This window comes from Apus apus, chromosome 4 (assembly GCF_020740795.1).
Source record: "Apus apus isolate bApuApu2 chromosome 4, bApuApu2.pri.cur, whole genome shotgun sequence".
Taxonomy (NCBI): Eukaryota; Metazoa; Chordata; class Aves; order Apodiformes; family Apodidae; genus Apus; species Apus apus.
The window spans coordinates 71527669-71585406 of NC_067285.1; the positions used below are offsets into that span (position 1 = coordinate 71527669).

General features: G+C 38.2%; 1 protein-coding gene across 3 annotated transcripts; it reads left to right on the forward strand.

Moving 5' to 3' along the window:
- Nucleotides 1-17132: 17132 nt before the first annotated feature.
- GUCY1A1 (guanylate cyclase 1 soluble subunit alpha 1) lies at nt 17133-50588 on the forward strand. 3 transcript variants are annotated; one of them, XM_051619848.1, is made up of 9 exons: nt 17133-17199; nt 37683-38093; nt 39039-39100; nt 40726-40784; nt 41859-42568; nt 44019-44504; nt 44980-45123; nt 47218-47372; nt 49521-50588. In XM_051619848.1, exons 2-9 carry the CDS (start codon nt 37845-37847, stop codon nt 49720-49722), a joined length of 2067 nt encoding a protein of 688 aa, XP_051475808.1. In that variant the 5' UTR covers nt 17133-17199; nt 37683-37844; the 3' UTR covers nt 49723-50588. The 3 variants fall into 3 exon arrangements, with proteins under 3 accessions (XP_051475808.1, XP_051475807.1, XP_051475806.1); XM_051619847.1 differs by lacking the exon at nt 17133-17199 and adding an exon at nt 26519-26560; XM_051619846.1 differs by lacking the exon at nt 17133-17199 and adding an exon at nt 37396-37512.
- The last annotated feature ends 7150 nt before the right edge of the window (nt 50589-57738 follow it).

Consider the following 57738-nt stretch of genomic DNA (forward strand, 5'->3'; position numbering starts at 1 on the left):
TTCAATCCTGTGAAATATCCCTTTATGTAGAAAAAAACCTCATTCCTTATGAAGATTAAAATGTGCATATTCATGCTCATCCATAAAATAAATGTAACTATTGCTCCAAGTCTATGCATATGAGAGCAGGACACAGTGGATCACCTTTTGGAATACAGAAATCTTATGTAGATAGTTTTTTCACTTGGAAACCAAGGAACATATTCTGTATGGTGGAGCAACACAATATAATGCTGTCATATTGCATCCTACTTCTTTAGAGGAATCAATGGATAAGACCAATCACATTTCACCCAAATAAAACAATGAAGTTATCATAGCAAGAAATTATTTGGCAGGACTTCTCAGTGTCTCCTATGCTTGCAATTTATTTTTTGCACAATTTTTGCAGCAAAGATGACTCTCATCATGACAGTAAGGAATACCTTCTTCCAGACCAAAAGTAGACTTCCCACTGAATGGAAACATGTGGTCAGAACTGCCCCCAGGCTCCATGTAGGAAGACTGCATGCTTTTTCACAGACCAGAACTGCACTAACTAAAGCCTCAGGAAGTTAGGGATGGAGCTTTTATAATGAACAAGAAGTTCAGTGGCAATAAAACTGTGTTAAGCTGCCACTTTTCAAAACCATTTCAAAAGATAGCTACCCTTGTGTTTCACAACACCAGGAAGTAAAAACAACAACAAACCAAACAAATAAATAATTTTAAAAATCCTCTCTACACATTGTGTCTATATTTAAACTATGCTTCATTTTTTCTTTCTGTGAAATTTTAGACAGAATGTTTTTTGCTGGTGTAATTTTACAGAGTCAATAGAGATCAAAGAGCAAAACTATAAATATTCAGAATTATTTCTTCTCCTCCTTCCCTTTCACACTTCCCATTTTCTGTCAGTTCTGTTTTAATTTCTGCTATTTCTGCATCAAGTAAACCTGTGTCCTTTTAAATTCAAACCAAGCTCTGATATTCATACTGTATTTTTTCTGGTATACCCCTGACAATAAAGATTCTATGAGTTGAAAATTTCTGTTACTTACAGAAACATAAGCTATGACTCACACATTAGGTAATCAGTAATTCCTATAGTGTTCTTTTATAGTTAAGACATACAAAGTTTCTTAGATTTCAGAAATTAACAGGCACATGCCCTCTAAACAGCATCTACTGATAAACTTTCACAGTCTTTTGTTATTTGATATTGTTTTTTCTTTTAGCCTGCATTTCTGGAGTCAAAGGTTACATCTAAATCTCACTTTTTAATTGAAAACCAGAAGTCAATCTGAGTAACTTAATGTTGTCGTTTGGGCCTCACAGGACAACAAAGAACCAGCCATGTGGCCGCTCACATACACACACAGACACACACACACACTGTGGGATGGGAAGGACAAAGACCAACTAGAAGCTCATGGGTCTAGACAAAGGACAAGGAGGGTTCGCTCACCAGTTAGTCTGAGCCAAAACAGACTCAACTTGGGGAAAAAAAAAATAACTTAATTTATCACTCATCAAACACACACAGGACACAGATAAAACACAGAGCAGGGCTTACATACGTCACCCCAGCCCTCCCTTCTTCCCGGGCCAAAATCACTTTGTTCCCGGTTTCTCTCCCTCCTTCCCCCCAGCGGCACAGGGGGACAGGGGATGGGGTTTAGAGTCAGTTCACAGGCTGGTGGTTCCTCCTGCTCCTTCCTCTTCAGGAAGGAGGATTCCTTACAGTCCTTCCCTGCTTCCCCAGGGGGTCCCTCCCATGGGAGAGAGTCCTCCACAAACCTCTCCTTCATGAGTCCTTCTCACAAGGTCTGGAGCAAGCTGCTCCAGCCTGGGCTTTCCAGAGTCACAGGCTGCTTTGGGAACAAAGCCCCATCCAACCTGCCCTTGAGCACTTCCAAGGAGGAGGCATCCCCAGCTTCTCTGGGAAATCTGTTCCAGTGTCTCACCACCCTCATACTAAAGAACTACTTCCAAATATCTAATCTAAATCTACTGTCTTCCAGTGTGAAACCATTACCATTTGTCCTGTTTCTACATGCCCTTGTAAAAAGTCCCTCCCCAGCTTTCCTGTAGGCTCTCTTCAGGTGCTGAAAGGCTGCTCTAAGGTTTTCCTGGAGCCTCCTCTTCTCTAGGCTGAAGAATCCCAACTCTCTCAGGCTGTCTTCATAGGAGAGGCCCTCCAGGCCCTCTTCATCTTCATGGCCCTCCTCTGGACTCACTCCAACAGCTTCATGTCCTTCCTGTGTTGGGGACCCCAGAATTGGACACTGCACTCCAGATGGGTTCTCAAGGAAGCAGAGAAGAGAGTGAGAATCATCTCCCTTGTCCTGCTGGCCATGCTTCTTTTGATGCAGCCCAGGACACAGTTGGTTTTCTGGGCTGCACATTGCTGGCTCATGTCGAGCTTTTCATCAACCAGTACCCACAAGTCCTCTTCTTCAGTGCTGTTCTCCATCCATTCTCTGCCCAACCTGTAGTTGTGCTTGGGACTGCCCTGACCCATGTGCAGGACCTTGCTCTTGGTTTCATTGAACTCCATGAGGTTGGCATGGGCCCAACTCTCAAGCCTGTTAAAGTCCCTCTGGGTGGTATCCCTTCTATCCAGTACTGCCAGCATGTCGACCACACCACACAGATTGGTGTCTCAGGCAAACTTGCTGAGGGTGCACCCAGTCCCACTGTCTATGTTGCCAACAGAGATGCTAAACAGCACCCATCCCAGTACTGACCCTTGGTACCCTACCAAGCAGATCCCTGAAGAGGTTTTAGAGTAGTCCTGTTAGGTGAAAGAGACTTGTGTTGATCTCCTTATTGGTGACCTCTTCAAATACTATATTAAGCTCCACGTTTGTGAATAGTCTTAGTAATGTCAGTGGCTAGATGCTTTGGGCCAAAACTCATAAAATAGCCTGACACTCAAGAGGTATCACTTTAGAAAGTTACAGAGGGTTCCTCTCAGGTATGTGCTGTATTCATTTTGATGTGTCTTTCTTTAATATTCATAAAAGAGCTTACCTCACTCTGCTAAGCTGAATATTTTGTGCAATGCTCTCCTAAACACAGATGTGAACATGACAGGTACAAAATAGTACTGCTACCTTAGATGCTAAAGAAAAAAACAATTTTTTTGCTCATGACTAAAAGTCTTTATCTCTCTTTCAATAGAGTCCTTTTGAAATTGCATAATGAGCTTTCAAATAGGCTCCATCAATGCTTCAATTCAATTAGTATATTAAATTGTCTATCTCACAAAGTAATATATTTCCCATAGAAGAGGATAATTACTTTTTTAAACGTACTTTTCTACTGGAATTATTTTTTTAACTAGGAAAAATAATCCAGTCTCAAGCATATAATCTATTCCAAACAAGCATGGGAAAATATATTCACTGAACCAAAACCAAAACCAAAGTGAATAAACTAATTCATCACTGCAGGGCTCAGATGAGAGAGTTTTGGACCGGAGGCATGGAAGCTGCCTATGAACAGAGTGAGCCTGCAAAGTGTGTGGATGTTGACCTCGTCTTTCCAGATATCTGTAGAAATTCACACATTCCTAGTAAAATATACTACATCCCCTTGAAAATCTCTTTTCATGTTGTCCTTTTTCTGCTTGGAAACCCATTTCAAAGTATACTATTCATATAATGAAAGATGTCACTACAAAACAGTGACAGCAATCTTATTTAATATTTTTAAATAGCACAAAACTTTAGCTGTGGAGTTTTTTACTTTTTACTTTTGATAACTGATTTGTTTTCTCATTTTTCATTTGCTTTCCAAAATTAGGGACAAGAAAACCCAGGAAGAAAATGTTAAGTGCTCTTTCAACTAGGATTTGTAGTGGTTTTGTTGCTGTACCTTAAAAATAATTATTTAGTACTGTCTGAATTTACCATAATAAGCAATCAAGCAAGTAGCAAGGAATTCTATAACATAAACCTGTTACTGTTCTTCTCCAATGGCTATTCCAGAGGTGTAGCAAGAGGTACAATACAAAACACAGTACCTTGTTGGACCTTGCTACGTTTCTGTACATCACTTAGGAAGCTATTATTGGCAGTAATCTGTCCACAGACTGTCCATCGTGATGAGCAAGCACCCCCCAGTAAGCTTCTGCTGTGTCTTCATTCTGATTATGTGATCCTACACTGAGATTCCTGAACTTTTAAACCAACCATTTAATGGAAACAGAGGATACTGGACATTTTTTTTTTTTACCAATCAGTCTCTTCCAGAATAATGCTGGTTTCTAAAAAAATAGATCTTTTATATTTTGATTGGAAGGCAACATATTGTTCCATCAAGTTTAGGTCATTATCAAGGGATACTGACTTTTTCACTGAAATGTCTCAAGTGTTCACTCCTTCCAAGAGTCATAATTAAGTCCTGAAGTCATAGGATAATAAAGAACATAGTTGTGGGTTTTTTTCTCCCAACAGACTTTAAGATCTAAAATTAGAATGTAGCTAGTTGCATATATTTTTCCAGTCATCAAACATCTTTTGTGCCTTTATCTCACACTCACCACCTGTGAATGTTTAATTTCAAAAACATTCATGTGTGAATACCACCTGCTATTACTCTGTGTGAGAATAAGTAAGTGTCATGCTTGGACCCAAGGCAGGAAGTCCATTCGGATGCTTTGAGATTCCTGCTGAAACCAATTAGTCATTTCAGCTGTTGCTTTACAGACCCAGATCCTCACAGAGACGTAAGTACAAAACTACACAACACAGTCTAGAGGAATCATCTATTTCAGCAGTTTCCCATGCATGGATTGCTACAGCAGGACATCACCACTTGTTATATATACATTGAGTTGATACATATAACTGAAATAAAATTATAGCAGATGGAGAAAATTTGACTTCTACTTAGAACACCTTATGCATATGAACAGTGTCATCTTGAGATCTCTTTATTGTTGTGAGCTCTGTGACAACATTAAGACTAAAAGAAAGGAAGAAAAGCAATAACATCTCAGTTTTGACAAAAAACTGCGGCTACTAAGAAAAAATATTATTATAGGAAATTTTCTATTTTTCAGCTCACTCCTGTAAACAGCAACCAGATAAATATTCTACCCAGGAACTTTTCTAAACAGTTATAAATAACTCATTCACTATGGACTTGGTAAGAAACTGGGTTAACTATCTGTGCGGGTGAGTAAATGAACAAAATGAACTGGCTCCTGGGAGTGTACTCTATGCTAGCAGGAAAAGCAGACTTTGTTGGGCTTTTTCCTGGGAGTAGGAAGCATTAGGAATATACAGTTAAAATTATAATCTGGTTGTAGATGTGTTTCCATCACACAAAATTGTTGTCAAGTAGACTCTCTTGTAAGGTTAACTAATTTGATCTTATACTAACTAGGAAAACTCACCTAATAGTTAAAAATAATTTTAAAATGCAAGTAAATAGTACTAACTAAGCACAAAGTATCTGTGTAGGGAAAAAATTCTCAACCCATTCTAGAATGTTTTAATTTTTAGTTACTTTATTATACAATCAAAATTCATCACCAGAAAAATCTCTTTTCCAACATCACCAGTTCCAAACAGTTAGATAAAAGCATTAGGTGTGGCCATTCTGTATATCAACACAGGCAAATTTTGTTCTCAAAGTCATCATAGACCACTGTAAATTTAATTCCAATATGACAGTTTTGACACTTCCACTGATCCTTGACTCCTATAATTTTGTAACAAGGTGGTTAATAATGAGTATGGTTTCAAGCTCTGTATGTTGACTTTCAGGAATTTACAGTGCTTTGTACTTTGTGAATTACTAGTGCTCTGTGATACAAAAATTTACACTCATCAAGGAATTACACACCTGCGGCTGAGAAGATATCAAGAAGAGGGAAAAATGATAGGTTTGTAAGGCCTGCGGCTTCCCGTTTGGAAAGCTTAGCATCCAGTTATTTGTGTGCTGCCTGCCTATATAGCCTCTCATAGGCTTTCAGCAGATCACTCTGTAGCAGAATTGTAACTTTTTTAGAAAACACAGACATATTTTTAGGAAAATGGCATTCAAGATATCTTCATTTGTAGATATGAAGTTAAATTACGTATTAAAAACTGAAAAATTAAAAATTAAATCACTGACAAGGCCAAGTTGCTCTTCCTATCTGCAGCTATTCAAATGGATGAACCACCATGTCCAGAACCTCTGAAGTGATTCTTCATTCTAAAGCTCACTAAACTAGGCATTTTTCTTAGAAAGGTTGGCAGGTAAACAGTCTTTCTGAATCTTTTCTCTCTCATTCTGAAACATTTTCCCTTATTAGGATGAGTGTTATTAATAAGCCTTTCAACTGAAAAATCAAACTTAAAGGAAACCAGAACAAACCAGAATCATAAAACTACATTTAACCTCATCAACATTTCCTTTTGCCCTGCTTGACTTCTGACCGTTTGTTTTGTTGCATGTGTTTATGTTTTTTCCTAATCAGGAAAGATACCTAAATACAATTCTGAGCTTAGGAAAGCATGTATTAAGAGACTACCTTTCACATACCACCTACAAATGATACTAGTTAAGCTACAGTGATACTTTTAGTGGCTTGCTAACTGAAAAATCCATACCTTTGTAAATAATTTTGTCCATGGTGATGCTGCCTATGATAGCTATCCAGTGGGCTCATTTCCTTAGGGAAAACATCAGCCAACTTTTCAGCCTCATTTATCTACCTAGATCCATAAACCCACCATAAACAGAAAAAACCCTTACAGATTAACCGACAGAAGGTCTTTCGATCCTCCACATTTGCACTTTAAATCAGTTTTTAAAGTGAATATTTTTAAAAATTCAGATTTGAAGTAAATGGTTCTGTTAAAAAAAATGCCCCAGGGTTATCCTGGTGGAAGCATCTGCGTGTAGAGGAAGAAAGTGAACATTGGTGCCTGTGTCTGTAGGATCATGTATGTGCTTTGTATTTTCCTGATTGCTAGTGTAGAATATAAAATTTGAAAATATTAAAAACATAAAATATACTTTTCACATCACTTTCTGAATATTTTTCACCTAAGAAGCTACCTCAAGAAAATAATATTTATAATATTATAATATTAAACATAGTGATACTCAATAAGTGCTAGGGGAAGTGACAAGGCTAACAAGCCCATATGACCTTTACTATTTGAGGAAAAATGCCTTTTATTCTGTTGACTGAAAGAATTTTTTAACTTCAGTTTCAAGGATGCATGATCTAGCTGTGCAAAACTTCTCTAAAATAGAGCTCTAACTTTCACGACCTTTTGCATATCAAACTAGTTATAAGACTGACAATAACAAAAATACACTTTTGAAGATTTTAATTTCTCCCCATTACCTTTTGTAAGCAGCAGCTTGGACAACACAGTTACACTTAGTGTAACCTAGCAGTGGAAGTTTTGTAGAACAGCTAATGTGTATGGAATTTGAAATTCAGAGGCAAAAGAATAACATCAGTCAAGTGGTACTGCTCTCTTATTATTATTATTCACATTATTTTATTCTTTTATCTATATTTTTATCTTTTGCCAGGTAGCTCTTCTTCTGCTTTCTCAGGATTTTTCTTCTTTTCTGTATTCTGGTTCTAATAATTACCTAAATTCAATTTCAGATTTCCTTCTATTGTTGTCTAATTATCATATTTAATTATTCAAAACTCAACATAAGTGCTACTTTGTTCTGACTTTATACAAAGAATCTACTGATAGACTTATTCCATGGAAAGGTCTACAGAACAAAAGGAGTGTCAGGCTCATTGTAGGACAATGCACACTGCAAAGAACTAAGTCATTGTGATAAATGCAAATATGAGTTGAAAGGAAAATGACAAATGTTCGTGTCTAATAAAAACCAGAAAGCTTCTGCAGAGATACGAGACATATTAAAAATTACTTCAGGAAGTTTTTTAAATGAGGGTAAGATACACTGGGGGGGAGAGAAATCAACATTTTATTTGGTAGAACATCAAGATTAATGTGCTTAATATGTCAAATTCAGATGATAATGCACTTTCATCTGTAGTCAGTCTTGAACTCATTAATATTTGGCTGTTCTTACACCATCAGTTCTCAGCTGATACAACACACTGGGCTTCACAAAGATCATTGGAATAACTTTTTTCCTGGTGTTATTCCACAGGCAGTGCTTTGCTGCTGCTGCTGCAGAGACAGGCAGAAAGCAGTTCCTTTGTCAGCTCTCTGCAAGCCACCACGTTTCTATCTTCTTGCAGTACATGGTATTCCTTACCAGAAAAGGAACATGAAAATGAAGAAGTAATGAATGAAGAGTTACCTGAAAATACTGTGCACTACTACTGAGAAGTAAAAGGGGTAAAAAAATAGGATGGGTGAAATGGGGAGAGGGGCATGGGGGGTTAGGGTGGGCAGGGAGCAGAGATATGAAAGAAAAAAAAGGAAAGATCTGTCAGACAAGAGGAGGTAAACTGCAGGAAACTCCTTAAGAGTGCAGTTCTCACTTGCCTGAGTGCTCACAGACAAGAAAATATTACTGCCTATATGTGCGTAGTCCACATGACAAGTCCTGTGAGAAAGAGGTTTTCTATTTTTCTCTAAAAGAAAAACCTGAAAATGGAGTGATTTTTTTTTTCCTCCATGTGAATTTTGAACTAGGTTTTCATTTCCACATTTTCCATTTCTCTGACTAGATTTTTTGAGGTTAAGTAGGTCACTGTAGCTCAGTGTGTATTTGCATTTACTAAAACAACAGTTTAACAGTGGGGGGGAGAGGGGAGGTTGCAGGCATTTTCTGAGGAATTAGAAAGCCTAATCAAATCAGTTCTTTGCAGTATGATGAGCCTATTCTAATTTTCAGAATTCAGTAACAACTGCTGAGAGCAAGAGTCTGTTGATGATAATACCTTTGTTTTCTAAATAGCCCATTCATTTTAACTCCACATGTACCAAGATAAAAGGTTTCCAACTGAAATGATGCAGGAACAAACATTGAAAACAAGAAAACCTACCTAGTGTTCTGTACGGTCAGTATGTTTTTCCATGGTAGGTAATCCAAATAAAAGCAAAATCCTTATCTATGCAAAACAGCATTTGCAAAACTGAGGTCAGACTGATTTTATTTGCAAACAATCCTCTTGCTTTCTGAGTGCCAACTCAGTATTGTGTTCCATTTTCTTTTGGCACAAAAGAATTTCTGGAATAAAGTCCCTCTAACTACTTATGGTAATTTCTCATAAAATAAAGACTGGATCCAGATATTTTGCAAAACCACACCCAAAAGAGAAGCTTCATGAATTTGGTCAGGAATGTTTTCATGAGACATTATATCTACAGAAAAATGAGAGATGATGTGTATAGGAAGTTGGATCTTTGCATATATTTGTACTCTCATAGTATCCAAATATACAAAAAATGACTCGTACCTATTGTGCTTGACACAATACAAACAGAATCTTCTTTGCAAAAAACCAAATGAGTAATTTTTATAATTACATAATTATGTAACTAATTTAGAAGATCAGAGATTGAAAAATGAATGAGAACTCCTGTTATGCACAAGAATAATACTGCTGGTAGAATCATAGAATCATTAAGGTTGGGAAAGACCTTCAAGATGATCAAGTCCAACGGTTAGTCCTACACCCCTGTGATGACTAAACCATCTCCTGAAGCACCACATCTACCTGTTTTTTTAACAACTACAGCGACAGTGTCTCCACCACCTCCCTGGGCAGCTTGTTCCAACACCTCACCATTCTTTCTGTGAAGAAATTTTTCCTAATATCCAATCTGAACCTCCACTGACACATCTTGACCCGATTTCCTCTTGTCCTCTCAGTAGTCACCAGGGAGAAGAGGCCAACATCCACCTCACTACAACCTCCTTTCAGGTACTTGTAGAGAGCAATGAGGTTTCCCCTCAGCCTCCTCTTCTTCAGGCTGAAACATCCCAAGTCCCTCAGCCTCTCCTCATAAGACCTGTTCTCCAGACCCCTGATCAGCCTAGTTGCCCTTCTTTGCACCCTCCCCAGCACCTCAATGTCCTTTCTATACTGTGGTGCCCAAAACTGCACACAGTGCTCAAGGTGCAGCCTCACCACAGCCAAGTAGAGGGGCAGGATCACCTCCCTGGTCCTGCTGGTCACACTATTCCACCCCATCGTCAAAGAACCCAAACTTGATCTTATTTTCAATGCTAAGACAGCAGATAAAATGAATGCCTCAGATGTGATTGCAAACTTGTGCACAGGTTTTTTCTTCTCACATCCTTTCAACAGCTGAGTTAAGTTGATATTCAGAGACTCAACAAAGGGTGGCATTATGGCAGTAGACTACAGTACATTAAATAAATTCTCAAAACCGATCAGTTTAGACTTTTTTATTTTTATTTTTCTGTATAACAACTGACTTACAATATCAGTGAAAGCCTGTTGAATAGCAAACAAATTAGTTTGGAATGGCTACATTGTCTCAGCACAAGTTTTCCACCACTGTCTAACATAGTTATATCTTTCCCAACTGTAAGAAATGCATTAGTTAGGTTAGTAATCTAATATTTGTAAATCAAGTTTCTTATGTATCAAGAAATACCAAAACTTCTGCTAGACTTGAATTCTTGTACCTATGGGATTCAATTCAGTAGTCTGAAAAGAAAATGTTAAAAAGGCAAAACTTGTTGCAGCATAAATGCACTTTATGGTGTTTGTTCCCTGCATTCCTAATTCCCTGATCTCTGTTATCCCTTTGAGAATACTCTGCAGCTGCCTCCCTGCCCTCTGCCTGCCTGCCTAGGCTTCCTTTGCATGGAAATCAAGGCACAAGTGAAAAGAATGCATTTCCAGGGCTCCTTGGAGACAAAGCTGGGGTGTCATCAAGGCATGCACCTGGGGCTGAGAGCTGAAAAATTACTCTGGATCACACAGAATAGGCACAGCCAATGTTTAGAAGAACATATGACAGATATTTCATAACATCTCACTCAGGACAGGAAGGATGCCATAACAATATAAATTAGAGGAGGATGTAAAGAGTTTGAAATTACTCAAGTTGTAACTAGTATTTGTAGTTGAGAGATCCCTAAATAAGTCTTCAGAAATTAAATAAATGTATCCTCTGGCCAAGTATCACTGCTTCCTTGTCTAAAAAGAGGTATTAATACTTGATCAGTACAAAGAAGCATTACACCCATCTTCCAACTGGAAACATGAATGTTGGGCAAGAAAGCAAATCCAACTGGTAGGAAGATGTTTCCACAGGAAGTCTGACTACCTGTAACTTCCAGTGAAGAGGAAGGCTGAGAATCTTATTAATCTGTCATGGCTGCTAGAGCCATTGTGACATTTCCTTGTGACTCTCCATGGTAAATCCTCATAAGAACTTCACAGAATTGTCTTTCTATACACGATACAGTGATATCATCAGAGGACAGACAGCAAATCTAGCCTGCCTTTCAGTAAACAGTTATTTACCAAGAAAACTTGCAAAAGCAACAAAAATCCTTCGATCCTCAGAAATCTTGTGTACTAGGAGAGCTTGCTTGCAGATGTATGAAGTCTACAGAAGAATGTGGAACCTGTGCTTTTATTCATTCATTGAAACAAAACTCTTCTTCAAGGAAGACTTGAGACTCTGCACAAAACTTTATTTGGTGAAAATGTTGACATTACTCCTTATAAGTGTGCAGATCTGACTGCCCAAAGCTGAACAACAGTAAAAATATGACATGTACTATTTGAAAAGGAGCCTTTCAGAGGAAAAGGGGTAGGAAAAAACATTCTAATATTGGTACCCTTTTGAAATGCTGTGTATTTTCAAACAGCAAGACACATAGAATCATAGAATCATACAATGTTAGGGGTTTGAAGGGATCTCTAGAGATCATCTAGTCCAACCCCCTTGCCAGAGTAGGACCACCTAGGGCAGGTCACACAGAAAGGCATCCAGGTGGATTTTGAAAGTCTCCAGAGAAGGAGACTCCACAAGCCTTCTGGGCAGCCTGTTCCAGTGCTCTGTCACCCTCACAGTAAAGAAATTTCTCCTCATGTTGAGGTGGAACTTCCTATTCTCCAGCTTATACCATTGTTCCTTGTCCTGCTGCTGGGCACCACTGAAAAGAGACTGGCCTCTCCTTCTTGACACCTTCCCCTCAGATATTTATATACATGAATAAGACTCCCTTTCAGTCTTCTCTTCTCTAGACTTCTCTTCTCTGTTTAATAGCCCCAGGTCTCTCAGTCTTTCCTGATAAGTTAGATTTTCCAGTGCCTTATCATCCTCATAGCCCACTTTTGGACCCTCTCAGGTAAATCCCTGTCACTCTTGAACTGGGGAGCCCAGAACTGGACACAATCCTCCAGATGTGGTCTCACTAGGGCAGAGTAGAGGGGGAGAACCTCCCTCCATCTCTCTTCTTAATGCACCCCAGGATACCACTGGTCTTCTTGGCCACAAGGTCACATTGCTGTCCCATGGATAACTTGCTGTGCACCAGAACTCCAAGGTCCTTCTCCACAAAGCTGCTTTCTAGCAGATCAGCTCCTAGTCTGTACTGGTGCATGTTGTTATTCCTCACAGGTACAGAACTCTACAATTATTCTTGTTGAATCTCATTAGCTTCCTCTGCCCAGCTCTCCAGTCTGTCCAAATCTTGCTGAATGGCTGCACAGCCTTCAGGTGAATCAGCCAATCCTCCCAGCTTTGTGTCATCAGCAAACTTGCAGAGGACATACTCTGTCCCCTCATCCAGGTCATTGATGAAGATGTTGAACAGAACTGGACCCAGCACTGAGCCCTGGGGAACTCCACTAGTTACACATCTCCAGGTGGACTCTGCACCATTGACCACCACCCTCTGGGCTCTATTGTTTAGCCAGTTCTCAACACTGTCCACTCTTCCAACCCACATGTCCTGAGCTTGCTCATGAGGATATTGTGGGAGTCAGTGTCAACAGGTCAAGGTAGACTACATCCACTGGTCTCCACCATCATAGAAGGCTATCAAACTAGATTTTCCTTCGGTGAAGCCATGTTGGCTACTCCTGATAACCCTCTTTTTTACCATGTGCTTAGAGATGAGCTCCAGAATGAGCTGCTCCATCATTTTTCCAGAGATGGAGGTGAGGCTGACTGGTCTGTAGTTTCCTGGATCATTCTTCTTGCCCTTTTTGAAGACTGGAGTGACACTGCTTTTCCTCCAGTCCTCAGGCACCTGTTTTCCACGATCTTGAAGAATGTTCCCAAGGAAGGTTCTATAAGCCTTAAGGATAAGCAATTTCTAACTGAGATGATTTAACATAAACCAGAAAGGGACAAATTGAGCTAGATGTGGATGAATCACTGAAATCTCCTCTGAATTTGTGATAATTTTAATAAGAATTACAGTAGGTACCTTCAGGCACATTGGTGGTAGTATGTTTTCCACAGTGTTTTCAACTCCTTATAGCAAGAAAAAGTGAAGCAATAAAGGAATACTAACCAGGTGGCAGAGGTAACAAAACCCTACAGTTAGTCTCAGTTCAGATGTATTTTAGATAATGCAAAATTTAATTAACTCTTAATTTTTCAGCACACCTTTTGGCACTTAGATTGATCTTAGAAGGCTCTTCAAAAAATACAGGGTATGATGCAATTTTTTTTAGGTTTTCATATTCTCATGCACTTTCTGGAATAATTGCCATTTCTTGCTCTGTAAAAAACTAATTTGATTACTAATGTCACAGATCAGATAACTGTCACCTTTCTGTGTCATGTGTACCTCCTCTGCACTGGAATGAAAAGTTAATGTGTTCCTCGTATAAGTTTCCAGCAACTGTCATTGAATGGCAATACTGAAAATGTATCACTATGGACTGGAGTAGAAATGGCAATTACAAACAAGAAATGTGAGTAAAATAAATAAATACATTTAAAAACAATCTACATAGCCAAGCATTATCTTTAAGGCAAGAATAAAATTTATCCATGCCTTGAAAAAAGACAGCATAGCCATGTCACTTCTGGGTTCAATAATCCACACACTAGGGATGAACTGAGAGAGGGAGTCCATGAGGAGTCCATGAGGGGTGTGATTGATCAGATTGAATTCAAAAGCTGAAAAACTAGGTGGGCATAGTAGAGCCGAGTGGACTAACAGAAGCAGAGCACTGTGGAGAGGCAACAATGCTGTGTCTAGTGTCAGAGATAAATGTAAAAAATATAAGTTGGCCTGCAGTAAAAATTATATGTCCTGCATTAGAAAGCACACAGCCAGCAGGTGGAGGGAGGTAATGCTTCCCTTCTACTCAGCACTGGCAAAACCCATCTGGAATGCTGGGTCTAGCTCTGGACTCCCCAGTATGAGAGAGACACAGACAGACTGCAGCAAGTCCGGCAAACACTGCTAAAATTATCAAGGAGTAGCAGTACCTGACATAGGAGGAGAGGCTGAAACAGCTGTGACTGTTCAGCCTAGAGAAGAGGAGGCTCAGGGAGATCTTGTCCATGTGTGTATATGTATCTGATGGGAGAGAAAAGAATAGGGAGCTGAAATCTTCATAGTCACCTCCTGTGAAAACACAGGAGGCTGTGAGCACAAACTAAAACACAGGAAATTCCATTTAAACACAGGAAAAAACTTTTGTGCTGTGAGGGTTGTCAAGCATCCCAATATGTTGCTGTGGAGTCCTCATCCTTTGAGATAATAAAAATCTGGTTGAACACAACCATGAACAACATGCTGCTTCAAGCAGCAGAGTTGGACTACCTGAAGTCCAGATGTGCCTTCCGATCTCAGGCTTTCTATGGTTCCCCGATCTGCCAGTATCTCCAGTCCCATGGTGCTGATGCCAGAAGACATCAAAGCTGAGCCATCAGTTGCTCAACACCACAGCTTTGGGCTGCAGCTTTCAGTATTTTCAGAAATTTCATTTGTCACCGGGGAGATGATAAACTTGAGAGGTGATTCTTTGAAGACATCTGATTTTGAGATTTTTATTTAAATACAGCAAATGCCAGTAAATAGCAGTTTTGGAGTGCTAATTATGCTCTGAATTATGATGCCCTTATATTTTGTTATACATACAACTTATCATTGTCATATACAATATCGGTCAAAAAGACACTTTATTTCAAAAAGAAACTGACGAAAATGTAGCCATTTATAAACTGTCGTAAGTGTTTCAAGGTGGAAATGTGGTATCTTTTTGGTATTTGTAAGATTTTATTAAAGAAATTTATGTTATCTAATTTTAGAGAACTAACTTCAATGGCTAAAGTAAACTGAATACTGCCTTATATAACTATTTCAGTTAATGCAATTTGAAATATTTTCATCTTCTAAATACTCACTGCAAAGGTTTTACTCAAGAGAATTTTCTTTGTTTCTTATTTGGTGCAAGTTTGCAGGTCATTACTAGTATGCACATACTGATTGATGTGGTAAGCATGCACAGAAGCTGGTTCTGCTTTTTTTTTTGCCTTGTATTTATTTATTTATTTATTTATTTATTTATTTATTTATTTATTTCCTGGGTAAGGGAAGGCAAGATAAGTGAGACTGAACAGCAAGAGGCAGGGTAGTTGCAGCTGAGGGCAAACTCTAGCAAGACTGGGCCTTGTCTTGAGACTAATCTTTGTTTCTGGATGCAAGACACTGCACCAATACATTATCTATTAATGCAGTAATTTTATATGATACATGATGTCCTAGATATTTTAGAAGTCAAGCTTCGCATTGCTTGTGAACTTCAGAAATGGCAACAAAATGGGATTTGGCAGATTATTTTCAGCTGACTAACTGGTGGTTGAAGGAATTCATCAGTGCTTTAGTTGACAGGTTTCTCTTAACACTACAAGGGATGAAGCATGGTGTGAAGCAGATTTATTTATTAAAATGTTTTTCAGTTCTGACAGTCAAGAAGGCAACAGAACATTCACACCTTGAGCTCTGTCTGTTGTGTAAAGCTGGTCTTTTCAAAACCACTTTAAGTTGTGGTGTCCTGCTCCTGTTTTGGTTGATTTCAACTCTCTCTTCTGCACTGGCTTGTTAAGCTCCAACAGTGAGCTACAAGAAAGGATATCCTTACTTCTCTTCTCTTGCTGGGTAGTATGATGCTCCTGTAAACTCATGCTTCAGCTTACAACCGCTCTTTCTCTTGGTGAAATCTGTTTGACTTTGTGTGATTTGTTAAGACACCTAATCCTACTGTGAGGTCAGTCACTGCTAGCTGTCCAAGTCCAACAAAATAACTGTTTCTGATCCTGGGCTTCCCAAAACCATCCAATGTTTTTCACAGTGAAAACACTATTGACATGCCAGGGCACTTGTGAAGATTTAAACTGTGGAGTCGTTGTTCTGTATCAGTGGTGACATGCAGGAATTAAGAGTATGATTTCAGATGCGGACAACTCTACAAAAAGCACCTTATGAATTTGTGTTCTAAATGGAACTTGGGTCTCCAATATTTCAAAGTTGAGTGATTCTTGCCTTCTGTGCTGACTTGGGAATGTATTGTTTACCTTCTGTCATTGGTTAGTTTTAGTAGCAATAGACTCATTCCAAAGACACAGCAAAAATGTGCTAAATATTGCACAGAATATCGTGAGCAACAATTAAACCAAAAGCCCTGGCAGAGAAAGCACAAATAAAACAGATAAGGTTGCACACTATTTTCAAACTGAAGAGTATTTGGAAGGATATTTGCGTGGAAAAGTCACCAGTAAATACAATGCCTTGCAACCCTTGATGACACCGGTTCCCACTCGTGCGGAAGGCGCAAACACAAGCTCTTGACCCTGCGCAACCGGTCACTTCTCGAAACCTAAACTCGTGCGGTGCTGCACGCAGGCGGGGACATCCTCGCTCCCGAGGCAGCAAGGCGACACATGCCCCCCGCAGCCCCGCACCACGGCGACACATGCCCCCGCAGCCCCGCACCACCGGCCAGCGCCACTCGCGGGGCCCGGCGGGCGCTGCTGCCGGCGGCCTGCCCGCGCTCCTGGCTGCGGGGCCGCGGGGCCAGCGCCACCTCCCGCGGCCGCCGCCACCGCCACCGCCACCGCCCCGCCGCGGGTCGGGGCCGCCCGCCCCGGCCCTGATTGGGCCCGCGGGGAGGCCCCTCCCGCCCGCCCGGGCGGCCCCGCCGCCGCGCCGCACCCGCTCCCCAAATACACCTTTGCGGCGCCCGGGAGCGGCAGTGGCGCGCCGGCCTGAGCTGCTCCGCGGGGCTGCGCGGCCGCGGGTCGCGCCATGGTGAGTGAGGGAGGGAGGGAGGCGGGGCGCGGAGCGGGGCGCGGAGCCGGGCGGCGGGGACCCTGGACAGCGCTGGGACGGGGCGCCCGGTCGTGCCCGCGGGGAGCGCGGGGCAGCGCCGGGGCGGGCAGCGCCGGGGCCGGGTCTCTCGCCCGGCTGTGCTGTTGGGCGCTGAGCCCCGGGCTCGGGAGGGGGCTCGGGGGAAGCCCCCTCCCCTCTCGCCTCTAGCCCCTTCTGCAGCGTGTCCCGAGCCAAATATGGTCTGGAGCGAAGCCTCCAGCGACAGGGCATTGTGGAGCGGGCTGAGGTCTGCAGCCGCGAGGGGCACTTGGGAGCCTTTGTGCGTGGTGAGGCTTTCTAAGAATCTGCTCGCTGCTCGTGCCTGTCTAGCTAATTCTACCCATTCTGCCTACGTAAGGTTTCTTACCTGGTTTTCAGAGTAATTAGTATCATTCACTTCCTTAATTAGACACAAATGTGATATTTAATCACATACTTGATGCTCTAACAGCAACTTGGGTTTTGCCTTGGTTGTTGTTGTGGTTTTTTTTCCCCCCAGGAAGAATAAATGAACCCCCTCGCTGTGTTGCATTGAGTAGGAATGCCGGTTTAGTTTTTCAGTCGATTTTCTTGGCTTCGCTCTTCTTTCTGTTTTTTCAAGACTTTAGGCTTGTAATTCGTTTTCTGAGTGGACAGAGATATTTCCGTGGCTCAAGTTCAGCGAACATCACTAAACTAGGCCTAGTAGTCCCTTTATAAAACCACCTCTATGTATAAACACAAGACACTTGAAAAGCTTTTCTCTTGTATGCAAAGGAGTACTTTTACACGTTTTATGTTCTCTCTCAAGCTTGATCTAGTGCTGCTTCTAAAATGGCTCTGTTTTCAGAGCTGGTCACTTATTCTGTGTAGGTAGTGAAATGGCTTTCTAAGTTTGAAGGATGAATTAACAGGAAAACATCCTAACCAAGGATGCAGTATTTCTAAAAATTAATCTTACAGTGAAATGAATTGTTGGTAATGCTGTATTTGGGCCATGCACTTTCACTGGGCTACAGGTTACACACTGTGCTGAATAAGGGTTGGTCTAAAGAGAAATGGCAAGTCTTGATAGTTGAAACACTAGTAGGAAAAAAGACATTTTTAATTCACTCCAATTTTCCACAGTGAAGTCTCAGAATACAGAGTTACAGAAAAATGTTGTAATGATTTTTCAGAACAAGTGAAAAAGTTTAATTATCTTTCTGTGAATATAACAAAGTGTTTTACTTATTTGGAAATGGTCTAATCTGGTAGTTTTTCCTAAGACAAAACTCCAAGTGGAGCCACTCCCTTTTCTTGTTGTTATGATTAAGATTATTTGTTTTCAAACTGTGGAAAGCAGGCACTAGGAATCATTTGTGTTAAATCACATAAATAGGTCTACTGCTTTTGTAGGGTTAGGAACACAAGGTGGTGACAGCCCGTGCTGGAAAGAGATTCAGATAACAGCCTATTTTACATAATTGATCAGAGAATTTAAGCAATTTAAGCAACCAGAGAACGTGTGCAAATATGTTGCAAATACAAGCATGGGAAGTTCTCCTTATAGTTGAGAAGCTTCTTGCTTGGATTGTGTTGCTCTGGGGTGCTACGTATGGCCATACATTCTGCAGTTCTGATGACTGTTCTCTTTGCTTTGCCAATAGCAGGAACCTTAAATGAACTAGGGGATTGTAAGGAAGCATGAGGAATACTGTAATGGTGATTTATATAAGAGACTTTATGCTCTAGATTCTCAGAAAGAGGAAAGCAGTTGCTGAAATCATGCTGATCTGAAGCAGACAGGAAAAGTAAGGAAGGAGGAAGGGGGAAATGACATGTTGAGATCTCTTGGCTGTATTTTGTTTCCGTGAAATTATGTAGCTTGCAGCTATTGTGAGTCATGACAGTGCAAGATCATGAAGCAAACATTGGAGAAAAAAGTAAGGAATTCAGTTCTACAGTGGCTTTAGTGCCCTTTTTTGACACTACCAGTAAAATGGCTCACCATCCCCTCTCCTGGTTCACTTGCCGAGTATTCACTTAAATTTTTCAATGAAGCTTTCAATGAACCATTAAAAATGAGAAGTCAAGGTTAGTTTTTAATGTTATGTCCATAGAAGTATTAAAGCCTTTATATTTGACTGATTCTGATCAATGCTTTCTTTTAAAAAAATCTATCTTTAACCATTCTATGACAGTTTGTTTCAAAATAGATCCTATAGTGAAATCAAAACATAAGTAAAAGTATATGATAAAATATAATACACAAAACATCAGAAGCAGTCAAAACTTGGTTATGTCATGTAATAAAAGGTAAAATACCATAGCCATTATGAAAGTGAGTGCTGTCTGTTTGAAATGCCAAAAAAATACTGAGGCTCAAAATAAGCAGTCCAAGAAATCTACCAAGGTAGTGTTTGTAGAAAACACAGCTATTTTCCTTTTAACTGAAATGAGTTTTTAAAACATAATGTTGTAGTTTATATCTTAGTTAAAAAAAATAATAAAATCAAATACCTCAACACAATGTTCTAAATTATCAACTAGGAAATAGTCATTAGAAGGTACTAGTTGTATTTTGTAACTACTCTGTAGACAAGTAGCAAATTTCCTTTTTTTCATATTAATTATTTAGGAAAGGTTCAGTATAGGTAAAAAAAGGTTTTAATAGTTATTGGAAACTACAGGACATGTTTTAAAGAATTTTGTCATAATTGTATTTAGAAATCATTGTGTTTCAGCTTGCACATTTTATTAGCAAATGAAGACTGAGCTGTGGAGACCTGCCATTAAAGTTACTGTGCTGGAATACCTTGCACATTTTGTACTAGTTCCCTTTAAAAGATTTTTGTTCTCTATGTGCTTATTAAAATTCAGGGCATTTGTTTAGATGCTTAGCATTTCACTTAAGAATTTTATTACTTGAAATTTAAATTAAACCAATCACATTTGACATTGATTATTCTTTTCAGCATGTTTTGAGCATCTCAGGTGTGGCTTTAATATGTATGATATATATTCAACAAATCTTGCATGACTAGTTTCACCAGGAGCAGAGATTCAAGGTTATTATTGTACAGATATTAGTATTTTTAAGTCACTGATTCGTGTGTAAGTCTTTGCTCAAGAAGGCAACACTGTTCAGGAACGAATATTAATACCCATTTAATTTTAAAGTTTCAGTAAGATTTAAATGTGTATAAATGAGCTACGGCCTCTGGCTAGGGCTTCTAGCTAAGGCATAAACAATGCTTTTTCTTTTTTTTTTTTTCTGTAGTAAAGTCAGCCATATTTGCTAGAGACAGCAGGTTTTTTCTAAGTTGTCTGCTTATAGATCGACCTGCTGCCAAACAATTGGAAATGTTTAATATCTCTAATGAAGCCTCTTGTAACACAGGTGCTGCTCATTTGGTAGAGCATACTGTTCTTCCAGTTTCTTGGCTGCCATACTCAAGTGATGCCACTTGTAGGTCAGTGCTAGCTAGTGTTTTCTTGTCCTTTTGGCTCCTTAATTATGGCTTGTAGGTTCCACAGGATGCTCCTTTTTTTTTTTTTTTTTTTGTAGATGCAGAGTGTGAAGGAAGCTGACATCTACTCCCTTTTCCTAGGAGTGTAGTTTTTACTGCTGTCAGTTGTTCTGCTGCTTCATGACCTAAGTCAGAGCAAATCCGTTCTCTAGGGATTAATTTTACTTTACTATAGAGAAACCTCATCAAGTCCTGTTCTTTGCTTCAGACCCCAAGGAAATTTGTGTTCCATGGTTTCCACAGGTCTTCAGCCTTTGGGAGAATCTCACCCTATCAGAGTATAGTCTTTTGTGATACTCACTTCCACTTATTTTTCATTCATATTTCCTATTATGTGCTAGTTTTGTTAAGTGGAATCAATACCCTTGCTAAGAATATTACTGGCTACGTATTGAACTGTGGAGTATTTTAACTAACATTCTTATTTGATTGAAATGCTTCCTTCTGTAATTCAGACCTTCACTGCTACTTTTAGGCATCTTCCCTGCTGCTTGAACTCAGCAGTAATGTGGTAGCCATTATTCTTGATTTTACTGCTCTGACTCCTTAAATTAGTTCCTTTGTGTTAGTTAAAACCAATTTGTGAATTGATTTCCTGCTTGCATATTCATACTAGAAGTAGCTGTTCCAAGAGAATGGTGCCCTGCTGGTAGAATAATAGAATTATGAAGGTTGGAAAAGACCTTCAAGATCATTGAGTCCAACCATCCTCCCTACATCCCCGTGACCAGTAAATCATCTCCTGAAGCACCACGTCTACCCATTTTTCTGACATCTCCAGGGGCAGTGCCTCCACCACCTCCCTGAGCAGCTTGTTCCAATGCCTCACCACTGTTTCTGTGAATGAATTTGTCCTAAGATCCAACCTAAACCTCCCCTTTGAATTCAAGTATTCAAAGAAACCACCTCCTCATGCAAGTCAGCACCAGCAGGCTGATTCCTTACAGGCAGCACACTAAGCCTAGATGATAACCAAGTTGTGACCTTATGTATTATTTCTGAGAGGGTACTTCTTCCATGAGACCTCCTGTCTGCACCTCCTATGCATATGTACCTGCCTGAATGTGAATGAATGTGGTGCTGTCCTTGTTTGAGACCAAGGCCATGTTTTCTCTGTCCTAGGAGACAGGAGAATGCAAGTCTCCTACTCTGCAAGGAGAATGCAGACTTGCATTCCAGCATGGGACTCTGGGGCACAGAGATGTCTGAAACCCTCTCCTGGGTCTGTTTGGCTGTGCCTTCCACTTTATGCATGGCTATGCCCATTGATTTTTTCAGCTAAGTACATATAGAAAATAGGTCAGCCATGCACTGGCTCAGGAAGAGAGCTTTAATTGTGTGGTTTGTAGTCTAGAAAGCAGGGGGTGTGCATCATCATGAAGGAGGCTGGAACCAGTTCCAAAGATTTTATCAAGCATTGTGGAGTCTAGCCTTCAGACAGCTATTTGAATTAGAGAGTTGCAGGGAATATCCCTTGCAAGTCATCCAGTTGTTTCAGCGTGAGTAAAAATTTCTTACTGTAAGGCAATGTGCTAAAATCCTTTCATTATTTTCTCCTCCACAAATGGAAGTTGAAAGAAACGTACATTTATGACGTGAATTTCTTCCTCAGCCCCATTCTAAGGTGTTCAGAACAAAAATGTATCACTCTTTTTGGGGAAAATATATTTTATGGGAATTCTCCTGGTGTAATTCTAGAATGTCATTGATTTCAGAGGGTGCAGTAGAGCAGTTTCTGTGATGCTACATAGAGGACTTGCTGCTAAACTCCTCACTTTCAATGAGTAGTAGCACAGTTATTTTTGAGATCCCAGAAACAGGTTACTCCCTATAAGGTGTATTAGACAGGACTGGGATGACTGCCTTTCTAGTGCTGGCCAAGGTAAATGTGTGTTTAATTTCATTTTAACCTTGCATTTCACTTGGCACTTGATACAGATGGAGACTGACAAAATTTTTCAGGGAAAGCTGATTTCCCTCCTCAGCAAATACATAAACTCTTCACAAACAAAATCGCATTAAGAAAAGGCTGACAACAATGGAGGAAAACCTCAGCAAGATTTCCAGTTTGTTGCTTAGAAAAATTGGGATTTGACATTTGTTCATAATTCTTTATGTTATTTGAAAACACAAGACAATATACCCAGTTGCTGTCTTCCGGTTAATAGGGAGGGGTGTCAGTTTATATTCATAGTTGTGTGGCTCCCTAGTCCTGACTGCAGGCACCCTGGAGCCTAAAATACTCACTGCAGTTACTGATTTAAATAGCACTGCTAAAAATGGCAAAATTTCCATGTCTTTGGAGAAAGCATGCATCAATCTAACTTAAAATTTCCTTTTTTTTCTTTTTGACAAAATTGTATTCATAGTCGTCTCTTTGCAACTGGGAGGGGTTTTGGGGAGGACAGAATAAACAAATAATACACCTAGCAACAGCAATGGAGAAAAAGCAGAGTGCAAGAGAGCATTGGCACCATTTCTCTGCTGAGCAACCCACCCAAGGATGAACTCAGTGGACAAAAGGTTAAATACCAATATTTCAGTTAAAGCAAAGGTTCCATAAGAATGTTCACATGTTCATAGCATCATCAAATCATAGAATTGTTAAGGTTGGAAGGGACCTTAAAGATCATCTAGTTCCAACCCCCCTGCCATGAGCAGGGACCCCTACCACTGGAACAGGTTGCACAAAACCTCATCCAACCTGGCCTTAAAAACCTCCAGGGATGGGGCATCAGCAACCTCCCTGGGCAACCCTTTCCAGTTCCTTACCACCCGTCTAGTGAAGAATTTCTTCCTAATATCTAACCTAAATCTCCCCTCTCTCTGTTTAAAAACATTACCCCTTGTTCTATCGTTATCTTCTCTGGTGAAAAGCCCCTCCCCAGCTTTCCTGTAGGCCCCCTTTAGGTATGGAAAGGCCGCTATAAGGTCTCCCAGGAGCCTTTTATTGCAGTTGCTATTATGTACTGTGTTGTAAATGGCTGATCTATCTAATGCTGGCATAGACATGCAAAAAAAAGTGGTTTATACAAGTATTTATATAACATATCCTCACTGTTTTCCTTCCAACTGTTACTGAACAACCAAGGAAAACATTCATAATCTTTAGTAAGATATTCACAAATGCATTCACATCTTTAATGCTAAGCTTAGGTTTGGTACTCTCTCTTTCAGCAAAGAAGCTGCATTACTTAGGAATAAAATCCTGTTGTTAGTTTAATCTATTATGGGCAGTGTGGGATTTAGGTGCCTGTTATAAACAGAGTTGAAAAACCAGAGCAAAGGTTTACAACACGAATATTCTGGACAGATACTTGTGATACTGTAAGAGCTTCATTTCTTCACTGCCACAGGATACTGGTAAAGTTATCACTTTTATCTTGTTGGAAGTTGCCAGGTAAAAGTATTTAAAACAAATGTTTTGAATGTTCAGCATTAAACTGTAAGAAGAAATGTGAAAGGTTTCTGACCCCATGTAAAGGAAGACTATACACAGCGCAGCAAACTTTCTTTCCTCCCTGTTTTTGGTTTGTTGGTTTTTTTTACCTGTCAAGAGTGGATACTCCACAAGATTAATGGTGTTCTGGATGTGCCAGAATACCAAAAGGCTTAAAAAAATATTGTCTTCATCTTGGCAGGAAATTCTTCATAAAAGAGATACTACCTTTCTATATCATTAAACTTAGGACTCTGGTTGTATCGTCTAGGAACTCATGCCTCTCATTCCCTCCCTCTGCCACAACTATACACGTGGTCTCTCATAATTTTAGTTATGGAATTTCATAAATTACTAGAAAAAGGGAACTTATGTAGCGTCATCTTCCTATGCACACACACAAACACAGAGGTGAAAGCCATTATTTGTTACGGGATTTCTTTTGTCAAGGACCCAGTTAACAGTAAGTCTGACTTTCCAGTTAGGAAGCATTTATTTTCAGACTAATATTCAAATGCCATTCAAAACCTATTTGAAGTACTCTACTGAGTACATATGGACTTGCTAGGGCCAGAATTTGATTTTGGGTAGTTTTTAGGTTTTCTCTGACAGTTCACTGTTGAGTGTCTCTGCTCTTTCACCTCTGAAACAGCTAAACTATTTTCTGTGCTGGCTTGAAGCTACTGTAATTATAACAGCAATATGCAACATAGCAAGCTGGAGACATCCTATTACCTGGCCCCCTTTTTAAAATTAATATGGTTTCTTAATATAATGAAAAAACAGGTGTTCACTGGTGGGTGCCTGTGTTACAGATTTAGAAAACAGCACATACAGGGTGGTGTTTTTTTAACGTTTTGGTGGGAAGTGGTACTTGAAGGGCCTTTGATGTGGGACAGCTCCTACCCTAAAAGTGATGGTTAAAATATCTGGGTAGTTTGTTTATCATTGCACAAGCTGAAGTGTTCAGAGGAAGATGTTTATCAATGACATTTGCTGTTACTTTTGATTCTCAACAAAGTAAATCTGAGATGACTGTCACGCCAGTAAAGCCAAACCAGCCAATAGATCCTTTACAATCATTGCCTGCTGCTTTTAGGTTCAGATTTCAGCCTTCAAGGATGACTGGCACTTTACATCCATTGGTCATCTGTGATTTCCACATGCCAACCTGCTGCTGCTTCTCTTTAGCGTATGCCCTTACTTGGAGCTCTAGCTTCCAGAGCAAGACCCTCAAGTTTTGTTCCTGCCTTATTTTCCCTGAGGACTGAAACCCAGAAACTCCCAGCACTGAAGCATAAATTACCACACCTTGAACTGAGAACTAAGTGCCCTTACAGTTCCTTACCTTCTGAGTTGGCACAGGAGCAGGAACTTACAGGTGGCTTGCAATTATTGGTGACTGCTGACACTAGTGGATTTTGATGCTGCCTCACTGGTATGCAGGTCAAGGCCTTCAAGGAAGCCAGTTAAGTAGTGCTTCCATCCTGGGGTCTCAGATGCCTGTGCAGCACTAACTGGTGTTTTAGAACACCTGATGGAGAGAGGAAAGAGGTTCCTTATATTTAGACATATTATAAAACAGTGGGACATCTTTAAAAAATAGAATGTAAAACTATGGAATCTTACATCAGTAACAATGGGTGTCTGGTCTTTAATTTGCAAAGCAATGCTTTTTAAAAGAAAATCCTAGAAAGTATAGTATGAAATGTGCAATTTGGACAGTTTTTACTTCTTTATTAACACAGGGTAATCTTATTACACAATACAGCAAAACAAGGTTTGTCATTCCCTGCCTCCCCTTAAGTGCTAGTAAGGCAAAGCACTGAAACTAGAAATTGGATCTTGGAGCCAAATCGGGGTGATAAACACATAATCTTTCTTAACTGTGCAACAGAGAGTAAAACATAGCCGAGAGAGCTGGTTGAAATACAAGCTGTAACTACCACTAAAAAATCTAAAATATTGCTGAAAATCTTCTTGAAATTATCACTTCAGCATTTTCTATAGTCTATACAGACATTACAGAAACATTATTTGCATGCATACCCACTATACTTCAGTGGATTTGTAGTAGAGAAAAAACAATATATCAGTAAAAGAACTGTCTGTGCCTTTGCAATTCTTTTTGTTCCTTTGTCCATGTTTTCCTTCTTAAGGATTTTTTAATTCTCATGTCCTGGTATAAACTTTCTTCTCTACTTTCTTCTCTCTTTTTTTCCTTCTTGTTCCTCTACTTTTTATCTCCCTTCTCTCCTTTTTGTCTCTCACAATAAGGAACAGCAGATACTGCAAAATAATGCTATGATAAATGAGAAATGAGAAAACCTATGCTGAGAAATGGAGCAAAGCTTTGATCTTTCAGACTTTGGTAAGAACACTGTGATGCTAATGTTGTTGCAGTCAATGCAATTATACAGGTTGTGAGATGAAGTACTGTGGACAGTTCTTTCTATGTAGAATAACTCCAGAAAGATTACTTCATAGTTCATACAATGCACAGAGTTCATGCTCTGTATCATAGAAGCATATTAGTTTGTATGACAAACATATTTTTGGTAAGTTTTTCATATGATTCTCGTTTTTTGGAAAATCCAAGTCCTCTGGTGAAATAATGTCCCTCATTTTATGGAAAAATTATGTGCATTTTCTCAGTGAGAGGAAGACCTGAAGGCCTTGGCCAGAAAGTCACAAAACTTTGTGGGAAAAGTAGCAGGAGAATCCTTATGGTTAAAATGCATTTAATTTCCTGCATATTTAAAACTTGAACCTGTACCTCCATTTAGAGGCCAGTGGTTGGTACATCCAACCAGATTCTGCACTGTGTTCTTTGTTAATCCTTGCTTGGATTTCCATTCTTTCACGTTGCTTAATACGTTTAATCTGTGTTAAACACCTGCTACAGAAGTTAATGAATTTCATTGGAATTTACAAACATTTCAGGCTAAGCATATGGTTCTTTCTCAGCCTGTGTCTGGCACTCTGATACTAAAATATCCAGAACAAGAGACACTAGAGTTTCAAAAAAGCTGAGTGACGTTTTTTGGGGTTTTTTTGTGGAATTTAATATTCACTTTTGAAATTGCTATAAGAAGCTGCAATTCAACAGCTAATGCACTTGACTTGGTATCATGCACAGTCTGAAACATGCTTAATCTTTCTAAATCCATCTTTTGTAACCACGAGAGCGGCACTTAACAGGGCTTCTACAGTTTGATACTTTTTTTTAGCAATAAGGATGGATCTTTTCAGTGTTTTTTAGCACAACTGATGGTTTGGAAAAGTAACACATTTTCCTTTGGCTCTTGGTCAATGCCTCGATGATCCTCTGATTTTCACTGAAAATATTATTAAAATATTATTAAAATATTATTAAAATATTATTAAAATATTAATAAAACAAGAAGCTGCATTTTAATAATGACTTGAGGAATTTCTTTGTAAAGGATCTCACATTTCTAGATCTGAATAACCTAGGTTTCTGCTACAGTCTGTCTCACACATTCCTTTTGTTTTTAAATAGAAGTGTCAAAGATGAATAACCACCCATAAATGTTTTCAGCTTATTTTTCTGCAGGGCCACATTTTCACCTCAGTCTAATGTCAAACTGCCACCAAGGCCAAGGGGAAGTTCCACATCCAGAATATGTGGTGAATATGGCAGTTCTCTCTCAGTTGATTTTGCATGCCTTCTCCTTGCTGCTGTTATTTGCAAGCATTGACTTTTCCTGTGCCCAAGTCATTTGAGAAACACTCCATGCAATTTCATTTTTTTTTCACATGCTTAAAAGAAAAGCACAATAAATGGAACGGAAGGATTTAAAAGATCAGTAGCTGAGATAACACCAGCAATTGCACTGGAGACAATAACAAGCATCACAGATTGAACATTCTACAGGAAGCCAAGATCTGCTTCTTGATTTATTTAATTTTTAGTTTTGTTACAGAGTGGTGTACACTAGCAGCAGGCTAGTATTAGTCATTAAGTGCATATTAACTGTGATTAATTAACATTAATTTCTCTTAATATCACATGTGTAAGCTTAGTTTTTCACAAAGCATCTCACCTTTACTTGGCTTCAGCATTTTAGTGAAAAAAAGAGCCTGTGGTTTTAAAGACAATATAAATTCATTTTTTACAATCTTTACCTAGGTTTCTCTGCTTTAAATGTATATTTCCTTTATTTTCCGGAAGAGTATTAGAAAACAACTAAGTGATATATCCAACAGTGAAACTGATAGTGCAGTGTATTCCTAGAGCATTTAGTCTCAAAAGGTGTGCTGACAGTCTTTGAAACTGTGCTTTACAAAGGTAAGATCCACTGATTTTGTGTACTCAAATTCTAAAATAGCAGATTTTGAAAGGGATGGGATGGGAATAGGCCAGTCAGCAAAATAAAAAAATGAAGGTACTAATTTATAGTGCATACGGCTAAATCAGCAATTCAATTTATTTAAAACGTTTTCTAGTAGAAGCCATCTGTAAGCATTTAATCAAAAAGGAAGGTGCCTGCTGGTCCTGCCCTGCAGATACTGTGAGAGAGAATCATTAGGAAAGTAGCTGATTTCTCCTCTTCTTCAGAGGTGCTTCCTTTGCCATGGGCTCTAGATAAAGCAGAATCAGTAGCCGCATGATGGCTGTGAAAACACCTCTTAAACCATCTATTCTGGTTGAATACACCTCTTCAATCAAAACATTTTTTTCCCTATCAGAAAAATTACAAGGACTTGACCTTGCTGCTGCAGGATAAACCATTTTCATGAAGGATAAATTCCTGTTATTGGCTTCTTGTTATTAGCTTCCTGTGCATAGCATTTAATTTTTCCAGAATCTCACATTTCCTGTATCTATCATCACATCTGCACACCTGCCTGCAAAAACCCAAAATGAAAAAAGCCAAGGCTGTATTTTGCTTTAAAAATAAGAAAACATGTAAATCAGTATTTCTGTGACAACAGAAATCCTATTTCTGCTGTATCCCGAAATGTGCTATTGACTTCAGTGGGAGTTGGCATGAGTGCTTAACTATGAATAAATATGAAAGGTAGTTGTCAGTGATTTTCAGTGTGAAAATTATTTTGTAGATGTTATAAACAGAAGTGGCAGCTGGCAAATACTCAGTCAGAAAAATCTGCAGTTGAAGTATACTAAGGAAACTCTGCTTTCTAAAGACCTGCTTTTCAAGCAGGTCTCAGAGATCTGTAGAGTTCAGCTAAACTTTTAGTACTACATTATTTATAAAACTTGCCGTTCATTATAATTTAAAGCTGTGACCACAGAGGGAGTATTTAACCATATGCACGGTCATAAGACACTACAAAAAATGTTTTATATTGCTCTACAATGTTCCGGTATCTGTGGGAAAACAATAACAATACTGGTATTTATGCAAACTGTGTGTCAGTTACATAAACATTTACCCATGTTCAACTTCAGTAAGATGCATGTACAAGTCTTAGCAAGACAGACGTCTGTGAAGAAGTAGGAGAATTATTTTCTCATCTCTGAAGGTGCTTCAAAGCTAATCTAGACCATGGTTCTCAAATGAGATGATACATTGTGCATTAGAAATCTGAATTTTTTTATATCATTATTGTTTTATTTGTTATAGTAGATGCAGCAATCCTGGCTACGTCATGAATACTAGCTAAAGATTTCAGTGAAAAATACTAAGAAATTAAAAGTTACTGAATTTCATTCTTATTACAGAATAATTAAAATATTTTTTTACTTTCTTTGCTCCTAAAAAGTGCTTTTGATCTATGAACTAAAGAAAAATCAGACTTCGCAGACATTCAGTGTCTGCTTAAATGAGTAAAGTTACATGCATTGGTAAGTTTCAGAGATTCCCCTGTAAGTAAGTATTTGAAAACAACCAGTAAGCACAACACTGACAGTTGCTTCATATTCTAGAACCAAAGACAGTCTCTTGAAAATTCTAATTTACATTATATTGGCTATGGGCAAGACTTAAATATTTACATTTAACTCCTGCTAACTGTCATGAACACTGCATGTCCTTGGGACAAGATTTGATTCTTGAAAACAAAGAGTTCTGAAGACATACATTTTTTTTCCTTCGTTTTCCTCTTACAATTTTCATGACAGTATTGCACTTCCTCAGACTGCAAATTCAGACTAAATGCTGTATTTAAAATACACTCATTTAAAATGTTAGAATAGTTTCCAGAAACTTTGGATTGATTCTGGGTTTGCTTGTCCTCACTAAAGCACCTCTTCTATTTCAATTCCTCATCTGGGTACCTGAAACACTTGAGATATCATCAGTTGTGTTAGTTCAGTATCAGGATTTCTTAAAAAAAAAATTAAAATATCAACTGAAATAATGTGTTGTGGTGACACACAGAAGGTTGTTTCTAATATTTGTGAGGTATCTTTAGCTCAGTTTTGGAAAAATGCCCATGAGCTGTCAACCAAGAGCTCCCGCGACGTGAGGAGGCTGGGGTTTTCAGGGGTAGTGTTTCCTTCACAAGTTGCTCAGCTTGGGGGTACAAGCCAGGCTTTGGACCAGGGGAGAGGGTGCGAGGATGTGCCAGAAAAAATAACTGCTTTTCTGCCTGAGCGTGTGAGGGGGAAGCAGAGAAGGTGCCATGAGGCTGCCTGCTGGGCTTGCTATGGAGTGTTTTCACAGACAGGCTTTGACTCACAGGAAGGGAATATTTTTCCCACGCTATCTTCTCAGCATGCCTGCCTGTTATTTGGTCCCAGCATAGGAAAAATATTTACCCTGTGAAAGTACACGTGATACTTAAAATCACAAATACATATTTTATAAGCAACATTTGGGAATCAGTCCTTCCTTTAGGTACATACCAGAACAGGGTACAGTAATTGGGGTTCCCCCTTTGCCTTTAATTGAAGACAGAGAAGTGGCTGCAGAATAACTTCACATCTGGAGTCTGGGCTTCTCCCAGGGCTATGTTTGGATCCAGGAGTTTGCTTCAGATTATTAGATGGAAACGAATCAGTCACAAAATCAGTAGCAGAAATTCAGAGATACTTTAAAACTAGGGGTTTTCCCTGTCTTCCAGAACACTGCTTTCAATATCAAAGTATAGACCTTGTTACAGAAATGCTAATATTTTAAAGCAGCGGGAATGTCTGTCTTATTATCACCTTAAAAACTTAGAATATTAGGGGTTGGAAGGGATCTCTAGAGATCATCTAGTCCAACCCCCCTGCCAGAGTAGGACCACCTAGGGCAGGTCACACAGAAAGGCATCCAGCTGGGTTTTGAAAAGTCTCCAGAGAAGGAGACTCCACAACCTCTCTGGGCAGCCTGTTTCAGTGCTCTTGTTACCCTCACAGTAAAGAAGTTTCTCCTCATGTTAAGGTGGAACTTCCTATTCTCCAGCTTATACCATTGTTCCTTGTCCTGTTGCTGGGCACCACTGAAAAGAGACTGGCCCCTCCTTCTTGACACCCACCCCTCAGGTATTTATATACATTAATAAGATCCCCTTTCATTCTTCTCCAGACTAAACAGCCCCAGGTCTTTCAGGCTTTCCTCATAAGGCAAGTGTTCCAGTCCTTTAGTCATCCTCATAGCCCTCCATTGGACTATGTCTAGTATATCCCCGTCCCTCTTGAACTGGGGAGCCCAGAACGGGACACAATCCTCCAGATGTGGTCTCACTAGGGCAGAGTAGAGGGGGGAGGAGAACCTCCCTCCACCTGCTGGATACACTCTTCTTAATGCACCCCAGGATATCATTTGCCTTCTTGGCCACAGGCCATATTGCTACCCTGTGGATAACTTACTGTCCACTAGGACTCCAAGGTCTTGCTCCATGGAGCTGCTTTCCAGCAGGACAACCCCTAGTCTGTACTGGTGCCTGGTGTTACTCCTCCCCAGGTGCAGGACTCTACACTTGTCCTTACTGAACTTAATGAGGTCCACCTTTGCCCAGCACTACAGCCTGTATAGATCGCGTTGGATGGCAGCATAACCCTCTGGTGTGTTGGCCATGACGCCCCCCCCACACTGTTTCATCACACCAGCAAACTTGCTGAGGGTACACTCTATCCCTTCATCCAGGCTGTTTATGAAGATAACTGAATGGAACTGGACCCAGTAGTTTATCTCTGGGGAATACCACTGGCCACAGGCCTCCCATTTCACTCTGTGCTACTGATCACAGCCCTCTGAACTCTGTTGTTGAGCTAGTTTTCAACCCACCTTACAGACCAATAATCTATCCCACATTTCTTGAGTTTTCCTATGAGGATGTTATGAAATACGAAAATGAGACATATTAGCAGTTTTGAAGTTTACATATGTATTCCATGAAACTTACTGTCTGCTAATTACAGTGGGAACAAGATGGAAAAGAACATAGCTTACTTTCTTCTCAGAAAATAAAGGTAATTATTTTCTTCATCTCCTGGCTTAGCTGTCTAATGTTGCAACAACGTAAGTAACAGTCCATTTGACTTGGAGCGCAGAGGAAACATTGATTGTGTTTATCTGTTTCTTAAAACATAAAGAAAACAAGGTAGAAAGGTGAGGAAATTCCATATTATGTGGGGAGAAAGTCTTTCTTGCCAGCGATGTCTAGATTTTTAGCTTGCCCTATGCAGTGATAGAGGACAGTCATTGGGATGAATTACAACACTGAATTTGGATTTACTAAAATATTTGGACTGTTAAAATAAAAATTGATTGCTGTGGTTTGTATTAATTTATCTCAGCTGCTTTAACATTTACCTCAGGAATCACTGCAGTTCTACAGATAGTTCAGTAAGTGCTGTGGTCTGTGGTGGTATTTCCTTACTATCAAAAGTATGCTGCAACTTAAGTTTTGAGTATACTTCTCTTAGAAATAGCCCCAAAGAGACCTATCTGTCGCAGTGAGGACACTGGAACTGGACTTGTACAGCAGACAGTGGCAGGTAATACTTTGGAGAAAAAATGGTAGGACTAGGCTAAAGGGTACAGATAGATGAGAACTAGTGAAGACTTGTCAGAAAGAAGGGTGGAAGTTTGGGAGAACAAGCAGGAATGTTAACATCTGACAAAGCTTATTTCTTTTGGGAGCTAGATAGAATTTGAGATATCTGTATCTCGTAATGTCTTGGGTACCAGTAAATTACTGTGACTCCACTGTCCAATATCATGTCTCATCCTGATCTCCAGAGAGGATAACAACCTTTTTATCAGTTATTGCCTTTGCTCAAGTAGCAAACATCTGTGCTGTGAAAGAGCCTAGAATCTTGCTGGGGAAAAAGGTTACGTTGTAGTGTAATTAAAGCCCGTATCTCTGCAAGAGTGGTAAAGATTTAAGACTGAGTTATCACCTATATCTGGGATTTCCTAGAGCTTGTCTCCTTGGCTTTGCAATTTTCTTTATATCAAATTCTATTCTTTATGCAGTTTGGTCTGATTAATATTTTAATGATGCTTTTGGTGCTGCCACAGATTTAGAAATCCTCTTCCTACTGTGCACTTTACTTAATACGCAAGTTACACACAATATGGTTTTTAAATTATGCTTGCGTTTGACACAGGTATCCCCAGGTAGGGTAGCAAGTGTATTTACTGTGTTAATGACAGGACCAAATTACTGGAAAGGTGTAAATAAGGCATCCTCTAATTTCAGTTGATGGGTTAGTCTCTGGAGATATGGAGGAAAACCTCTCACTCCTCTTAACAAGAATGCATCTTTTCCAAGTTTTCTTCTGCCTAAGTCAACAATTGGCAGTTTTCTATTAGGTATGACTCACTACCACTTAGAAATTTGGAAACAGATTATCCTGTCCTATTAGATGATTATCCAGTTACTTCCATCTTGTGCACTCCAAAGCAGCAGTACACAAACAAATTAATGCTTTGAAGGTATGTGCACTCTGAACATGTTTAAGTTAATAATGAAGCAGTCAAGGAAACCTTACTTGTTTGTACAGGATTTGGTGACACTAATAAATACTTTGATTTCTTAAAATATTAACTAATGTGTTGATGCAGACTTGAGCAATTTTCTCTGAGTATTTTAAAAACCTTCATAAAGTCCTTGGAAATGGACAAATCACCAGGGCTTGATTCTGTTACTACACACAACACTTTGTAGAAAAAATGAAGTGCAGATATTGCACTTCAGATTAGTATGACAAAATGACAAAAATTATTTATTTTCCCTGTGTTTCTCTGCTGATGGGCACAACAGCTGAATCCACAACGAGCTACTGCTGATAGGGTGATGGGTACTAACTGGTCTTGCTATGAGCTGTTTGTGTGTAAAAGTAATAGTTCCTGCCTAGCTCTGTGCAAAGGCCTACTGACTGGCAAGGGGCAGAAAGCAGGGATTTCTGAATCCCACAAAGTGGGAATTGCAAGCCTCCGTCTTACATAAAGGCAAGACAGGAGTTAACACCCGCTTCTGGTTAGGCAGTGACTCCCAGACCACACTGAGCTCCAGCAAGTGCTGCAATCGCTCTTGTGCTGGAGAAAGTTAGATTCAGTCAGCAGTATCTTCTGACTGCTGCAAAATATTTTTTTCTTTGTACTTCTTGCTCAACATGTAGCAGTTCGCCTAACAAAGTCATACATACAATTTAAAGTAAAAAAAATGACATTATCTTGTAATACCATATTCTCTCATACTCTGAGCAAAGGACTCTGCTCATAACCAGAAAAAAGCATTTAGTGTTGCTTCTAATTCTTGTGCCATGTCCATAAACTAAGATTATAAACTTCCTTTAGCTACTGCTAACAAGTAGTGTTGCATAATTTTTGTAAATGGCTGTGTTAGTATTAGGAGGTCTTACAGTATGATTGATTCATCACACTGTATTTCATGGCATTGTCAAGGAAATGTTTTCTAAGAGGAAAATATTCAGAAGCAACTAGAAAAAAGAAGCATACAGGAAGGCATTTTGGCTGCAAGTATAGATGTAAATACACAATGAAATGTTTGTGCAAAGTTAAGTTATCCTGCTGCAGTGACTATACTATGTAAAGTCATCTTAATTTTTCTCAGTGGCACACTGCCATGTTGCATTCAGCCAGACATTGAATAAATTGGTTGCTTGTAGTTTGATCTCACAGCAGATTATTTAATTTTAATATTGTTTGCTTCCTGAGTTAAATATGACAGCAATTAATATGGTAGAGATGGAGAATTCACATTAAACACTGCTACTCCCCTGGGATGAGCTCTCTCAAAGCATGTTTGGAGATGAATTAAAACCAGAAACTTTTCCCACATTTCCTCATGTTTTTTTATTTTTTTGTTATATTCAGAAAATGTCCTTAAACATCATGAACAGCAGGAGTGCTAGTCTTCTTCATTCTTGAAACATATCTGCAGATGTTTGACTTAATCTGTGGTGTGTGCCATCATCTTTCTCATAGCTTTTAAAGATCCATTATATTGCTGAAATTCCTTCTGGCAGCTCCACACTGGTGATTCATTATCTTTCTGCTCTCTGACCTTTAAAACCACTGTGCCTTTATCATTTGAGTGAGAGTTTTCCTATAACATTTTTCTGAATTTTAGGTATATTCAGTGCAAGATGCACCTATGATACCAGATGCAAACTTGATGTTTTAGTAAAGGAAAACCTAGTGTATGCATGATTTTGTTCAGTAATTGAATCCTCTGAAATGTCACGAAATTGGGGTTTCCATTTTGTTTCTATAAAGATGTGATTTAGGGGGCCTTGTCACTGCAGAGGTCAGTGACCACTGAATTGGTCACTGCTTGAAAACTGTTGTGCCTTTTAAGTTGATACTGGCTTTGAACTGGGATGTATCTTATAAAAGGACTCTTATGAAGGGCAGCTGAGGGAACTGGGGGTATTTAGTCTAAAGAAAAGGAGGCTGAGGGGAGACCTTATCGCTCTCTACAAGTACCTGAAAGGACATTGTAGAGAGGTAGATGCTGGTGTCTTCACAGGTGAATAGAGATAGCACAAGAGGGAATGGCCTAAAGCTACAGCAGGGGAGGTTTAGGCTGGATATTAGGATAATTTTTTTCTCTGAAAGGGTTGTCAGACAATGAAACAGGCTGCCCAGAGAGGTGGTTGAGTCACCATCCCTGGATGTGTTTAAAAGTCATCTAGATGTAGTGCTTGGGGATGTGGTTTAGGGGTGAATATGGTAGAGTAGGGTTAAAGGTTGGACTTGATTATCTTAAAAAACATTTTCCAACCTAAATGGTTCTATGATTCTGTGATTTGCTACACAGGAGTACTCAGCAATAAAAAATAAAGCATTACTGATATCCATGCATTAGAAACAAATGACTTTCTTTGTAAAAACTGAAATCAGAACTGTAGAATGTTATGTAAACATTGTTCAGCCTCTTGTTTTTAGCATTGCTTTATTGATTCTTAAAATAGTGCTCAGTAATTTTGATAGATGTCCCCTAGAAGCTGGTCTGACACCATTAGTATTACAGCATACTTTAAAAAGGCCTTTTCTGCCAATTTATTATTTTTTTTTTCAGCACCAGGTCTAGCCAAAGGACATTGTGCCCATTTCTCCTCTTAAGCATGCCACTTATGCTGGGTCTGCAGGACTCCTCTGCTATCCCATTCATTACATTTGTTTCAAAGAAGCAGGTGGTAAACCTGTATCAAGGAATGAGTTATTTTTAAACCTGGTATACTTGCCATGTGACCCTAAAAGTTCTTTGGGTGTCTCAGGGGCAGAAATAAACAGTTTGATGCACAGGCTGGTAAAAGCCATAGTGTCTCTGAAGGAAACAGTTAATGTACTGTATCTCCAGAGACAAATGTAATATTTCAGTTGCTTCCAGAGTTGACCAAAGCTCTCATGGATTACCTTGTTATAGTATTATATGGGGATGTGGAACAACTATTAAAATGAAAAGTTCAGCCCTTTTTAAAAATGTGTTTTTCAAAAGGTATGACCTTCAAAAGCATAAAACTCCTTGTTGTTTCCAAGCAACTACAAAAGTTATGTAGTCAGATTCCCATGATGTCAGTTGTCACCAGTCAGCAGCTTTCACATGAGGCACTAACCTTTGGTCTTGCTGTTCCAGAAGCACAAGTACTAACTTTAGTTACACATTTCTCTATTACAAAAAGGATAGCTTAGGCATAAAGTAAATTGAGGTTCAAGTATCTGTTTCATTGTGCCATATTAGGTAGTTTTTAATAACTGCTTAGGAAGAATTTTAAAAGTTTTCCTCATTAGAATTCTGCTCTCTCTTTCAGAAACCTCATCTATCAGTGTCACCAAAGATACAACAGATAAAACAGCTCCTCTGCCTTAATCGCTTGAGCCCCAGTTCAGCCAAGAACTTAACCGTGCACACAACTTTACCTGAAACACTGAAGTCAGTGGGGATTACCTGCTTAAAATGTCACGAGTTTAAGTACTTTCTTGAGCAAGGTCCTAGAAAAGCCATTGCTTTAACGCTAATATGATAAAACTGTTACATCATGGGAAACTAAAAGAGAAAATAAATAAATGCTTATAATTGTTTTCTTTCTTCTTGTTTTGTAGGGGCACATATTTATTCTGTGGTGATTTATAGCTACCAATAATCTTCCACAGCGGTTGCCTTATCTACTATTCTGGCATCTTCTGCACTTGTTAGTAAACAGCAGAGAATTATTAAAGGCAAAGCCAAGTACTCTTAATCTCAAGAGAAAGATTTCATACAGTATGTTCTGTACAAAACTCAAAGACTTGAAGATCACAGGGGAATGTCCATTCTCCTTACTGACTCAAAGTCACATTAGTGAAGAACAGGACAAGGACTGCACAGAAAACAACTCTAAAGCAGCTTTGCCCATCTGCAAAGAAGTCCATGAAAAAGATGCTCAAGAAAACCTTCCACAAAGGAAAACAAGCAGAAGTAGAGTGTACCTGCACACATTAACTGAAAGCATCTGCAAACTAATCTTTCCTGAGGTAAACAGAGACTGCTTAATAATAATACTTTAATGAAATTTAATTAGAAATATTTTGTGCCAGCCTTTAGATGTGAGCCTCTAGAAAGTTGTTCTGACTTCCAAGTTTGTGTTCTTAATTGCTTCTTTGGGTGTTTACAGAAATGCAGAGGACATTTCTTGAAGCTAAGTAACAACTTGGATGGCATTCCACTTAATGTACCGCTTTATATGCACATGTAACTTCAATTGTGTTCATATACATGGCAGAACAGTTAAATTTAGATTTTTGCTTGGAAAAAGTCTCCAGAATATATTGCCTTTCTTTCACATGATATTTTTCTTTACATGTGCAAACTTTCCTTTTGAAAGTCCAAAAGATGGAGTAGCAAATGCTAGTTTCTTCAGGGGGTGAGAACCAAAGAAAAGCCAGATCACAGCAAGCCTCAAAGCCAAACTGTACCATGGCAGTATAGCATGACCCTGCCTTTATGTGTTTTGAATGATCAGAGACTACATACATAAAACAGCTTTACTGGCCCCAACAATTTGAAATATGCATGTTTGGAAAGTGTTGTATCTGTTCCAATTACAAACTACATTTTGTATCCAAGATAGGATGGTTTCTTCAGAGGGATGTGTAATAATAGGAAGTTGGGTTAATTATATTTATTTCTTAGCAACATTGTCTTTATTGCCAACTGACAACTTGGAGGTACAGCACATCACATCACTATATTTAAAATGCACGTATCAGTTAAGGGGCTTAATTATAGTGGCATTGGAGCCAAAGACATCAACATAAGCTAAACCATAAGCACAGAAATGAAATGTTCCTAGCAACTGTACCATCTTGAAAAAAGATGTTAGTCTCAAGGACAGTGAAGTAATTCTTCTTTGTAAAAAATGTTATGATTAAATTTTTGGCAATGAACATTTAATCAACATTTTTTTTTTTCTTCCCTAGTTTGAAAGACTAAATCTTGCACTTCAGAGAACACTTGCAAAACACAGAATAAAAGAAACCAGGTATGTATGTGTAATGGGTTTGCAACTAACTTCACAGCAAAATGTTTTGCAGACAGTTCATAAGGACTGGGAATCAGTACTTCTGAGGTCTGTTTTCAATTATCTTGTCAAATTTGTGTGTAACATTTCACATAATGTAAGTTAATAATACTTTAGTTTATTTTAAAATACTGACAAATATTTAAATCACTCACCAAGTTGACTTAATGGGCAAATTGAGCCATTTGTACGGGGAAGCAGGCCAGGGCTGTGTTTAAAAAGAGCAAGTGTTTTGGAGGAACTCAGAGACTATTCAGGCATAGATAGAAAGGTAGGTATAGTTGTATGTGTAAGATCCCAGGAAAAAAATGTAAATGCAAAAGATGGGTATTATTAAAAAAAATTGACTTATGATGCCATAAACAGTAATATGCTACAGATACTGACATACATGTTTTCACTGCGCTAACTTTGTTCCTGGTTTCTGTTTCTGAGGAACTCAGCTTGATTTTCAGCACTCCTTAGTACTATTCCGATATTAATAATTTGAGCCTAATAATTAATAATTTGGGAGTGAGAATTTCTTAGTGTCTCGTTATACATCGAGGATTCAGTTTATTGAAGGCATCTGAAAAAATAAGCCACTCAGTTTAAATTGCCTTTCCAAAGTAGGGAAAATTGATGAAGTTAGAAACTAGACTGCTGCTCACCTTCATAAGAAGAAATAATTACAATGTATCTATTAAGTTATACTTGATATTTTTAAAGCACTTTACATGCATTGACTGAACTAAAGACGCATTGGTCAGATGCATGTTGCGGTTGCTGACTGGCTTATTGATATGAAAATTTTCCCTATCTTTAATTATGGGTTGCTTCTTGGAGTATTAGTTTGAAACAAAAAAATACTGTGCTATTCCGAATGATGTAATCATGCAAATTTAAAACAGATCTAACTGTCTTTACTGCTTCTGCATATAAATAAAGCTAAGATATTTCAAGTGAAGAAATGTAGAAAGCATATCAAAAGCTTATTGCTTATAAGGAGATAAATCTAAACTGCATGTTCTTCTCCTAATTTTGGGTCTGACATTCAGGTTGATGTTTATCGACCTCAGAGAACTCAGAGGGCTGCAGTTTTGTGTCACAGAATCTGGATTACTAACAGTGAACAAGTAATTTTGAAGTTAATAGTCGTTCTTGGTATTTCCTCTCAAAACAGAAATACCTTCCTGCCTCTTCTGAATTTAATGCAATGTAATTCTAGTAAGTGCTTGAATACCAATTTCAATCGTACTTTACAGTACATTATGAAATATAGTTATGGCTTCAAGCAAAAAAACCCAAAACCAAACCAAACATAGGACTGTTGGAACCTAAGAGTTTTTAATCAGTGATAGTCTATAGCATTTGGCCTCAATCATAATCTGAGTTCAGACCACTAAAACTTTAATTTATCACAAATGCACAGGATAATCTAAGATCCTACCAAGACGCTATTTTGAATTAATGAAAAACTGCTTATTTGTTCAGCAGAACTTGGCCTGTACACATTAAAGACATGGTAGATAACTTCTGTTACTTACTATTTTTATCTTTATCTTGATTTTTCATTGAGTTCATTTATATTTTTATTATCTTTACAGAAAGACTGAGGATAAAGAAGATTTTGAAAAAATAATCAGTGATCATGCTAATGCAGCAGGTACTGGAAGCTTGTTTAATAATAAGTATATATAAAAATATATCGATGTAATATATGTAACATATATAAAGTAATGTGTCTATAAAAATTAGTCTTGTTACTAAGGAATAATTTCCTCTATGTAAGGGCTGCAGTGATGCTGACAACACAACTAAACTGTGATCTCTGCAACTAACAGTTCAGAGCGTCAACATTTGAGCTAAAGAGATGAGTTTCTCAAGTCTGAGCTGTCGCAAAATCATCCACCACCAAGGTCCAACAAGTTGGAAGTTGTAATATACATTCAGTAATAAGATACAGTTTTATACTAATGAAAAACTGTTTGATCCTTTTCATCTTCTGAAGGACTGTAGCTTGTTGGAAGAGAACTGTTGTAATTAGCAATATGGAACTCTCTGGCTACATCTGTAATAGCAAATTAACATTTTTAGGAACTGAAACGTGGTCTTCTGTACACTTCAAAATGTTAAGCTAGTCCTGGGTCACAGTTGGTCTGTGACAGATAACAGTTTTCCAAATTATTCCCAGTAACAGCTGGGGAGTTGGAATGTTCCCAACAGTCAGTCTGCATGCAGCTATCCTGTTAAAACAAATTTACTAGCAAAGATGTGAGCTATTCTGTGCCAATTGGCCTCAGTGCCCTGCAATATTCCTAGAGTCATTTAATTTATTGGATCAGGCATAGGACTTATGTTTGCATGTGTGCACTAATCCTATTTTATTCTTACTTTTTATTCTTATGTTTTAAAATTTTTACTTCATTTCTTTATATCAAGCTAAGGGAATTGGGTTAAATCCTGTGCCAAAACATGCATTCGTTCTGTCCATATCTCTACAAAGAACACTGGGTCTTGGATCTTTCCAAACCACAACCTATTGTCTCCCTGTTTTCTAGACAACACGAGTATGTCTTTAGTTACAACAGGACTTCTAAATGAAAGAGCCCTCAGTTGTCAGTGCTGGCTCAGAGAAGGATATTGCTAATTTGGTTTGGTCTAACATGAAAAGAAGTGGAGGTTAGCCTGAGATTCAGCGTGATGAGTGCAGTTCTGACTAAAATGTGGTTCCATGCAGGTGTTCCCGTAGAGTCTCTACAGGAATCTCTTGGTGAAGAGCTATTCAAAATATGCTATGAAGAGGACGAACACATTTTAGGGGTTATCGGAGGAACCCTTAAGGACTTCTTGAACAGTTTCACTACTCTGCTGAAGCAGAGTGGCCACGCTCAAGAAGGAGGGAAAAAGGACAGACTCGAAGATGCTTCCATATTATGCCTGGAGAAGGATCAGGACTTCTTAAATGTGTATTATTTCTTTCCTAAGAAAATCACAAGTCTTATTCTATCTGGTATTATTAAAGCAGCAGCTCATATTTTGTATGAAACTGAGGTGGAAGTAATGCTCATGCCTCCTTGTTTCCATAATGACTGCACTGAGTTTGCTAATCAGCCTTATTTGCTGTACTCGATACAAGTCAAAAGTACAAAGCCTTCCTTATCTCCATGTAAACCACAGTCTTCCCTTGTGATTCCTGCCTCTGTGTTTTGTAAGACTTTCCCATTTCATTTTATGTTTGACAAGGATATGTCAGTTCTTCAAACTGGAAATGGGATAAGAAGACTTTTGACCAGGAGAGAATTTCAAGCTAAGCCAAATTTTGAAGAGTATTTTGAAATTCTTACCCCCAAAGTAAGCTGTACCTTTAGTGGAATAATGACAATGCTAAATATGCAGTTTACTGTAAGAGTCAGAAGATGGGATAATACTGATATGAAATCATCCATGGTAAGAGACATTTTTAACCATTACTTCTGTGCTTTCTTCAGATAGAGTTAAAATAGCCACAAAACACGGTGCAATTTGCATTGTCTACCTCTCTAACCTAATACAACTGAATAATGATGTATTGAGCGCACTCTAAGGTAATTCAGATTCTGAAGCCAATATTCAGTCAAAACTGCTTCAGGACTTTTACACAAGTAAAATCTGAGTGTAAACTTGATTGCATTTAAAAGTAATTCTTTGAAGTATTGAGATAAAAGCTGTAAATTGTGACAAAGCCAATAACATGCCATGCTGCTGAGAATAAGGGCATCTCCAACACAAAAACAATGGCAAGGAAAGCTTCACTAGAGTCCCTCAGTCATCTGAAAACAACAGCTCTGGGAAGAATTAGACATTTCCTGTACTTATTCAGCCTTTGGTATCTTTGGTATTTTGATATCTTTGATTTTCTGATAATTTCATTAGATGCAATCTCCAAGGGTCCCACTTAGTTTCAGCTGATGGGATTAATTACTATATTTGCTGAAGCTGGGCCTGGCAAATGACCTTGGGCAGTAAAAAAACACTGTATATTCAATGACTGGTTTTATTCATCACTGGTCTAAGCTGAATTCCAACTTATATGCACCTGAGTATGAATTATCAGTTCAGACTCAACACTCCCAAGAATTTAAATTAAGAGCAGTAATAAAGCTTTCACCCAGTTATTAATGAAGTGGGAAAAAATGTAGCATGGATTAGCTACTTCCTTTAAGATCTGTTTCTGCACTAGGGAACAGTTTAATGATTGCAAGGGATAGTAGACTGCTTTGCTTAGTCAAGTAAAAGGTTTTCTTAAAAAGATGATATTTCACAGCAATGTTAAGCAGAGCTCTGCAGTACCTTGTACATTCCACAACTGAATACAGAAGGGACATTAAAAATATATTGAACAAATATTTTGTTCTTTTAGCATATTGAAGTGGGATGTTTATGCCATTAATGCCTTTAATTTTAAATTGCTGTGAGTATTGAACATCCTAGGATAAAATTGAAGCAGATTTTCTCACTTTATCTTACAAAGAAAGTGATGCATGAACCGAATACTAGAGTAATTAGAAGAAATTCATAGGCCGCTATAGGTAGTAACATTTTATGAATAGATGAAAATGCACAAATGTTTCGGTTTTGTTTTTCTTTCTTGCTAAGCTAAAACTGATACTGATATGCAAACATAATTAGGTGTTTATCCTTAAGTTGTGGTGTAACTTTTGCACCAGGTGGCTGAAGAAAAATAAACTTACTTCATGGTTTTATGGTTTAGCACCCCATGTTTTCTCTTTAGCAACTAAATGAAATTGTAAGATTTGTATGGATCTGTCTGATTTTCTCAGCTATTTCCTCTAAATCTTGCTTCCAAATCATTACTGTCCATGTTTTGCATGAATTCTTGTTTCTTTAACTGTTTCAGGTAATGGATCTTAAAGGCCAAATGATCTATATTTTTGAATCCAGTGCCATCCTATTCTTGGGATCTCCTTGTGTGGATAGACTAGAAGATTTTACAGGACGTGGATTGTACCTCTCAGATATTCCAATTCACAATGCATTGAGAGATGTTGTTCTGATAGGAGAGCAGGCCAGAGCTCAGGATGGACTGAAGAAGAGGTTAGGAAAGCTAAAAGCAACCCTTGAGCAGGCCCATCAAGCACTGGAAGAAGAAAAGAAGAAGACTGTTGATCTTCTGTTTTCAATTTTTCCTGGAGAGGTTGCTCAGCAGCTGTGGCAGGGACAAGTTGTGCAAGCCAAGAAATTTAATAATGTCACAATGCTTTTCTCTGACATTGTTGGATTCACTGCCATCTGTTCCCAGTGCTCACCTATGCAGGTTATCACCATGCTTAATGAGCTTTATACTCGCTTTGATTACCAATGTGGAGAGCTAGACGTCTACAAGGTATACAATTTATTGCATTCCTGTAGGGTTCTGGGGCAGGAAAAGAAATGAAAACTACTACTAAATCTTCATTATAAGAAAGACATATTAAGATAAATCACAAAATAAGCAAACAGAAAAAATCAACAGTCAGCCATGTATGCAGCTGAGAAACCCATCAAAACTTGAGAGGTAATTTTAAAAATTAATTTTTATGACAGTGCTGTGAATCTGGACTAAATAGGTATTTAATGTAGCTATGGGTGCCTGACCACAGATGAGCAAGAAAAAGTATTTTAGTACCATTCCCAGCAATAAATACAAGTTGGGCAATTTTTCCTTTTGAGTGGTACTGCAGGACTTGCCTAGGACTTAAATAATTTATCAGGATAAATAAGATTTGGTCAATATGTTGGTGAAATTCTTACTGAAGCCACAGACTATTCTTTTATATGTCAAACAGTGTAACACTAAGGAGTAAATATGCCTGTTTTAGGTTGAGACTATTGGAGATGCCTACTGTGTTGCTGGAGGTTTACACAAGGAAAGTGAAACACATGCTGTTCAAATAGCATTGATGGCCCTGAAGATGATGGAGCTATCAGATGAGGTGGTGTCTCCCCATGGAGAGCCTATCAAGGTCATATATTTTATTGTATTTTATATGGTTAAAGTGGATATTTTTGTTTGTTTAGTTGCTTTTGGAATATTTGTCTCAAGGACATTTCACATCATTACATTAACTCAGGCAAGTGTGTATGGCTGGAGGCTGACCTTTTTTAGTTCTGCAAGTGAGAGTTTTGTGGAGAGGTAGAGATGAAACAGAGATCTGAAAATCAACCCAAAAGGCCCAAGTGCAGTGAAATCAATAGGTGCATGCTGTTGTGCTGCAGTTTTTGTCTCAGTAGCAATAAATTTGTCAGTGGCATGAAGTATTGTGTTACTGTTCTTTAATGAGGAGACTAATCCTCTCTCAAAACTAGACCAAATTAAAACATCTAAATCTTTTGAGGCAATAGGTATAAATATGAATAATCAAAGCTGCGTTCTGAGTGCAGTTATGCATATGTCTTATGGATTCTATTGCTGTTCTTGTTTTATCATCAGATACTGAACCACTGTCATAAGATAATGGTGTTAATGCTGTCAAAGCAAATGTTAGATTCAGTGGTATTTATATTTATGGCTTCCTTTCAATGAGGACTTACATATGTGGTGAACTTTTCATATAGGTTTACCTCTCACTGAGAAAAGAAGAGAAAGGCCTGGGTGCATGACAAATGCTGTGGACCTTCTACCAAGTTCAAATGTCCTGGAATGGGTTCTATTAGTTTTAATACAGATGTCTCCGTTAATTACGTTTTTCATTTGCCCATTTTTAACATTTATCTGTTCATTTGTTCCTTTAGAAAACTTCAGGGTTCTTTGATTTTAGATTAAGGAATATTTGTATTCCAAGACAAAGAACATGGTTACTATGAGGGTCACATGCTCCACTTTTGTATCACAGAGAAAAGCAGTATTATTTTACAAATAAATGTCGTTCTTTTTATATTTTACAATACCAAATTACACTTAAAAAATCTGGAAACATCTTGACAATATTATAACATGTTTATAGTTTCTGCAGAAGTGCTACGTCTACAATTTTGAATGCGGAATACTATTATATTTTTTAAAGTAATTTTAAAACAGGGAGGCAAAAACTGTATTGTAGAAGTACCTACTAGAAGCTTCTTAGAAGAAAACTGAATCTTTCTATTTGTAATGAAAGCACACTTCATGAAAGCATGGGCTGTTTTGCAAAACAACAAATATGTCACACAGCCTACTGTCATTTTATATATCAATCATCAAAGAAAAGGCATGACTGCAAACCTCTTACTTGAAATCAGACTTGTATGTTGATGTACATATTTCAGTCATAATTTGCTGCGTGGGTGGATTTTGCTTTTGTTGCAGGCATTACTGCTTTTCCACTCAGTAACTGAAATTGTGACTTCATAATGATATGATATTGTGTGCTATGTAAAGAGTAGCACACACAGTAGATGCACAAGCTTCCCGACATCGTGCCGTTACACGTCAGCATGCTATTCTGAAGAAAACGTCTACATATGTATAATGCACATAAGAAAAATAACACGTTTCCAAAAAAAAACCAAAAACACACACAAAAGGATCACTTCAAAATGTATCAGCTGCTGTATAATTTGATTAATTATCAAAATTCTGGACTCTGTGTTTGGGACGTTTCTACGTGCAACCTTGTCTAGAGAGTTCAGTTGGAACTACAGCATATAGATACTGCCTTTGTTATTCCCTGCATCTTCTGACCTTAACAGCAAAGCAAGTACTATTCATTAACTGTCACCAGTCTATTGAGTCATATAATTTAGCCCAGGAAAGTATCCCAAGTGTCATAGTAACTGGTGCTGATGTTTCTAGATCAATTTACTACCACAGAGATGAACATTAATACAGTCATATCAGATGAAGTGTTACTTACTTACTATAAATGCAAAGCAAGGTAAACTTGAGCTAGGTCCCTCTCTGTGAGCAGCCGTGACCAGAATACAGACATTTTAAGGAGACTGTACTAACTCAATTTATATTAGTAGCTCATTATTTCTTGGGTTTTGATTATTTTTTTTAATTATAGGAAGAATTTATAAAACTGACTTTAACTATTTTATTTTACCTAATGATGCTTTTTTCTGTCTTTTATTTAAAGATGCGTATTGGCCTTCATTCTGGATCTGTCTTTGCTGGAGTTGTTGGGGTTAAAATGCCTCGTTATTGCCTTTTTGGTAACAACGTAACCCTTGCCAATAAGTTTGAATCTTGCAGTATACCTAGAAAAATAAATGTCAGCCCAACAACTTACAGGTACAGTGCTTCATATCTGTAAAATGTTCACCTGAAGTAATTACTGTAATAGTTCATTATCTTCCTATTATTGTTTTTTTCTCCTCTGAAGTACTGCTGTTTGTTTTCCTCTTTTTATCTGACTGCTCATGAACACACCATGGTTATTTTTAGTACAAAAGCAATCAGCAGCAGCAAAAAAAAAGGGATAAACAGAACAGCTGAGATTTATTTTTCAGATGTTACATTTAAAGCAAATGGTCTGTCTGGGCCAACTTTTCTTCTTACCCTGCAGCTGTATACTGCTTACTTTTTTTGCCCCTTAGAATCATATAGTTGGCTCCTCTTTGAGCTATGTGACTGCGTGTGAACTGGATGGCAAACTGGCTGCAGGTGCCATTGAAAATTACAACCTAACTGAAGAATTGATAAATGTCACCTTACACATCTTCATTCCCTTTCAGTTAGGGAAGGTGAATGAACAGGTTGGAAAGAAACAGCCACGCCAGTGTTTAGTTTATACAGGTCTTGATCCCAGTTCAGTTTAAGCCTTTTAATATGGAACTTAGGCTGTACCACTGATCTACTTTTAGTAATGTGTACTATGTGATTATGCAGACAGCTAGCAGGCTCTCTGATGGGAAATACATCATCTTTCCTTTGTCCTCTGAACCTAATATTCTCTTTGTGTTATCTGTTTAATTTTATGTAAAAATCACTTTGCAACATGTTCATGGCCCACGAATAGTGTCTTATGGGTGCCAGGCAAAATAATGAGAAAATATTTTGAATTTGATGGTAACAACAGTCTACATCTGAACTCCAGGTCCAGGTCTTAATTTTATGCCACTGAGCTGACACAGAGTATTGTTTCTTCCAGAGTAGCCAAAGTTTTACAAGAATGAACTATAGAGAGTGAATTTACTAGCAGAACGTGATATTGCTGGCTGGGTAAAATAACCAGAAATACAGATAAAAAAATATTTTTTTCCTTTTAAGGAAGTTTTGCTACTCTCACTGTAGCCTGGACAGTCACTTGTTCCTATGCAGCTTATTCCCGCTACCACTTACTTACACAATAATGCCCTGTGGCAAGGTTCCATGTCCAACGTGAGACAGAGAATTTAGCACCGGATCCTCACATTCCCTGCGGCACATGCTCTGGGACTTACAGGGTGCCAAGCTTTAGATTGTCTCACATGGGTGATTGAGATAAAAGCAGCAGAGGTGTTAGGGCCCACAGTAAGTAACCTTTTCAATCATGCACTCTAAACACCTATACAGATAGCAGCAGCACTGCCAATGCTTAGGTATGTCAGAAGAGCAGTGCTGGCCAACAGGCATTTTTATCAGCATCCATATGGAAAATAATTTTGAATTATACTAGCTACAATCTTTAAAAAAAAAATAAATTAGACACTCTGTCCACACAAGACTTGCCTATAACTTGTGGCATAAGTAGGTTTCTGCATAATTCTATATTCAACTCAATAGAATATTTGAAATTAATATATTACAGGGAAAAAAAAAAAATATATATATAAATAGTTCTCTGAGTGCCTAGAAAACAGGCAGTTTGGTTAAAAGGGAAACTATTGTTATTATTGTTATATGTTTGGTGTTCTTTTTTTTCCAGAGTGAATGATGTGTTAACCTCCTTTTTGTTTAGTTGGGTTTTTTTCCTTTTTCATTCCTGCACCAATTCTAAACACCTAGGGATAACTGGATAATATTATGGCATCTTACTCAACTCCTGTATATTGCAATAGTGCTTTGGAAGTTTAGATAGCAGTATGTATTCCTACCGATTAGCAGTCTGTGTTTCAGGGATGTATGGACCCATGTGTGAAAAAGCAAAATGTGTAGAATTGGTAAGATCTGACTTTAGCTAATAAGCTTTTCAGTATTTCCTTAGTTGAAACACTAATTGTGGTCCCAGACCCATGTGCAAATCTGAGCTAGCTGTCAGTACAACATAACTTCTGAAAATATTTACAACAAACATAGCACCTACATGCAAAACATTGACAAGACAAAGAAGCACTACTCATTTGCACTGGTTCACAAGTTAATAGGTTATGAACAGGGTTGCCAAATAAACAGGCTGCACTTGTAGTAACTATTAGTGACTGATTACTTTTTAATCAACACGATTCATTTTTGTTCTAGGTTGTTAAAGGAATATCCAGGTTTTGTGTTCACACCTCGGTCAAGAGAAGAACTTCCACCAAATTTTCCCAGTGATATCCCTGGAATTTGCTATTTTCTGGATGCATATAATCAAGGAAAAAACACACAGACTTGGTTTCAAAAGAGAGATTTAGGAGATGGTAATGCCAATTTTTTGGGTGAGGAAACAGGAATGGACTAAATTGTACATTCACAAGTGTAAAGAATAAATCTATAAATATTTTTTTTTTTATAAATCGAAAATTTTTAAAAATGTATGAAACATGAAAGCACTTTAGATTGTTAACACCTGAAAGCCAGTATTAAAATTTCAGGAAGTATGTCACTGACAACATTTTATTTTTCCTTTGCATAAGGAACATAGTCACTAAAATAATATTGCAACTTGACTGTTGAAAATGCTACTAAAAACTGCTTTTTCTCTGTGGTAATTTGTAAGTGCTATGTAACAACTCTCTCAGTTCTTTCTGTTCTGAGAATTCTAGATGTATTGTCCATGCAGTGTGTCAGGAAATGTAATGTGCAAGTGATGCAGCCACATGCAGTGTTGTGAGCAGGTGATTACCAGTAACTATTAAAAATATTTTTTCTTAGTGATTCCATAAGAGAATATTCATTAAAATATTGTCATTGCTATCACATACTCCTTCTAGTGCATCATTTGGGCCACATCCTAGAAGCTGCTGACCGTCTTCTAACACTGACTGGAGTCAATGTGATGAGGATGCTCAGCATGTTCTGGATCAGGCTGCTGATTGTAGCTAATACACATATACATAGCAGAGTTTGCTGCTTATTGTTTCATGAACTTGATTTTGTGTATAAAATTAATATGGATTGGAACACTTTATAATCACATACTAAAGTCTCTGTAATAATCAAATGGTATTTTAGTTCTTGAGATTTTTAAAATACTTCACAAAAAATAATAGTATCCACTTGCTATTATGTATTAAAGCAATAAATGTTTTCTTTTTGTTGTCATTTAAATTTGAAATGTTTAAAGAAGAGTGTAATAAAACATGCTTTGGAATGTTTGCTTAGAAAGGAAATTCCAGTCAGAGAGTATAAAAAGGAACAGAAACACAGCAGTTTAAAGCTATGATCCTTATTCAAGGAGTGCAACGTAGGTATGACATGTTGAAATGCCTGTGGTAGGGTCGCTTTAAAGTTGCCAGGGGAATCTGCAGGTGAACAGAAATGCTTTAAAACATATGAACACATGTAAAAAGTATTGCTGTTACTACAGTGCAAGATTTTCTGTTGTGGATTGTGGCACATAAGTGGAGAACTCTGAAGGGTCTGCCTCTAGAACTGGCAGAATAGAGTTAGTTTCACGTCCTGAGTTCAGGGTTCTGCCTCTCTACCTTGCAGATCCACCTGCACACATAAATTTCTCTGTGCCTCACAATTTGATACCAACTGAAGAACAGCACTGCTTACATACATACAAATACTTCCTCTAGTATCAAGTATTATTAGTTATTATTCTAACCTTTTAAACTCGGGTTTTGGCATATCAAGCCATAAAAGTCTTTCTTCAAGCTGCATGCCACTGGATCAGATTTTGCTCTCTGAATCTTTATGGGGAGCAATTACTTTAGACTAAGGTGCCACTCTGGTAATTTTCTGAACTTGACTGGTTCATTCTGAAGCTCACTATGCTGTTTTATCCTACTGTTTTGCAGTAGAGACTCATACAGAATATGCACAATCAGAGCTTTGAGAAAAATCCTTATGAGAGAATAGCATTAAGAACATTTTAAAAGGATATTTTAATCCAGATTTTCTGTAAGCAGCATTTGAACAAAACTTGAAACACTGAATCCTGCTATTGCTTGAGGTCTTCTGTAGCCATCCAAGATGCTTAGAAATAATTCTGTGACACAAAAATGGAACCTGAGAGTCTCTATATATTATACATACACACATCTCCTTCTTGTACATGCCATATATATACATACACATACATAAATATTTGTAACATTTAGAACAGTGTTTCAAGGAAACAAAAGCAATGCAAATCTTGGCAACTAATCTTTGCAATATTATTTTGGTCAGAAAATTCTGTTCTATTGACATAAATACCCAGAGGCTAGTAGCAGTCCCATGTAGGTGCTCCTGGATTTAAAAACATGGAGTATTTGACTACTGACTCTTAAGTAGGTGCCCATAATATTAAGATACTAATGGCTGAAGTCAGGAGGACTCTACCCATCCCTGTCATCTGTTGAATGTTAAAAAACAAATAGCTTTTAAATAAAAAGGATTTATTTATCCCTACCTACTGAATGGGATGGACTCTTAGGAGTGAGTCCCTAGGAAAGAACTGTTGCTGGACAGGATGATTGCCATTCTCAAAGCCAGATTTCATATAAATCTGTCATTAAGTAGGATATTAATCATGGCAGTTTCTGACATCTTCCTAAATCTGTATCTGTAAAGTACTATGCACCCAAAGCCAAAGTTCTTAATACAGATCAAATTAATCTTCCAACATTATTTTTTATAACCCTCTGGTTTTTTTAATACAGCTTAGGCTACCTTACCAGCTAGGATAGAATTGCTGTAGAATTGCTTTTTATTTCACTAACATTTTTCTGAAAAGTTCAAAACATTCCCATGTCTGCTTTAGTATTACTTCAGAGAAGTAAGTGTAAGTGTACACATAAAGCAATAGGCTTGGATCTCAGTGAAGTAAATAAGATTTAGGCATGCATTTAATAGAATGATTTAAGAAAAGTGCTTTAAGATGTACTTTCTTGTACCTTTTCTGAACAGAAAAGGTGTTCAGACCTGTTCTGCAAAAAAAAACAACCCATAAGTATGTGTTTAGCTTTAAGCATCATCTAAGAATTTAGGTCTCACTGAAGGTGCTCCTCTGTTTAAAACTTCTGCTGAATGAATATGTATTTAATAAGGGACAATTATTTATAACTAATCATTTATTTCACTTAGCTCTTAGACAGTTCTTTCACCTTTTACCTAACATTTTCACTTAAATTAAAGCAAATGGAAAAAAAAGAAATCAGAAAGGAAAGGATATAAACAAAGGGAAGATAATTTAACTGACATAACATTGGGGGATTTTTGCAAGGGAATAAAACAGTTGGTTTTAAGCTGATGTCTTGTATAACATTAATTTTTATGATACTGTAAGTCTTCAGAGACTATGCAATGTTATTTACATAAAGATAAAAATATCTTGGTATTATGTCCAGGAAGAGTTTTATTTTTATGTGAATTTTTATATTATTAGCTCATGAAGATTCTGAGGGTCTGAGTCCTGTTCATATTTACACCATGTGATGGAAGATGCATTTTTATTACACTGCAATTTGCCAAAGAGGTGTAAATGGCCCTTGAAATAAATAAAGTGGGTCCTTTGAGACTTAACAGTGGCATAGCTAAAGTAAAAGCTCTAGCAAAGAATCCAGATAATTTTATTTCATTCAGGCAAGACCTGTTAAGACTTCAGGGAGATGTAGGAAAAAAATTCTCATTGCTGGTGTTAGAGGAAGTGCAATTAGTGTGGAGCTGGTTTCTTTCTGTCTGAACTACTGTGCAAAACCAAAGAAAATAAAGTCACAGAAAATGACAAAACAGTGAAGTGCACAGATAATCAAGCCCCAGAAAAGATCTACTTTTTCCTGTGAAACCTTAAAAAGGAAGAATTCAGTATGATTCTCACATCATTTTCTTCTGCATTCTCTGCAGAAACAGCTGCAACAGATAGTAAGGGAGACAAAATCAGTATTTCCATCTGGAAGCCATCAGAATTAAAGGAAATTTCTCTGAATTTTGGCATGGGCATCCTTTTTCAAACCACACCCATCCTGTAACCTAGCAGGCCGCTCTAGCTGCTACCACTTTTTTATGCCTGCTCATTGTTCTGCAAAAGGGGGAGTTTTTGTTTCCTGCAATAGCAGTAGGTTTTGTTGCTATTTGCCATATAGCATACAAGGGAGTATGTTGTTTTCAAAGCCCTGCTCCAGCTAATCAGAAGTCAGCTTAAAGTCAGAAGTCAGTTTAAAGAAACAAGACTCTCATGAGCCCAAAGAGTAGGATCTGAATGTTAAATAGGCAGCTAGGATGGAACATGAAGCTGGGAAGCCGGTCAAAAAAATAATGAACTGTGAGAAGAATCTAAAACAAAGTAAACAACCTTGTAAAGTTGTGTCTCTCATCTGGCTCAGCAGATTTTTCATGCTGACAGTTAAGTGAGGTTGGGCTAGTGGTTTCCTAGTATAAATGGAAATGAGCACACTGCTTCGCAGCCCCATTATAAGGCCTCCTTTGAAGATCTGTGCTGAAATTGTTTCCCAGCTTCCGAGCAGTACAAAGTCACAAATTCTTGTGCCACTGTTCCAACAAACTCCACATGTGTAATAAGTATCCTGCCCACACAGCAGGAATACATGTAGTAACGTCCCAAGGATGTGAAAGGGGGCAGATTAAGTCCTAGATACACTTCCACTTCTCTGATTTTTCAGCCCAAACAAAGCCTGAAAAGAAATATCAAAGACAAAAATGTTACCAGGAACTTTGGACTGCAAGCCTATGAAAATCAACAGGAGTATTTCCACTGATTGCAGAATGTGTTAGGGAAGACTTGAACATAAAACCAATTAAGTTTGCATTTCTAAGATTATATTCCTCTTAAAGGAGGATCCAACAGAGCCAACAGATTTTCTCAAATCTAGACAGGCTATTGCATTAGAGAAAAGCATTGACATATTGAGGGCTATTTCAGTCACAGCTTGTCAATACCAATGTTGGAAAATAAATGTAATGGTATAGTGAAATAGTGTATAGTGGTACAGTAGAAATAAAGAATCTTGCTGAAGTGGTCTTAAAAAAAGAGTATATTTCTGCACCTGGGAAGTAGTATTATGACAATCCTAAATGTCAAGTCTCTGACCATTATGATCTGAAACAGATAACTAGAAAATACGTGTAATTCAGTTTGATGTCAGTAACTCCATCTTCAGAAAGCTAAATCCAGTAACACCATATAAGGCAGCATTTTTATTCAGGATTACAGTAAGAGTATAAACTATCAGAGCAAAGGCCAAAGTAAAAAAATACAACTTATTAAAATGCTTTCCTTTATAGTGCTTGTGTATTAACACAAGCCATATTGAACGCAATCTAGATGTTCTTGGCCAGCTAGTACTTTTCCCAAAGTGATAGTCTCAGCAGCTGCCCTTTCATAAAAGGATCCTATGAGTTCATGGATTTCAACAAGAATTTCAAGATGAAATTAGCATCTCAAACCAGGAAAAAACATGTATACCAACACTTTGAAAATGTAGCAGTTGTTTTCCCCCTGCAATCACTGACTGCAACTCTTGGCTTTCTGATGGCCAACCCAGGAAGCTCCTCTTGAGAAACATGTTTGGGGGACACAAAGTGGAGAAGCTGCCTTGTAGGATTTCAGCTACTCAACATTTTCTAAAAGCTCCTTTCATGCCAGCATTTCATCCCATGCACATCCCAGTGATGGCTAGTGCCACAGCTGCTCTCCTATTCCTGAACACCAAAAAGCCAGCTGGGTGTGAGCTGTACATAGTGCATGAGGGTCTCCAAATGGGAATGAGATTTCATGCTATAATGAATAAGATGCAGGATTTATGGAAGTGCATCAGATACAGTCCTAATGACTGCATGATGTGGGTTATGCATGTGACCTAACAGTCCTGATATTGATAAAGCTGGGCCTTGAAAACAGCCCAGTATTAACAGCTTAGTCAGAAATGTACTTTTTCATGTTGACTTGGAGCCTTTCCTTCAAGCTGAAATGCAATATTGCCTAAGACCTACCAGATACTCTTGATTCAGCAGGCATCTGAAAAGGAGGCTGGTTCTTTTCAGCAAATCACTTGGTTGAGTTTGTTAATTCAGCATCTTCTGAACTTTTAAAATGGGATCCCTGTTTTAGAAAAATGAATTAATAATTGTCTGCCTAACTCTGCCCATGCTGTTTTCAGTTCATGTTTTACAAATCTCACATCAGATGCTAGAACTTCCACTTACGATGGCTTAATCACAAGAGCATCCTGCAAATGCAACCTACCAATCCTGAACCAAATAAGAAGGCAGCAATTTCACAACTGTCTAAGAAATTCTGACCATTGCACGCATCAGCACTTTTGAAAAAGTATCACTCATGTACTCAAAAATGCCAGGATAAGCTACTTTCTGAAAGCCTTATCCAAAAAGAATTTTATGCAATCTCTAGTATCATTTTATAAGCATGAGGGTTTACCCTATAAAATGGACTGAGCAAGTGGATACCCTTGAAACTTATGAAAAATAGGGATGTTGTTAACACTTATTCTCAATCCAGTTTTGTCCTTCCCTGGCCTTGTGCCAGCACACCCTGCCTGATTTTCTTGACATTTTGTATCATCAAAATTATTTTATAGGTGTGTGAAGAGGACAATTATGCAACATCAGAGGGCAAAACTCATAGCTGTTGACTTAGATCTTCCATTAGGGTAGATCCACTACCATCAGTAGGCACACAAGGATGACAAAGGTTGTGTCGCTACAGCGTTTGTGTTGCAGAATGTATTTTTCCATTTTCCCAAAACTTCCTTCCTACCAAATAGGAAAAATAGATGGTGACCTGATGTACTCAAGTCCTAGTTAACAGGTGACAAGCTGACCCCTCCCCAGCTATAGGGGAAACATAGCTTTCTGTCTGGTTACAACAGCATGATTTACTGTATCATCTGTGTTGCCACTTTCCTGGAGACTGAAGAGATTCCTAGAAATTTTCATCTTTTCAGTTTTTCTCCAGTCTTCTACACAGATAACGTCAACCAGTACTATGGTTATTTTTACTAAAAATTTTCTTTCCTCCCTTCAAAATTAGCATATTATTTGTATGGTTTTAACTGGTTATACTGAAACTTTTCTTCTTGGTCATCCTTTAAAATGTCTAGAATTGGTTTTCCTAGAAGATCTGGAATGTGTTAACCTAAGAAGAACTGATTATTTTGCCTTCTTGACCTAAAAGCAGGGTCTCCCCCTTCTATTCTTCGAATGCCTACTGAGATACGGTTTGCCAAATTTCTGTTGCCTATCTACCTGTAATTTTTCTCCTCACTTACTAATAATTTTAAGAGATCTTAACACAGATTCAAAAATTCACCAAACAATACATGTGATCTCAAAATACTCTAAATATTGTAATTTGTTAACTTACAGGAAAGTTCCAATACACATATTCCTTTTTTTTGTCTTTTTTTTTTTTCATAAAGTAAATGAACAGTCAAAATTTTAAACTTACATTGCACTACCTTACTAAAGTCTGAACTTTTGCAATTTTGCTTACATCTGGAATCCATCTGGATTGATTAGCATCTATGACTCTAATGACTTCATGTAGCAAGGCCTCTGTTCAGGAGCTACAGCCCATCAAACATTCATCCTATAATCCTCCCAGACAATCTCATCTCTTCTATATTTAATTCTTTTTAAACAAGAAAAAATCAGTACTTATCAGGATTGTTTGATAGAACAAGAGGGAATGGCTTCAAGCTGCAACAGGGTAGGTTTAGACTGAACATTAGGAAAGAGTGGTCAGACACTGGAATAGGCTGCCCAGGGAGGTGGTTGAGTCACCATCCCTGGATGTGTTGAAGGGTCGTTTGGGTATGGTGTTGGTGGATATGGTTTAGGGGAGAACTTTGTAGAGTAGGGATGATGGACTCGGTGATCCCAAGGGTCTTTTCCAACCTGAATAGTTCTATGATTCTATGATTTTTGTTTCATACACTGAGGTCTTTAGATGGTACAAAGGGCTTTAAACTAAATGGCTTTTTCAAGGTGTTTTTTTTTCCATATATGTGATAACATATGATGACAGCATCTTATTTCTGAACTGTCCTTGGCGTGTTGTCAGTATCCTCTGCTCAAACACTCCCTTTCAGAATCCATATACAGCAGGTTACCAATACAACGCGCTGCTTATTTGCATGGGCTGCTCACAATGACTTAACACACAAAAACCCCATTACTGAAAGCAATTCTTACTACGCTTTGAACTTCAGTAGCGTTTGAAAAATGAATGCACAGAAGCAGAAATGTCTGTGATGATTATGCCCCTCACATTCCTCACTTACTAGGGGGAATTCTTCTTCCTAAAAGCTAAGTGTTTGCACTGGGGTATGAAACAGCTGAGGAAGCA

Excerpts from the sequence above, each read along its gene's own strand:
- GUCY1A1 (XM_051619848.1), top strand. The coding sequence starts at position 37,845 with ATGTTCTGTACAAAACTCAAAGACTTGAAGATCACAGGGGAATGTCCA. Across the intron at positions 40,785-41,858 it reads TGATCATGCTAATGCAGCAG|GTGTTCCCGTAGAGTCTCTA; the intron begins GTACTGGAAGCT and ends GGTTCCATGCAG. Across the intron at positions 42,569-44,018 it reads CTGATATGAAATCATCCATG|GTAATGGATCTTAAAGGCCA; the intron begins GTAAGAGACATT and ends TAACTGTTTCAG.